The 57446-nt window shown below is 45.0% G+C and overlaps 5 protein-coding genes across 6 annotated transcripts; 1 reads left to right on the top strand and 4 right to left on the bottom strand.

Annotated features, from left to right (window-relative positions):
- Window positions 1–4626: 4626 nt before the first annotated feature.
- Window positions 4627–5467, bottom strand: LOC119657410. The gene is made up of 2 exons (XM_038064303.1): window positions 5166–5467; window positions 4627–4983 (listed from the first exon to the last, which is right to left on the bottom strand). The coding sequence occupies exons 1-2, from the start codon at window positions 5410–5412 to the stop codon at window positions 4727–4729; spliced, it is 504 nt and encodes a 167-aa protein (XP_037920231.1). The 5' UTR covers window positions 5413–5467; the 3' UTR covers window positions 4627–4726.
- Window positions 5468–18459: 12992 nt separating this feature from the next.
- LOC119657483 lies at window positions 18460–19263 on the bottom strand. The gene is made up of 2 exons (XM_038064405.1): window positions 18978–19263; window positions 18460–18795 (listed from the first exon to the last, which is right to left on the bottom strand). The coding sequence occupies exons 1-2, from the start codon at window positions 19222–19224 to the stop codon at window positions 18539–18541; spliced, it is 504 nt and encodes a 167-aa protein (XP_037920333.1). The 5' UTR covers window positions 19225–19263; the 3' UTR covers window positions 18460–18538.
- Window positions 19264–26105: 6842 nt separating this feature from the next.
- On the bottom strand, window positions 26106–26942 carry LOC119657641. Its single transcript, XM_038064646.1, has 2 exons — window positions 26639–26942; window positions 26106–26456 (listed from the first exon to the last, which is right to left on the bottom strand). The coding sequence occupies exons 1-2, from the start codon at window positions 26883–26885 to the stop codon at window positions 26203–26205; spliced, it is 501 nt and encodes a 166-aa protein (XP_037920574.1). The 5' UTR covers window positions 26886–26942; the 3' UTR covers window positions 26106–26202.
- Window positions 26943–32633: 5691 nt separating this feature from the next.
- On the bottom strand, window positions 32634–33468 carry LOC119657919. The gene is made up of 2 exons (XM_038065105.1): window positions 33196–33468; window positions 32634–32983 (listed from the first exon to the last, which is right to left on the bottom strand). The coding sequence occupies exons 1-2, from the start codon at window positions 33446–33448 to the stop codon at window positions 32730–32732; spliced, it is 507 nt and encodes a 168-aa protein (XP_037921033.1). The 5' UTR covers window positions 33449–33468; the 3' UTR covers window positions 32634–32729.
- Window positions 33469–53773: 20305 nt separating this feature from the next.
- LOC119657649 lies at window positions 53774–54927 on the top strand. Of its 2 annotated transcripts, XM_038064662.1 has the most exons (3): window positions 53802–53922; window positions 53959–54102; window positions 54532–54927. In XM_038064662.1, the coding sequence occupies exons 1-3, from the start codon at window positions 53817–53819 to the stop codon at window positions 54786–54788; spliced, it is 507 nt and encodes a 168-aa protein (XP_037920590.1). In that variant the 5' UTR covers window positions 53802–53816; the 3' UTR covers window positions 54789–54927. The 2 variants fall into 2 exon arrangements, with proteins under 2 accessions (XP_037920589.1, XP_037920590.1); XM_038064661.1 differs by having other exon boundaries at window positions 53774–54102.
- Window positions 54928–57446: the final 2519 nt, after the last annotated feature.

The raw sequence follows: 57446 nt of genomic DNA, 5'->3' as shown, positions 1-57446 counted from the left end.
TCGTCGTTGAGTACAAGGCCTTGATGGCCCCTCGGCGTCGGTCAGAATGGCTGTGTTACGCTTAGGGCTCGAATCTCGCTCCAGCCATCGACAGGCTTCCAATATCGCCAATACTTTCACCTGGAATGCACTGGCGAAACCTGGGAGACCATACGACTTGGATACACCGTGTGTATTCGATAAAAACCCCTGCGCCGACTTCATAGGCCATCTTTGGTCCGTCCGTAAAGAATACTGTATCATAGTCTTGCAATACGCCGCCGGTCTTCCACTTTGCCCTGGTTGCAAGGTCCACAGCAAAGTTTCTCGTGAAGTTCAGCTTGCGTGTGACATAGTCCGTGGGGGATGCCCAGATTTCCCGAGGTATGGCATCTAGGATGTTACTGTGGCCGTAGGACTTGGCTGCCCAGCATCCGGACTCACGTAGTCTGACGGCACTGCACGCTGCAACATATTTAATGTAGAGGTCTAGGGAGGGGAGATGCAGGAGTACATTGAGAGCATCTGCCGGGCAGGACTGCAGAGCCCCAGTAGCACCCGCATACGCGGTTCTTTGAATTCTATTAAGTTTCGTTCTATTGTATTTTTTCTTCAAAGCCTGCCACCACACAATAGAGCGGTACGTCAGGATCGAACGCACTACAGCGGTGTATATCCAGAGAACGATCCTCGACCGGAGAGCCCATTTCTTTGCGAAGGTTCTTTTGCAGGCATAGAAGGCTACACAGGAATCCTTAACCCCCAGTTCTCTGTTCAATTTCCAATTTAGCTTAGGATCCAGGATTACAGCCAGATACTTTACATGAGAGGAAAGAACCAATCTTTGTTCATTCAGCCGTGGTAGATGGAATTCAGGTATCCTTGTCTTGGTGGTGAATAGCATCAGTTGCGTTGTGTACTTAAAATTTTGTCCATTGATATTAACCAGAGCACCGGTGAGATGGCGCCAACCCTGGGGTGTGCCTCTGTTCACAGCTCTGGTCAAGTGGTTGGTGCCCAGATCCGACTGGATTATCCTGGTACTTAGCTTGGATATAATCCAATGCGTGAGATACCGCTCTAATCCGATACCGGTAAAGGCTTCCTTGATGACGTTGGGACTGACGTTGTTAAAAGCTCCCTCTATATCCAAGAAGGCAGCAAGGGTATACTGCTTGTACTGCAGCGACCGCTCAACCGTGACAATTATTTTCCTTTGAGGTAGGCATGTTGGGACTTAGAGAAAGGCGTTCTCTCCATAATCATCCTTAAGTGAATGTCCAGGACGCGTTCTAGGGTCTTCAGGTCTTCAGGTCTTCAGGTCTTATTGCCCAGCCGATCCTATCCTCGGTAATTACCGATTTAATAGTCTCACACAGCTGGGGTTGCCGCAAACCCTCCAAGCAAGGTTCTGACTCACCGTCCTCCTCGTTGGAGGGAAAGTGTGTTAGAACCAGCAGCCGCAGGGGTTCGCTAGAAGATTCCGTCCAGGAACCTTCCGACTTTTTAAGAAAGGATGGGCTCTTATATTGCTTGGACAGAATCTTACTGAGCCTCGCGGATTCACTTGTGCTTTCAATGTTCTCACAATAGTTAAACATAGACCGCCTCTTGGCGGTCCTGATGGCCGACTTGTACTTCTTCAGGCAGTCCTTGTATGGCTGCTAGTATTTTTGCCTGTAGCAGATGTTGAAAATTTCTCTGGTCAGCTTCCTGAGGCTGGAGAGGTCTTCATTCCACCACGGTGGCAGGCTCTTTTTGCTATACTTAGTAGGGCGCAACACTTTAAAGGCGGTATCGAATGCCTTCCCCAGAGCCCCGACCTTTGACTCCAGTGCTTCTGTCATGCCAATCTTACCAATTTGCGCATCGGAGAGTTTGTTCTTAATTACCTGACCAAACTTTCTCCAGTCGATCCTCCTGGGGTCTCCAAAGGGCTTGGAGACCTCTGCGGCGAGATCTAGACTGAAGAGTATCCAACTGTGATCAGAGAAGGATCTCTGGCAGACACTCTCCAGTCCTCCGCCCTAAGAATCCCATTCTCGGTTATTAGGGTGATATCAAGGACCTCCTCCCAACCGTCACAGTTCTCCGAACAGGGGAAATGGAAGGTTTGTGTACACACCGATAGATTAGATAGAAGAATATAGATAGATAGATAGATAGAAGTAATAATAAAATCAAAGAATGACTCACCCCTTTCGTTGATTTCGGAGCTGCCCCAAAGCGTATGCCTTGCATTAGCGTCGCAGCCTATTTTTGTTGTTATGGTGTTCGTCAGATGTTGTAGTTCTTCTGGCGGAGCTGATCGGTCGTGAGCCATATAAGCCGAGGAAATATACACATTCTCTACCCCCGCCTGCTCCAGCTTGACCACGACTAGGTCGCTGGAACTCAGGTCCGGCACAGGAAAGGGAGCAGACTCTCCCTCGCAAGAATACATGCTCTAGGTCTATCCTGATCAGCATCTCCTGTGCTGTGGAATAAGTTAAAATATTTGCTTTGGAGCCCTTTGATGGTTCGTTCGCTTCCGACTCAGGGCTCCTGTATTAATGCGATGTCGATGTCTTCCTCTAAGAGGAAGACAAGCAGATTAGCAGAGGCGCACTTCGAACGCTGCAGGCGGGTTCGTCAGTCCAATAGCTCGTTGGCGGCGTCGATTGGGTCTAGCTCGTCGTCCGGTTTTACAGAGCAGGACACTTTTGCCTTTGCATTCCTGACTCCGAACCACACTTTATAATCGGCCTTTTTTAGTGCCTCCAGGTACTCCTCGTTTATAAGGAGTAGTACAGGCTGACTGTTTGTCTTAGGTTCCTCCTCCTTGATAACAACACAGCCGTCCATGAGAATCCCGGGGTTGTAAAGGGGCAGGAATTGGACGAGCTTGTTCTTTCCATGGGATCTTCCGCGTAAGGGATGTTTTTGAGCTTAACACCCTCCCAGGCGTCGCTGATCTTGGCGACACACGAACCGAGAAAGTCCTTAGAGAACTGGTCCATGCAAGCTATTACGTGGGACCCACGGACCACCTGAGATGAATCAAAGTGGGGGATGAGTTCCTCGTGTTTGCTTCCGGTGTCCAGGAGATGCTCATAGACCATGCCCGATAGCCTGGCCTCAACACTGGTCCACACCTCCAGCGCTAGTTTGCCGCTAGCAGAATTGCCATCCGCCAGCGCCACACGTAAGTGGCTCCTGGCCACGTCGCTGAAGGGCTTCGCAGTTCGTGGTCCGTCGGCTGACGGTTGCTGCGCAATTTCCTTCAGATGTTGCTTAGCGTCTGCGCTCTTGCCAACTCTACTCCGTTTCTTATCTCGCTCGGCCTCATCTTGAGACCGATTGCATTTTAGAGCGATGGGCTTCACCTTCTGCTCGTCAGCCAGGCGTTTGCTATTGTATTCATCAACAATCGCCTGGTATTTAGTGAGGTCTTTTTCATCCCGCTCATCGACAGTACCGGCCTTCTTATTCTTAACAATCTTGCCGAAAATATGCATGGCCTTCTGGTACTGGCTCTTGAGCAGGACACCAGTGGACCTTCGCTTCTCAGCCGGTTTCCGGCGACCGACATTCTTGTCGGTTTTCGTTTTCGAGGGATCCCCCGGCGCTTGGGGTTAGAAGTACTATGTCTGGTACTCGCTACATCTAGCTTGACGGTAGTAGATTCCAGGCTGGAAGCCACTAGTCCGTCTGACGCCTCTATCGTCTTTATTTGTTTTTATTTTTTGATAATTGAGTCCACGTCTTGGTCCCATGAGTAGTCTGGGAAGAATGTCCACTCTGGCTGGCCCGGCCACCAGGGTAAGGGTCTTATTTAAAACCGTAGGTGCCCAAGGTATTCAGAGTTCGCATACTAAAGACCAAGCTCCCCATTGACCACGCAGCCCTCGGCGTATGCTGTTCTACCTAGGGGTCCTATTAGCAACTTTAACATAATCTGACCAGACCACCAGGGGGTAAAACAGGACTTAGGATTCATTCCTTTTCCAGATAGAAGGCTTACTTAGAAAAAATATATTGAGGCCGAAAAACTCAGGTCAACCTAAGATTCAAAAACCTGCATCTGCATAAAGCTAAACTAGACTTATGGTGCACAACTTTGGGGATCTGCTCGCATATCCGACATCGAAATCCTTCAAAGAATGCATTCTAAAGTATTGAGAACGATTACTTCCGCACCGTGGTACATCATGAACTATAATATCCACCGTGACTTGGGGATCTTTCAAATAAACGACGAAATTAATCAGCTGAAGCTTCACATCCAAGTAGCTTCGCCAGGAACTTATCGCATAAAATTGATTAGCATCGAATAAAGAGGAAAAATTTCTCGCCTCACATGATCATTTTTCTTCAATGTATTTTCTTCGTTTTCCTGCCGCGGGACCAAGAGAAAGATCAGGTAGAATTTAGCATAGTGGAGTAACTCCAACGATGCCCCCATCACAATATTTTATTTTATTATTTGGTGATAGTAATAAGTGCATTACCTTAAACCTTCCTCCTCTATCAGCAAGCTTCGCGAACACTATATTTTTCACATAAAATATCTCAACATAACATCCTACCAAAAAGGGTTGCTTCCACGCCGATTTTCAATTTTGTTTTCCACTAAATTAGCAATTTTTTGAGTCAATAAAATTATCTTTATTACCACAACTAATATCATTTCATTAACTCACGTGACCGTTGCAGCTAGTGAAATATATTTCATTTTCAGGTATTATATCTTGTCTAGTGACAATAATCAATAACCATAAATGGATGCCACAACGTCTATAAAGATTGTTAGTTTCGCCACAACTCTAATTTTAATATGACGTTGACCAATGCCTCCATCCAATATGTCAGCACCTCCAAACCTGAAAAGCTGTGTAGCCTGAATTTCAACGTACGAAATTGTTTTCCCACATTCCCCTGATTCCGGGTACAATACGATCACGGTAATGTCCTGCGGAATGATAGCTGCTCTGCGGGCTTCACCGTGTCCTACCATATAATCGCCTGAAAAATATTGAAAGTAAATTGAAAAAAAATCCTTTTATTGTTTAGGTGCAATTTGGAGCTCATGGAAAGAATCTTAAGGAAGCACACCTTATAGTATCTTCTCTTCTATATTAAACGGAAATGAATTTTCTGGTCTCTACCCCTCACAAGCTTAACAATAAAGAATTCATATCACTTACCTGGAACTCTGCTTCCAAAAGTGTAGGTACGTTTACATCCGAATGGCCAACATCCCAAGGACTGATTACGCAAATTTGAAATCACCTCAGCTAAAGAATTTTCCAATAGGGAGTTCATCGTTGTATTCATCCCTTTAAATTCAAGTGCAACGTTATCGACACCATGTGGGGTGCTTCCGTTTGGACACGAAGCTCCAACCACGAGGACAGCGGACAAAGCCGCAACAGCTGTTATTAAAGTGGTCATTTTCGCACAAACCAGATCAATATTTGATAGAAACTAAAAACTACGAATCAGTGCAGGCTATATATACCAAAGCTAGCCAATATGTAACCTCCCCTTCAAGTATGACGTCCAGCCGGTCACCATCTTCGATAAAATAGTCGTTGGAATCGATAAGATTTACGATTGTTTAGGGTGCAACATTTTTGCTTTCGCTGTTATTGTAGGGTGATCAGAAACAACTTGGCAAACGTTTAATTTGTTCTGACAATATTTACATTATTAGAGCACAAGGCTGCGATCGGAAGCTCCCAGTTCAAATCTTACTGGTGGCAGTGAGATTTGAATCGTGACCTGACGTCGGATACCAGTCGACTCAGCTGTGACTGAGTACCTGAGTCAAATCCGGGTAATAATCTCGGGCGAGCATAAAGCTGACCATATTACCTCCTACAGTGTACTACTGTAGTGTACCGTTACGGTCTTGAATGAAGTGCTCTAACACACTTGAAGGCCCTGATCCAATATGGATTGTTGTGCCAACGATCTAAATAGGTTTATATATAGCAGGAGGCAACGTACTCTGTGATATCCTCAGTACAACAAAAATAAAATGCTGAGATCAAGGAAGGAAATGAACAAAGTACGGTTGGGGTTATTCCACTGTATTAAATCCTACTTGGTCTCTCTTGGTGACAGATGCCGCGACAAGCCGACCAAGAAAATGCACCCAATGTTTAAAAGCAAATGAACGCATTGATGATCCGTCCCCGTTTGTGAATAGGATAAAGGCTAAAGAAAAAGAAGAAGATATAGATTTTGACAAATATTAGATTTCAGCCACTTTGTAGCAGCATCTCCCTCGACGATTACCTACCTTGTCGGGGTGTGGGAGCTCAATAAGGAAAAACCTCCAGGAAACGAGAGGTGGCACCTGAAGCCAAGCTAGAATAGTTACAAGGGTTAAGATGTGGCCTCAAATAGTGAACTCCGGGTACCAGGCGACCCCCAGTTTCAACTAGCGTTGTTTCGGCAAAAAGGGGTTCTGTCGAGATCACTTAGTTTCCTGGAGAAAACTGAGGCCACGGCAGTCAATTATGAGAAAACAAAAACAAAAACCTGTCAAAAACTGCAATTAAATCTCGATCGTGACGATCCAACTCCGAGTGGGGTCATCGATGGAGAACCTGAGCCTAGAGAGAGAGAGAGAGAGAGAGAGAGAGAGAGAGATTCTCCACTTACTCAGGTGGGAACCAATTTAATTGGGACCCAGTCCTTAAGGGACGAGCCGAAGCAGGCCCCTTCTGTTAGCACTCCTGACCCCAGGCTCCAATCGACGCCACCTGCTGAGGCTGCCCATGGGTAAGCACCTGTCCACGGACAGCAAACCGCCTTCGAGCAACTCACAACCCACGAGTTGTGCCAAGTTTGAGGGTAGAGGCTCGTTCGACGAACCTGCGGCTAAGGAGAAACCAAAGCAGCAACGGTCCTTGGACGATCCCAACTCTTTGACAAAAAGGCAGCAAAGTAGGCTCGGCCGGCAACGGCTAGTCCTTCATTTGCAGCCAAGGCTATCGAAGTCGATGGATGGGTCTTGTATGACGACCCTAATTCATGCGGTTACGATACCGAGCATTGCGAAGACTTTAAGAGGAAACTCCTCCTGGCTGTAAGGACTGTATCCTCGCAAGGCATTAAGCTTTGCCTTGAGTCAGTAGGTGCATACCGTAAAATGCTACGGCTAAACTTTGCCGACGAAGACACGAACGAGTGGCTCAGGTAGTAATGCTCCTCTCTCAACGAGGTGTGGGAGGGTGCGCGACTAACCCTGAAAAGAGTCTCTGAGCTGCCATCGTTAAAAAATGCTTCCTCTGGCTTCTACAAGAAGAGCGGAATAGCGCTGGGGTGCTGGGGTTTTGGAACAACTTGGTGTACAGAATAACCTCAACATCTTCACCTGGTTGCTGGTAGGCAACAAAACAGAAAAGAGAGCGTTCCCGAATCCGATGTTAAGAAGGTTCGGCTGCCGGCTCTACTACGGGCTAGGGACCGCTACGTTACAAGTGTCGGCTTCCAAATTCATTGAAGGGGACGTGCAGCCCTCGGCATCTTCATCTGAAGCGCAGATGAGGTGGCACATTTCGCAAATAAATTTTCAGTATTGTAAAGCCGCAACTGCACTTATCAGTGGTCGGATCAATAGCTGCAAAACAATTATATACCCCATACAAGAACCGTGGGTTGTTGGTGGGGTAGTGAGGGGCCAAAGCTTCCAACATGCTGACCTGTTGTATGCCAATGAAAGTGATTGACCCCGCTCCTGCATGTTAATCTCAAAAGACTTCTAGGCTAATTTGGTTAACGACCTATTTGATGGCGACATCACATCGGCTAAACTAACCATAAGAAGTCAGCAGGGGGATAAAGAGATACTATGGTGCTCTGCATATTTATAATTGTAGGAGGTACTAGCCTTCCCATTTCAGCTTGTTTTTTTCGCCGGATGATGAAGTTGTACGGAGTGAGGAAGAACCTTTCCTCCCCTTACCAATTACCCGAAAATTTTAATTTGATAAGTTTTATAAAAGTAATTCCTTTATTTCCTATAGTTCTTTTTAAGTAAAACTATTAAAAGGAAAAGTTTCCAGTTTAACTATAGATTTTATTTAAGGATTGCAGACACGTGTTTTGGACACAACATGGGTCCTTCTTCAATGCTGGTTTTTTAACAATTTATTTCACTTAACTCTACCCTAACCTATTAAACTAATTAACGTGACAACTGATATTTAATTATCATGCTCTGGAAAACCGCGAATTTATGCTGGTATGGAGTCACTGACAATCAGGTGAGAGTTAACACTGAATCCATCCACAACTCAGCCCTCCGCGGCACCTATAAGAGGGAGAGGATGCCGCAATTACCGCAGTCAACAGAGGTCCTGGAGATGAAGTATCAGCAAATGATCTTCACAACCACCTGAAGAACGTTATCATTGGTACGGCCACAAACATACTTGGCCCCAACCGCAAAAGGAGTCGGAACGGCTGGTTTGACGATGAATGTAAGCTAGCTATGGAACGGACGAATGCTGCATACCGAGTAATGTTGCATTCTCAAAGAACGGAAGCACTCGCAGAGACCTACCAAGAACTCGGTCGAACGGAGAGGCGACCTCACAAACAGAAAAAGGAAGCCTGGGAGAACCAACAAGTCTGTGAACTAGAAAAGTACAGGGAGCAACCGCACCAGGCACGCAAGTTTTACCAACAAGTCAGTTACATAAATACTGCCATTATCCTACTGAAATATGAATTCTATGCTATTATTTATCTTTTGAATAGCTGATTAGAACATCGTTAAAGATCGCAATAAATCTCTCTGCCTTCATTTTGTTTGTTATAAAATACCATTGCAGTTCTCCGTAATAATAACTAATGACGCACCTGCGAAGTTGCGATTCAGTTTTGAGGCGTCATTTGCGCGAAGATCTTGCCAGTAGCAGCTATATCCAGCGGGTTCGCCTAGATTTTTTTTTCTCATTTGAAATAATGGCATTTTTCCCCTTTTCCGTGCAAGCCACATAATTTTTTATCTAACCCAATTTGTGTTTTGTGAGGAGACAGACGATTTTTTCCCATTTTATGTTCCTATCTGCCCCTAAAATCTTCTAGTTTCTAGTTGGAGTCGATCGTCCACCTTGCGGAATTTACTGGGAAACGTCAAGGATCCTTTGGAAAAAAGCGGGATCTACTGAAAAACGTGCAGCGATATACATAGGACAGACTAAACGCCTGATAACGACTAGATTTAATGAACAGATCAAGGGAGCGGTAAGTAGTGTTCGGAAACAAAACTCGTGCATAAGATCATGAGTTGCAGCGCACATAGTCGAAGAAGACCATACCATTCAACATATGTCGACATCCAGCGCCAATGGCAATTGAAAAGCCAATAATAATTCAGTATTGAATCTTTACCGAGCACGCAAATAAATTTTGGCTGAAACCACCCGAAAAAAGTACAGACAGGATTAGATAGGTACATCCTAGTCACTTCCAATCGCTTGAGAAGGCTTAGGTCTAACAAGGAAAATAAAAAACTTTGATGTGACAGTGAAAAATTACTACACATGCCAGCTTAAAAATAGTAAAGGGCTAGTAGTAGTAATTAAAGCATTGAACCTGAAGTTGACCCCACTGAAAACCCTGAAGTGCTCTTAGAAAAACGCTTTAAGATTAAATCGGTATATAACATTAAGAACCGATCCAGAGTACCACAGCCTCTATTTAAAGTCGAGCCAGAGCCGGAACTTAACAAACTCAGCCAAGGTGAAACGCATCCCATTTATAATTTGGGTTACCTTTTACATCGGAGGATAATATGCTTTAACTATCAAGAGTTCGGACACACCAAATCATACTGTACACTTCCAAATATATGCAAAATTCAAAATTTATTTCGAATGTTGTTAATTCGATTGACAGTTGCCACCACCGGTGTTCTCCGTGGCGGAGTAGGCCGTGAATTTTCAAAATGTCAATATTAAGTCTTGATATGTCTTCCAATATCGTCAAAGTTGCACTAAACGGTTAAATAACTTAATAGCGTTGTGCTGCGCTCGATTCTTCGTCTGAGTCCTCCGTAATTTGAGAAAACACAATTTTTTTCCTCGTGTCGGCCGAGCCTAATTTTGTCGCATCGATACTAGCAAGAACACAACGTGAAGGCAATCAAATAATTTTATTAACATAAAGTTAACGAAAAACTACACAACTTTTTATCATCTCTTTTCTTAATTGAATTTTCGAAAGGTCGATATTAATTTCCTAAATTCAATTATTATTTCAAAAATCACGACCTACTTCGGCACGGAAAACAATAAATTTCGAAATAAATTTCGAATGTTGTTAACCACGCTGCGCTACATTACTCCGCCCCCAGATGAAAACTAGGGGTTTCAGCGACTGAACTCGGAACTGCGTTGATTTGGCGTGCAAACGGGCTTCAACCTGGATAAGGAGAAAGCCTTTTTATGTCCCCCGATCTCGAGCTAGACGAAATGCTCTCCCCGCTCGAGAACACGGTACGGGCCTTCGTATGGAGGCTGCAGCGGCTTAAGGACAGCATCCATCCTGACCAGGACGTGGGTGCACATGTCCAGCTCCTTGGAAGCGTAGGCAGGTGTGCACGAGTGTCTGGTGGCAGGTGTGGCGAAGGTTGTCTTTCAGCAGGCGCAGCAGTTCCAAATCTGTGAAACCGGATCTCTTGTCGAAGACCGGATCACTTGGGAGCCTTGGGTTCTTCCCGTATACCAGCTCCGCGGGGCTGGCAGCAAATTCTTTTCGGCGGATTGTTCGGAGGCCGAGTAAGACGAGAATAAGACCTGAGTCCAGGACGGATTATCGCGAGCCATAATGGCGGCTTCCAGCGTCCGGTGCCAACGCTCTAGCATCCCATTGAATTGTGTGTGGTAAGCTGTAGTTCGCTGGCGTTTGAATCCCAGGAGTTTTCCTAACTCCGAGAAAAGGGTGGACTCAAATTGCATTCCCTGGTCAGTTGTAACCACTGCAGGGACACCAAAGCGAGGGCGTCCCTGCTGGTTTACTCTAGACAGAAGGCTTCGGCATAAGTTTGCCCTTAATGTCTTTCAGATATATTGCTTCAGGCCACCGCGTAAATCTGTCGATGATTGTGAGGCAATTCTTGAAACTGTGCGAGTCTCGCAAAGGGCCTACGATGTCGAGGTGCATAGTGTGGAATCACTTGGTAGCGCGTGGGAATGAGCCCACTTCCTTTCTTACATGCCCTGGTGACCTTACACTTCTGGCATGCGATGCACTCTCTGGCCCGGGAGTTGACGTCCTTATTCATGGAGGGCCAGAAGTATTTCTCGGTGACTAACCGATTTGTCGTCCTAATGCCTGTATGCGCTAAGTCGTGAACCGCGTGGAACACTTCCTTGCAAAAGGTGGCCGGAATGTATGGCCGGGGTCCCGTTTCCGAGCACTCGCAGCAGAGAGAGTGGTTCCAGGCGAAGATGAGCAATTCTCGAAATTTGTATTTGGGGTTGGATTTGAGGCCCTGAAGCATTGTGTTATCCTCCTGCGTCTTGGAGATAGCCGAGAAGTCGAGTGATACGGAGATGTTTACCTCGGAGACACGAGACAAAGCGTTAGCAACTATGTTGTCCTTACCGGACACGTGCTGTATGTCGGACGTGAACTGGCTTATCAAGCTCAGGTGTCGAAACTGACGAGGGCACGCTTTGTCAGGCTTTTGTTCCAAAGCATATGAGAGAGGCTTATGGTCCGTGAACACTGTGAACGGCCTGCCTTCTAGGGAGAAGCGGAAGTATTTAATGCTTCAGTACGCGGCGAGAAGTTCTCAATCGTAGGTGCTGTAGTTCCGTTGAGCGGAAATGTGAGTGTAGCATCAGCCAGTTATTGTCAGGATTTGTCAAACGCGTGAACAGCCTCTTCAGACCACACAATCTCTCGTGTATCTTTTGTTTTGGGGCCAGACAAGTAAGCGTTCAAAACGAATTGGTGTTGGGTGGCCTTGGGCAGGAAACAACGATAGAAGTTTCGCATGCCCAAGAACCTCCTCAACTCCTTCACAGTTTTCGGCCGCGGGAAACTTGTGATCGCTTGTACCTTGCCTGGGTCGGGCTGTATTCTGTCAGGGGAAATGGAGTGGCCGAGGAATCTCACTTGTGTTTGGAGAAACTTGCATTTATCAACGTTTAGGACTAACCCGGCCTCAAGGAGACGTTGGAAAATGCACTCGAGATGGGCTAAATTCGCAGACTCTGAGTAAGAAGCGACCAAAATATCACCCAAATACACGGAACAGAAATTGAGGTTTCGCAGGACCGAGTGGATGAACCTTTGAAAGGTTTGCGTCGCATGGTACAATCCGGAAGTCATCCGTGTGAATTCGCAGAGTCCGAAGGGTGTGGATATTGCCGTCTTTGGAATGTCTTCTGGAGCTACAGGGATTTGGTGATACGCCTTGGTTACATCCAAGGTCGAAACGATGCGGCAGTTTGCGAGATGATGCGCAAAGTCGTGGATGAATGGAATGGGATATCGGTCAGGAACAGTCTGTGCGTTTAGCCTTCTCTAATCCCCACAGGGACACCATTGGCCGTTTGGCTTAGGGACCATATGGAGTGGGGAAGACCTACAGCTGTCTGAAGGTCTGCATATACCCTGTTGGATAAGTTGCTGGAATTCTTTCCGTGCAATAGCCAGCTACTGGGGTGGTAGAGGATGCAGTTTTGAGAATATAGGGGAACCAGAGGTGTTGATGTAATGCTGCATATTGTGCTTCACTGGTTTTGACAGACTACATTCGGTAGTAATCTGGCTGAACTTTTGGAGGAGTGCCCGAACAAGAAAGTCAGTAATGTCCTCCAAAAGTACGGAAAGATTGTTGTTGGGGTGTGATGAAATTTTGCCTGACGAATTAAGATTGGTTGTGCTGCAAGTCTACTAGCAACCCATAGTGACACAAGAAGTCTGTACCTAAAATGGGGAAGCTGAAGTTGGTTGGACTTGCTTGTCCTCAAGTTCTTTGCATTCCTCGGGCAATTTTGGTTATTTGAAATAATCTGCAACTTGTTTTTTTCATTACATGCCTACTTTCTGCTCTGTGTTCCTTAACTAATTGATCAGCATTGAAGCTGAATAATGAATCTGCCCAGCAAATATTGTCCGGTTGACTTCTGATGCTGCGTTTTGCGACAAAAGTCAATTTCAGACACAAACGAGTCCACACCACACCGTTACTGACCAAACCGTTGTCCTGCTACTGTAAAAATAACGGCCACTATCCTCTCACTGTCGAGGAGAATTTATTCGACAGAGGAAACACTTCACTACGAAGATAAGGGTCCAATGTTCTTTCAAATTCATATACAATATTTCGTCATACGAGAAAATCAGCCCGCTCATTCCCCTCTATGTTCCTATGCCCGGGAACCCAGAGGAGAGTGACCTTGAGCATGCCGCCCACACGGTTAAGCGCGTCTCTGCACTGCCCCACCAGCCGGGAAGATGTCGTCGTTGAGTACAAGGCCTTGATGACCGCTTGGCGTCGGTCAGAATGGCTGTGTTACGCTTAGGGCTCGAATCTCGCTCCAGCCATCGACAGGCTTCCAATATCGCCAATACTTTCACCTGGAATGCACTGGCGAAACCTGGGAGACCATACGACTTGGATACACCGTGTGTATTCGAGAAAACCCCTGCGCCGACTCCATCGGCCATCTTTGGTCCGTCCGTAAAGAATACTGTATCATAGTCTTGCAATACGCCGCCGGTCTTCCACTTTGCCCTGGTTGCAAGGTCCACAGCAAAGTTTCTCGTGAAGTTCAGCTTGCGTGTGACATAGTCCGTGGGGGATGCCCAGATTTCCCGAGGTATGGCATCTAGGATGTTACTGTGGCCGTAGGACTTGGCTGCCCAGCATCCGGACTCACGTAGTCTGACGGCACTGCACGCTGCAACATATTTAATGTAGAGGTCTAGGGAGGGGAGATGCAGGAGTACATTGAGAGCAGGACTGCAGAGCCCCAGTAGCACCCGCATACACGGTTCTTTGAATCCTATTAAGTTTAGTTCTATTGTATTTTTTCTTCAAAGCCTGCCACCACACAATAGAGCGGTACGTCAAGATCGAACGCACTACAGCGGTGTATATCCAGAGAACGATCCTCGACCGGAGAGCCCATTTCTTTGCGAAGGTTCTTTTGCAGGCATAGAAGGCTACACAGGAATCCTTAACCCCCAGTTCTCTGTTCAATTTCCAATTTAGCTTAGGATCCAGGATTACAGCCAGATACTTTACATTAGAGGAAAGAACCAATCTTTGTTCATTCAGCCGTGGTAGATGGAATTCAGGTATCCTTGTCTTGGTGGTGAATAGCATCAGTTGCGTTTTGGCCGGGTTTATGCTCAGTCCGCATCTTGTGGCCCACAGACACACCTTTCGCAATGCTCCTTCCATGATGTCGCTTATAATGGACAGAAACTTCCCTGATACTAATATCAGCAAGTTGTCGGCATACGTCACCACCTTCACCCCGCTGCTGTCCAATGTACTTAAAATTTTGTCCATTGCTATTAACCAGAGCACCGGTGAGATGGCGCCAACCCTGGGGTGTGCCTCTGTTCACAGCTCTGGTCAAGTGGTTGGTGCCCAGATCCGACTGGATTATCCTGGTACTTAGCTTGGATATAATCCAATGCGTGAGATACCGCTCTAATCCAATACCGGTCAAGGCTTCCTTGATGACGTTGGTACTGACGTTGTTAAAAGCTCCCTCTATATCCAAGAAGGTAGCAAGGGTATACTGCTTGTACTTTGAGGTAGGCATGTTGGGACTTAGAGAAAGGCGTTCTCTCCATAATCATCCTTAAGTGAATGTCCAGGACGCGTTCTAGGGTCTTCAGGTCTTCAGGTCTTCAGGTCTTATTGCCCAGCCGATCCTATCCTCGGTAATTACCGATTTAATAGTCTCGCACAGCTGGGGTTGCCGCAAACCCTCCAAGCAAGGTTCTGACTCACCGTCCTCCTCGTTGGAGGGAAAGTGTGTTTGAACCAGCAGCCGCAGGGGTTCGCTAGAAGATTCCGTCCAGGAACCTTCCGACTTTTTAAGAAAGGATGGGCTCTTATATTGCTTGGACAGAATCTTACTGAGCCTCGCGGATTCACTTATGCTTTCAATGTTCTCACCATAGTTAAACATAGACCGCCTCTTGGCGGTCCTGATGGCCGACTTGTACTTCTTCAGGCAGTCCTTGTATGGCTGCCAGTATTTTTGCCTGTAGCAGATGTTGAAAATTTCTCTGGTCAGCTTCCTGAGGCTGGAGAGATCTTCATTCCACCACGCTGGCAGGCTCTTTTTGCTATACTTAGTAGGGCACAACACTTTAAAGGCGGTATCGAATGCCTTCCCCAGAGCCCCGACCTTTGACTCCAGTGCATCTGTCATGCCAATCTTACCAATTTGCGCATCGGAGAGTTTGTTCTTAATTACCTGACCAAACTTTCTCCAGTCGATCCTCCTGGGGTCTCCAAAGGGCTTGGAGACCTCTGCGGCGAGATCTAGACTGAAGAGTATCCAACTGTGATCAGAGAAGGATCTCTGGCAGACACTCTCCAGTCCTCCGCCCTAAGAATCCCGTTCTCGGTTATTAGGGTGATATCAAGGACCTCCTCCCAACCGTCACAGTTCTCCGAACAGGGGAAATGGAAGGTTTGTGTACACACCGATAGATTAGATAGAAGAATATAGATAGATAGATAGATAGAAGTAATAATAAAATCAAAGAATGACTCACCCCTTTCGTTGATTTCGGAGCTGCCCCAAAGCGTATGCCTTGCATTAGCGTCGCAGCCTATTTTTGTTGTTATGGTGTTCGTCAGATGTTGTAGTTCTTCTGGCGGAGCTGATCGGTCGTGAGCCATATAAGCCGAGGAAATATACACATTCTCTACCCCCGCCTGCTCCAGCTTGACCACGACTAGGTCGCTGGAACTCAGGTCCGGCACAGGAAAGGGAGCAGACTCTCCCTCGCAAGAATACATGCTCTAGGTCTATCCTGATCAGCATCTCCTGTGCTGTGGAATAAGTTAAAATATTTGCTTTGGAGCCCTTTGATGGTTCGTTCGCTTCCGACTCAGGGCTCCTGTATTAATGCGATGTCGATGTCTTCCTCTAAGAGGAAGACAAGCAGATTAGCAGAGGCGCACTTCGAACGCTGCAGGCGGGTTCGTCAGTCCAATAGCTCGTTGGCGGCGTCGATTGGGTCTTTTGCCTTTGCATTCCTGACTCCGAACCACACTTTATAATCGGCCTTTTTTAGTGCCTCCAGGTACTCCTCGTTTATACGGAGTAGTACAGGCTGACTGTTTGTCTTAGGTTCCTCCTCCTTGATAACAACCCAGCCGTCCATGAGAATCCCGGGGTTGTAAAGGGGCAGGAATTGGACGAGCTTGTTCTTCCCATGGGATCTTCCGCGTAAGGGATGTTTTTGAGCTTAACGCCCTCCTAGGCGTCGCTGATCTTGGCGACACACGAACCGAGAAAGTCCTTAGAGAACTGGTCCTTGCAAGCTATTACGTGGAACCCACGGACCACCTGAGATGAATCAAAGTGGGGGATGAGTTCCTCGTGTTTGCTTCCGGTGTCCAGGAGATGCTCATAGACCATGCCCGATAGCCTGGCCTCAACATTGGTCCACACCTCCAGCGCTAGTTTGCCGCTAGCAGAATTGCCATCCGCCAGTGCCACACGTAAGTGGCTCCTGGCCACGTCGCTGAAGGGCTTCGCAGTTCGTGGTCCGTCGGCTGACGATTGCTGCGCAATTTCCTTCAGATATTGCTTAGCGTCTACGCTCTTGCCAACTCTGCTCCGTTTCTTATCTTGCTCGGCCTCATCTTGAGATCGATTGCATTTTAGAGCGATGGGCTTCACCTTCTGCTCGTCAGCCAGGCGTTTGCTATTGTATTCATCAACAATCGCCTGGTATATAGTGAGGTCTTTTTCATCCCGCTCGTCGACAGTACCGGCCTTCTTATTCTTAGCAATCTTGCCGAAAATATGCATGACCTTCTGGTACTGGCTCTTGAGCAGGACACCAGTGGACCTTCGCTTCTCAGCCGGTTTCCGGCGACCGACATTCTTGTCGGTTTTCGTTTTCGAGGGATCCCCCGGCGCTTGGGGTTAGAAGTACTATGTCTGATACTCGCTACACCCAGCTTGACGGCAGTAGATTCCAGGCTGGAAGCCACTAGTCCGTCTGGTTCCTCACTCCGGGAAGTCAGTGCGGTTGGTTTCAGCACGACGGTGCTACGGCTGACATCGAGTGTACTGCTCTCGACGACTACTGTCTCCTGGCTGGAGGCCAGCAGCTCATCCTCCGATGATGCACCTGGCATCACTCCCTCTTCTTCTATCGTCATTATTTGTTTTTATTTTTTGATAATTGAGTCCACGTCTTGGTCCCACGAGTAGTCTGGGAAGAATGTCCACCCTGGCTGGCCCGGCCACCAGGGTAAGGGTCTTATTTAAAACTAGCACCTTCTCCGGTGCAGGGAGGACGATCTCCGGGATGTTGCTTCAGTGGTATCTCCCCGCCAGATCTACTTGCCCCTAACACATGACTGACAAGCAGATTCTCGTCAGTTGGATGAGCCTACTCCCAGCCCGGACCTACACACTCTAAGCCCGCCCGAAGACGGTTTACAGCGGCCATCACGAGGAAGTCGTGTGAGGACTTGCCGAATTATGTAACTTTAACATAATCTGACCAGGCCACCAGGGGGTAAAATAGGACTTAGGATTCATTCCTTTTCCAGATAGAAGACTTACTTAGAAAAAATGTATTGAGGCCGAAAAACTCAGGTCAACCTAAGATTCAAAAACCTGCATCTGCATAAAGCTAAACTAGACTTATGGTGCACAACTTTGGGGATCTGCTCGCATATCTGACATCGAAATCCTTCAAAGAATGCACTCTAAAGTATTGAGAACGATTACTTCCGCACCGTGGTACATCATGAACTATAATATCCACCGTTACTTGGGGATCTTTCAAATAAACGACGAAATTAATCAGCTGAAGCTTCACATCCAAGTAGCTTCGCCAGGAACTTATCGCATAAAATTGATTACCATCGAATAAAGAGGAAAAATTTCCCGCCTCACATGATCATTTTTCTTCAATGTATTTTCTTCGTTTTCCTGCCGCGGGACCAAGAGAAAGATCAGGTAGAATTTAGCATAGTGGAGTAACTCCAACGATGCTTTATTTACATGTCCTTTTCCCCCATCACAATATTTTATTTTATTATTTGCTGGGGATAGTAATAAGTGCATTACCTTGGACCCTCCTCCTCTATCAGCAAGCTTCGCGAACACAATATCTTTTACATAAAATATCTCAACATAACATCCTACCAAAAAGGGTTGCTTCCATACCGATTTTCGATTTTGTTTTCCACTAAATTAGCAATTTTTTGAGTCAATAAAATTATCTTTATTACCAAAACTAATATCATTTCATTAACTCACGTGACCGTTGCAGCTAGTGAAATATATTTCATTTTCAGGTATTATATCTTGTCTAGTGACAATAATCAATTACCATAAATGACTGCCACAAGGTCTATAAAGATTGTTAGTTTCGCCACAACTCTAATTTTAATATGACGTTGACCAATGCCTCCATCCAATATGTAAGCAGCTCCAGACCTGGAAATCTGTGCAGTCTGAATTTCAACGTACGAAATTGTTTTCCCACATTCCCCTGATTCCGGGTACAATACGATCACGGTAATGTCCTGCGGAAAGATAACTGCTCTGCGGGTGTCAGCGTGTCCTACTATATAATCGCCTGGAAAATATTGAAAGTAAATTGAAAAAAAATCCTTTTATTGTTTAGGTTCAATTTGGAGCTCATGGAAAGAATCTTAAGGAAGCACACCCTATAGTATCTTCTCTTCTATATTGAACGGAAATGAATTTTCTGGTCTCTACCCCTCACAAGCTTAACAATAAAGAATTCATATCACTTACCTGGAACTCTGCTTCCAAAAGTGTAGGTACGTTTACATCCGAATGGCCAACATCCCAAAGACAGATTACGCAAATTTAAAATCACCTCAGCTAAAGAATTTTCCAATAGGGAGTCCGTCGTTGTATTCATCCCTTTAAATTCAACTGCAACGTTATCGACACCATGTGGGGTGCTTCCGTTTGGACACGAAGCTCCAACCACGAGGACAGCGGACAAAGCCGCAACAGCTGTTAATAAAGTGGTCATTTTCGCACAAACCAGATCAATATTTGATAGAAACTAAAAACTACGAATCAGTGCAGGCTATATATACCAAAGCTAGCCAATATGTAACCTCCCTTTCAAGTATGACGTCCAGCCGGTCACCATCTTCGATAAAATAGTCGTTGGAATCGATAAGATTTACGATTGTTTAGGGTGAAACATTTTTGCTTTCGCTGTTATTGTAGGGTGATCAGAAACAACTTGGCAAACGTTCTGACAATATTTACATTATTAGAGCACAAGGCTGTCGTACGGAAGCTCCCAGTTCAAATCTTACTGATTTGAATCATGACCTGACGTCGGATACCAGTCGACTCAGCTGTGACTGAGTACCTGAGTCAAATCCGGGTAATAATCTCGGGCGAGCATAAAGCAAAGGCCCTGATCCAATATGGATTGTTGTGCCAACGATCTAAATAGGTTTATATATAGCAGGAGGCAACGTACTCTGTGATATCCTCAGTACAACAAAAATAAAATGCTGAGATCAAGGAAGGAAATGAACAAAGTACGGTTGGGGTTATTCCACTGTATTAAATCCTACTTGGTCTCTCTTGGTGACAGATGCCGCGACAAGCCGACCAAGAAAATGCACTCAATGTTGTTTAAAAGCAAATGATCGCATTGATGATCTGTCCCCGTTTGTGAATGGGATAAAGGCTAAAGAAAAAGAAGAAGATATAGATATTTCAAAAACTGCAATTAAATCTCGATCGTGACGATCCAACTACGAATGAGGTCATCGATGGAGAACCTGAGCCTAGAGAGAGAGAGATTCTCCACTTACTCAGGTGGGAACCAATTTAATTGGGACCCAGTCCTTAAGGGACGAGCCGAAGTAGGCCCCTTCTGTTAGCACTCCTGACCCCAGGCTCCAATCGACGCCACCTGCTGAGGCTGCCCATGGGTAAGCACCTGTCCACGGACAGCAAACCGCCTGTTGGCAAACCGCCTTCGGGCAACTCACAACCCACGAGTTGTGCCAAGTTTGAGGGTAGAGGATCGTTCGACGAACCTGCGGCTAAGGAGAAACCAAAGCAGCAACGGTCCTTGGACGATCCCAACTCTTTGACAAAAAAGGCAGCAAAGAAGGCTCGGCCGGCAAAGGCTAGTCCTTCATTTGCAGCCAAGGCTATCGAAGTCGATGGATGGATCTTGTATGACGACCCTAATTCATTCGGTTACGATACTGAGCAGTGCGAACACTTTAAGAGGAAACTCCTCCTAGCTGTAAGGACTGTATCCTCACAAGGCATTAAGCTTTGCCTTGAGTCAGTAGGTGTATACCGTAAAATGCTACGGCTAAACTTTGCCGACGAAGACACGAACGAGTGGCTCAGGTAGTAATGCTCCTCCCTCAACGAGGTGTGGGAGGGTGCGCGACTAACTCTGAAAAGGGTCTCTGAGCTGCCATCGTTAAAAAATGCTTCCTCTGGCTTCCACAAGAAGAGCGGAATGGCGCTGGGGTGCTGGGGTTTTGCAACAACTTGGTGTACAGAATAACCTCAACATCTTCACCTGGTTGCTGGTAGGCAAAAAAATAGAAAAGAGAGCGTTCCCGAATCCGATGTTAAGAAGGTTCGGCTGCCGGCTCTACTACGGGCTAGGGACCGCTACGTTACAAGTGTCGGCTTCCAAATTCATTGAAGGGGACGTGCAGCCCTCGGCATCTTCATCTGAAGCGCAGATGAGGTGGCACATTTCGCAAATAAATTTTCAGTATTGTAAAGCCGCAACTGCACTTATCAGTGGTCGGATCAATAGCTGCAAAACAATTATATACCCCATACAAGAACCGTGGGTTGTTGGTGGGGTAGTGAGGGGCCTAAACTTCCAACATGCTGACCTGTTGTATGCCAATGAAAGTGATCGACCTCGCTCCTGCATGTTAATCTCAAAAGACTTCTAGGCTAATTTGGTTAACGACCTATTTGATGGCGACATCACATCGGCTAAACTAACCATAAGAATTCAGCAGGGAGATCAAGAGATACTATCGTGCCCTGCATATTTATAATTGTAGGAGGTACTAGCCTTCCCATTTCAGCTTGTTTTTTTCGCCGGATGATGAAGTTGTACGGAGTGAGGAAGAACCTTTCCTTCCTTGCCTATTACCCGCAAATTTTAATTTGATAAGTTTTATAAAAGTAATTCCTTTATTTCCTATAGTTCTTTTTAAGTAAAACTATTAAATGGAAAAGTTTCCAGTTTAACTATAGATTTTCTTTAAGGATTGCAGACACGTGTTTTGGACACAACATGGGTCCTTCTTCAATGCTGGTTTTTTAACAATTTATTTCACTTAACTCTACCCTAACCTATTAAACTAATTAACGTGACAACTAATATTTAATTATCATGCTCTGGAAAACCGCGAATTTATGCTGGTATGGAGTCACTGACAATCAGGTGAGAGTTAACACTGAATCCATCCACAACTCAGCCCTCCGCGGCACCTATAAGAGGGAGAGGATGCCGCAATTACCGCAGTCAACAGAGGTCCTGGAGATGAAGTATCAGCAAATGATCTTCACAACCACCTGAAGAACGTTATCATTGGTACGGCCACAAACATACTTGGCCCCAACCGCAAAAGGAGTCGGAACGGCTGGTTTGACGATGAATGTAAGCTAGCTATGGAACGGACGAATGCTGCATACCGAGTAATGTTGCATTCTCAAAGAACGGGAGCACTCGCAGAGACCTACCAAGAACTCGGTCGAACGGAGAGGCGACCTCACAAACAGAAAAAGGAAGCCTGGGAGAACCAAAAGGTCTGTCAACTTGAAAAGTACCGGGAGGAATCGCATCAGGCGCGCAAGTTTTACCAACAAGTCAGCAGGGTGACGCTTTTTACACTTCAATGGTCATCCTGCCGAGACAAAGAGGCAAATCTGATTTCCGACAGAATGGGTATATTGATGCGATGGGTTGAGTACTTTGATGAGCTACTGAACAACCAGAACATCGGCGAGTTGGAGGTCCCACCAACTGAAGACGACGGCCAAATACTGCCACCACCAAGTATAGGAGAAACAGTCCGTGCAATTCATCGGCTAAAAAATTATTAGTCGCCAGGGGCCGATGGAATTACAGCCAAATTGGTTAAATATGGAGGTGAGCAATTACACCAAGTGGTTGTTGGCAGCCAACAGAGCCTATTTCATCTTACAAAAACTGTACCGCTCCAAACGTTTCACCATAGAGTCAAAGCTCTTACGGTACAAGACAATGATCTTGCCAGTTCTCATGTATTCCTCGGAGACTTGGGTTCTTAGCAAGACAAATTGTGAACTACATGAGGATGGACAATTCCGTAGCCTACACAACGACGAAATCTACGAGCGATACCATAACCGTCAGGTCGTGGATAAAATCCGGCTCAATAGGTTATGGTGGGCGGGTCACTTAATCCGTATGGATGAAGATGATCGCATCCGGAAAGTCTATAAGGGCAATATCTATGGTAGAAAAAGAAGACGAGGCACACGCTGCTTAAGATGGAGCGATGGCGCAGGTCAGGACGCCAGACAGCTTTTAGAGATATCGAATTGGTGGACCTCGGCGTAAAACCGGGATGTCTGGATTTCCTTATTAAGGCAGGCCTAGACCGGATACCGGTTGTTGCGCCGTTGATGATAATGATTAGACAACATAGGCAGGGTAAAACTGTACACGGCCATGAGATAATTCGTTAATCCGACGAAATTAATAAGACTAACTAGGCTGACCCTGACAAACGTGCCAGGCCAGATAAAAGCAACACGAAGCAGCAGGTCGAAAATCACAAGCGATGACAGCTATAACGATAAAATACGCGCATGGTTGTTGGCAGCCAACAGAGCCTATTTCATCTTACAAAAACTGTTCCGCTCGAAACGTCTCGCCATAGGGTCAACGCTCTTACTGTACAGTCCTTATGTATTCTGCGGAAACCTGGGTTCTTAGCAAAAAAAATGCAAACTCGTGGTCGTGATGGAGAGAAGGATCCTCCCCCGAAGAATTTTTGACCCCCACATGAGGGTGGAGGATTCCGTAGCCTCACTTAAACCTTATGGATGAGGATGATCCATCCCGGAAAGTCTACAAGGGCAGTATTTATGGTAGAAAAGGAAGACGCATCGTGACCAAAGATCCAAATTTGACAAACTAGGTTACTAATATTGCGCTCGATTCTTCGTCTGAGTCCTCCGCAATTTGAGAAAATACATTTTTTTTCCTCGTGTCGGCCGAGACTAATTTTGTCGCATCGATACTAGCAAGAACACAACGTGAAGGCAATCAAATAATTTTATTAACATAAAGACAACGAAAAACTACACAACTTTTTATCATCTCTTTTCTTAATTGAATTTTCGAAAGGTCAATATTAATTTCCTAAATTCAATTATTATTTCAAAAATCACGGTCTACTTCGCCACGGAAAACATCGGTGGTGGCCACTGTCAATCGTATTAACAACATTCGAAATAAATTTCGAAATAAATTTCGAATGTTGTTAACCACGCTGCGCTACATTACTCCGCCCTCAGATGCAACCTAGGGGTTTCAGCGACTGAACTTGGAACTGCGTTGATTTGGCGTGCAAACGGGCTTCAGCCTGGATAAGGAGACAGCCTTTTTATGTCCCCCGATCTCGAGCTAGACGAAATGATCTCCCCGCTCGAGAACACGGTACGGGGTCTTCGTATGGAGGCTGTAGCGGCTTCCGGACAGCATCCGTCCTGGCCAGGACGTGGGTGCACATGTCCAGCTCCTTGGAAGGTAGCAAGGGTATACTGCTTGTACTGCAGCGACCGCTCAACCCTGACAATTATTTTCCTTTGAGGTAGGCATGTTGGGACTTAGAGAAAGGCGTTCTCTCCATAATCATCCTTAAGTGAATGTCCAGGACGCATTCTAGGGTCTTCAGGTCTTCAGGTCTTATTGCCCAGCCGATCCTATCCTCGGTAATTACCGATTTAATAGTCTCGCACAGCTGGGGTTGCCGCAAACCCTCCAAGCAAGGTTCTGACTCACCGTCCTCCTCGTTGGTGGGAAAGTGTGTTTGAACCAGCAGCCGCAGGGGTTCGCTAGAAGATTCCGTCCAGGAACTTTCCGACTTTTTAAGAAAGGATGGGCTCTTATATTGATTGGACAGAATCTTACTGAGCCTCGCGGATTCACTTGTGCTTTCAATGTTCTCACAATAGTTAAACATAGACCGCCTCTTGGCGGTCCTGATGGCCGACTTGTACTTCTTCAGGCAGTCCTTGTATGGCTGCCAGTATTTTTGCCTGTAGCAGATGTTGAAAATTTCTCTGGTCAGCTTCCTGAGGCTGGAGAGATCTTCATTCCACCACGTTGGCAGGCTCTTTTTGCTATACTTAGTAGGGCGCAACACTTTAAAGGCGGTATCGAATGCCTTCCCCAGAGCCCCGACCTTTGACTCAAGTGCGTCTGTCGTGCCAATCTTACCAATTTGCGCATCGGAGAATTTGTTCTTAATTACCTGACCAAACTTTCTCCAGTCGATCCTCCTGGGGTCTCCAAAGGGCTTGGAGACCTCTGCGGCGAGATCTAGACTGAAGAGTATCCAACTGTGGATCTCTGGCAGACACTCTCCAGTCCTCCGCCCTAAGAATCCCATTGTCGGTTATTAGGGTGATATCAAGGACCTCCTCCCAACCGTCACAGTTCTCCCAACAGGGGAAATGGAAGGTTGGTGTACACACCGATAGATTTGAAGTAATAATAAAATCAAAGAATGACTCACCCGGTCCGGCCACCAGGGTAAGGGTCTTATTTAAAACTGAAGGTGCCCAAGGTATTCAGAGTTCGCATACTAAAGACCAAGCTCCCCATTGGCCACGCAGCCCTCGGTGTATGCTGTTCCACCTTGGCTTGGGGTCCTATTAGCACCTTCTCCGGTGCAGGGAGGACGATCCCCGGGATGTTGCTTCATTGCATCCCCCCGCCAGATCTACTTGCCCCTAACACATGACTGACAAGCAGATTCTCGTCAGTTGGATGAGCCTACTCCCAGCCCGGACCTACACACTCTAAGCCCGCCCGAAGACGGTTTACAGCGGCCACCACGAGGAAGTCGTGTGAGGACTTGCCGAATTGTGCAACTTTAACATAATCTGACCAGGCCACCAGGGGGTAAAATAGGACTTAGGATTCATTCCCGATCCAGATAGAAGACTTACTTAGAAAAAATATATTGAGGCCGAAAAACTCAGGTCAACCTAAGATTCAAAAACCTGCATCTGCATAAAGCCAAACTAGACTTATGGTGCACAACTTTGGGGATCTGCTCGCATATCCGACATCGAAATCCTTCAAAGAATGCATTCTAAAGTATTGAGAACGATTGCTTCCGCACCGTGGTACATCATGAACTATAATATCCACCGTGACTTGGGGATCTTTCAAATAAACGACGAAATTAATCAGCTGAAGCTTCACATCCAAGTAGCTTCGCCAGGAACTTATCGCATAAAATTGATTAGCATCGAATAAAGAGGAAAAATTTCCCGCCTCACATGATCATTTTTCTTCAATGTATTTTCTTAGTTTTCCTGCCGCGGGACCAAGAGAAAGATCAGGTAGAATTTAGCATAGTGGAGTAACTCCAACGATGCTTTATTTACATGTCCCTTTCCCCCATCACAATATTTTATTTTATTATTTGGTGATAGTATTATAATAAGTGCATTACCTTAAACCTTCCTCCTCTATCAGCAAGCTTCGCGAACACTATATCTTTCACATAAAAAATCTCAACATAACATCCTACCAAAAAGGGTTGCTTCCACGCCGATTTTCTCTTTTGTTTTCCACTAAATTAGCAATTTTTTGAGTCAATAAAATTATCTTTATTACCAAAACTAATATCATTTCATTAACTCACGTGACCGTTGCAGCTAGTGAAATATATTTCATTTTCAGGTATTATATCTTGTCTAGTGACAATAATCAATAACCATAAATTGCTGCCACAAGGTCTATAAAGAATGTTAGTCTCGCCACAACTCTAACTGTAATAAAACGTTGACCAATGCCTCCACCCGCTATGTAAGCATCTCCAGACCTCAAACTCTGTCTAGTCTTAATTTCAACGTACGAAATCATTTTCCCACATCCTGATTCCGGGTAAAATACATCCACGGTAATGTCCTGCGGAAAGATAACTGATCTGCGGGTGTCAGCGTGTCCTACTATATAATCGCCTGGAAAATATTGAAAGTAAATTGAAAAAAAATCCTTTTATTGTTTAGGTCCAATTTGGAGCTCATGAAAAGAATCTTAAGGAAGGACACCCTATAGTATCTTCTCTTCTATATTAAACGGAAATGAATTTTTTGGTCTCTACCCCTCGCAAGCTTAACAATAAAGAATTCATATCACTTACCTGGAACTCTACTTCCAAAAGTGTAGTAACATGTATATCCGAATGGACAACATCCCAAAGACTGATTACGCAAATTTAAAATCACCTCAGCTAAAGAATTTTCCAATAGGGAGTCCGTCGTTGTATTCATCCCTTTAAATTCAACTGCAACGTTATCAACACCATGTGGGGTGCTTCCGTTTGGACACGAAGCTCCAACCACGAGGACAGCGGACAAAGCCGCAACAGCTGTTATTAAAGTGGTCATTTTCGCACAAACCAGATCAATATTTGATAGAAACTAAAAACTACGAATCAGTGCAGGCTATATATACCAAAGCTAGCCAATATGTAACCTCCCCTTCAAGTATGACGTCCAGCCGGTCACCATCTTCGATAAAATAGTCGTTGGAATCGATAAGATTTACGATTGTTTAGGGTGCAACATTTTTGCTTTCGCTGTTATTGTAGGGTGATCAGAAACAACTTGGCAAACGTTTAATTTGTTCTGACATATTTACATTATTAGAGCACAAGGCTGCGATCGGAAGCTCCCAGTTCAAATCTTACTGGTGGCAGTGAGATTTGAATCGTGACCTGACGTCGGATACCAGTCGACTCAGCTGTGACTGAGTACCTGAGTCAAATCCGGGTAATAATCTCGGGCGAGCATAAAGCTGACCATATTACCTCCTACAGTGTACTACTGTAGTGTACCGTTACGGTCTTGAATGAAGTGCTCTAACACACTTGAAGGCCCTGATCCAATATGGATTGTTGTGCCAACGATCTAAATAGGTTTATATATAGCAGGAGGCAACATACTCTGTGCTATCCTCAGTACAACAAAAATAAAATGCTGAGATGAGGAAGGAAATGAACAAAGTACGGTTGGGGTTATTCCACTGTATTAAATCCTACTTGGTCTCTCTTGGTGACAGATGCCGCGACAAGCCGACCAAGAAAATGCACCCAATGTTGTTTAAAAGCAAATGATCCCATTGATGATCCGTCCCCGTTTGTGAATGGGATAAAGGCTAAAGAAAAAGAAGAGGATATTGATTTTGACAAATATTAGATTTCAGCCACTTTGCAGCAGCATCTCCCTCGACGATTACCTACCTTGTCGGGGTGTGGGAGCTCAATAAGGAAAAACCTTCAGGAAACGAGAGGTGGCACCTGAAGCCAAGCTAGAATGGTCACAAGGGTTAAGATGTGGCCTCAAATAGTGAACTCCGGGTACCAGGCGACCCCCAGTTTCAACTAGCGTTGTTTCCTGGAGAAAACTGAGGCCACGGCAGTCAATTATGAGAAAACAAAAACAAAAACCTTTCAGAAACTGCAATTAAATCTCGATCGTGACGATCCAACTCCGAGTGGGGTCATCGATGGAGAACCTGAGCCTAGAGAGAGAGAGAGAGAGAGATTCTCCACTTACTCTGGTGGGAACCAATTTAAGTGGGACCCAGTCCTTAAGGGACGAGCCGAAGCAGGCCACTTCTGTCAGCACTCCTGACCCCAGGCTCCAACGACGCCACCTGCTGAGGTTGCCCATGGGTAAGCACCTGTCCACGGACAGCAAGCCGCCTCCGGGCAAACCGCCTCCGGGCAAACCGCCTCCGGGCAAACCGCCTTCGGGCAACTCACAACCCATGAGTTGTGCCAAGTTTGAAGGGAGAGGATCGTTCGACTGGCTGTAAGGACTGTATCCTCGCAAGGCATTAAGCTTTGCCTTGAGTATTGTAAAGCCGCAACTGCACTTATCAATGGTCGGATCAATAGCTGCAAAACAATTATATACCCCATACAAGAACCGTGGGTTGTTGGCGGGGTAATGAGGAGCCAAAACTTCCAACATGCTGACCTGTTGTATGCCAACGAAAGTGATTGACCCCGCTCCTGCATGTTAATCTCAAAAGACTTCTAGGCTAATTTGGTTAACGACCTATTTGATGGCGACATCACATCGGCTAAACTAACCATAAGAAGTCAGCAGGGGGATAAAGAGATACTATCGTGCCCTGCATATTTATAATTGTAGAAGGTACTAGCCTTCTCATTTCAGCTTGTTTTTTTCGCCGGATGATGAAGTTGTACGGAGTGAGGAAGAACCTTTCCTTCCTTGCCTATTACCCGCAAATTTTAATTTGATAAGTTTTATAAAAGTAATTCCTTTATTTCCTATAGTTCTTTTTAAGTAAAACTATTAAATGGAAAAGTTTCCAGTTTAACTATAGATTTTCTTTAAGGATTGCAGACACGTGTTTTGGACACAACATGGGTCCTTCTTCAATGCTGGTTTTTTAACAATTTATTTCACTTAACTCTACCCTAACCTATTAAACTAATTAACGTGACAACTAATATTTAATTATCATGCTCTGGAAAACCGCGAATTTATGCTGGTATGGAGTCACTGACAATCAGGTGAGAGTTAACACTGAATCCATCCACAACTCAGCCCTCCGCGGCACCTATAAGAGGGAGAGGATGCCGCAATTACCGCAGTCAACAGAGGTCCTGGAGATGAAGTATCAGCAAATGATCTTCACAACCACCTGAAGAACGTTATCATTGGTACGGCCACAAACATACTTGGCCCCAACCGCAAAAGGAGTCGGAACGGCTGGTTTGACGATGAATGTAAGCTAGCTATGGAACGGACGAATGCTGCATACCGAGTAATGTTGCATTCTCAAAGAACGGGAGCGCTCGCAGTGACCTACCAAGAACTCGGTCGAACGGAGAGGCGACCTCACAAACAGAAAAAGGAAGCCTGGGAGAACCAAAAGGTCTGTCAACTTGAAAAGTACAGGGAGCAACCGCACCAGGCACGCAAGTTTTACCAACAAGTCAGCAGGGTGAAGCTTTTTACACCTCGATGGTCATCCTGCCGAGACAAAGAGGCAAATCTGATTTCCGACAGAATGGGCATATTGGAGCGATGGGTTGAGTATTTTGATGAACTCCTCAACAACCAAAATATCGGCGATTTGGAGGTCCTTCCAGCTGAAGACGACGGACAAATGCTGCCACCACCAAGTATAGAAGAAACAGTCCGCGCAATCCACCGGCTTAAAAAACATAAGTCGCCTGGGGCCGATGGAATCACAGCCAAATTGGTTAAATATGGAGGCGACTAATTACACGAAGTGGTTCATAAACTGACGTTCAAGGTATGGGGCAGCGAATCAATGCCTGACGCCTGGCAAAGAGGCATTATCTGTCCCATAAATAAAAAGGGAGATATCACACAGTGCAGCAATTATAGAAGTTTCATGTTGTTGAGTACCATCTATAAGATATTATGCGCAGTCTTGCTAGACTGGATAGCCCCATACGCTCAGAACATCATTAGCCCATATCAAACAGGCTTCACTCCAGGCATCTCAGCAACAGATCAGATTTTCTCTCTGCGGCGAGCGATGCAAAACTGTTGGAATATGGACGTCAGTTGCACCATGTTTTCATCGACTTTAAAGCCGCCTATGATAGCATAGTCAGAATAAAACTGTACACGGCCAAATGAGAATTCGGTATCCCGACGAAATCGGTAAGACTGACTAGGCTGACTTTAACCAATGTTCGAGGCCAGATGAAAGCAGCAGGATCACTTTGAAGACCATTCGACATCAACAACGGTCTACGACAAGGGGATGCCCTATTATGCGTCCCCTTTAACCTTGCCCTGAAGAAAGTGATTCGTGATGCCAAGGTTAATGCGAGAGGTACCATCCTCTTTAAGTCCAACTAACTACTGGCCTATGCTGACGATATCGACATCATGGGAAAAACGGCCCGAAACGTACAAACTGCCTTCATCCAGATCGAACAGGTGGCGTGAGATCTTGGCTGCACATTAATGAAGGAGTTAACAAATAACAGTTAACAAATGGGTTAACAAATGAAACGATATTTGTTTTATACTTTTTTATTCATTCACGAGGGCCAGAGTGCTTACGCTCTGGTAGTACTCGAGGAACTGCTGATCTCCGTTTTCTACACCTCCTTAAATACTACGTCTTATTTACTAATGAGTCGACAGGGAAATATACAACACATATTTTCTTGTGACCCATGGTTCTTATCTTTAACACAGGGAAACTATACAAAACATGTTTCCCTATGACCTGTGATCTTAATTACTATATGGGTTCAGACTTTTATTACCCATGGTGATAATGTTCCTGGAAGGTCGGGGAATTATTTATCTAATGGGATATTATTCCAGGAAGGTCGGGGATTTATTTATCTAATGGGATGTTATTCCAGGAAGGACTACAGACATTGTTATCTATTGAATTGCAGATGGTTGGCATCTGCTTCATCGACTATGACTAAGGCAAGACAAAATATATGGTGGCAACGTCAGCACCGAAAACCAACGAACCAACAACATCAAGCCGCACTGATCAAACGAAAATAATAAAGGTAATCATAAGCGATGACAGCTATAACGATGAAATCCGCGCATGGTTGTTGACAGCCAACAGAGCCTATTTCATCTTACAAAAACTGTTCCGCTCGAAACGTCTCACCATAGGGTCAACGGTCTTACTGTACAAGACTATGATCTTGTCAGTCCTTATGTATTCTGCGGAAACCTGGGTTCTTAGCAGAAAAATGCAAACTCTTGGTCGTGATGGAGAGAAGGATCCTCCCCCAAAGAATTTTTGACCCCCACATGAGGGTGGACGATTCTGTAGCCTACATAACGACGAAATCTATGAGCGATACCATGACCGTCTGGTTGTGGATAAAATCCGCCTTAACAGGTTGCGGTGGGCGGGTCACTTAATCCTTATGGATGAGGATGATCCATCCCGGAAAGTCTATAAGGGCAATATTTATGGTAGAAAAACAAGACGATGCAGACTTCGCCTGAGATGGAGCGATGCCGTAGGTCGCGACGCGAGACAGCTTTTAGAGATAGCGAATTGGTGGACCTCGACGCAAAACCGGGATGTCTGGAGCTCCTTATTAAGGCGGGCCTAGACCAGATACCGGTTGTTGCGCCGTTGGTGATGATGAGGTTGTAACTCCATAGACTGCTAGCGACTTATAATTTATAAGCCGATGAATTGCACGTTCTGTTTCTTCCATACTTGGTGGTTTCGCCGTTTTCAGCTAGCGGGACCTCCAACTCGCCGATATTTTGGTAGTTGAGCGGCCCGCAACCGAAGGTAAACGACCATCAAATGAGTCCTGTCAATTATTAAATTAATCACTGGTTGCAATTTGGTCGACCTGATTCAATGTTCGTAACCAGTTAGTCGAAAACCAACTTACCTTATAGCAAGCTCTATGCTAGAATTATGTGCGACCATAGCAGCCGATGCAAGCTGCAGAAGGCCGGAGATATCCCACCACTATCTTTACGGTTGCCCAGGCCGTGACTACACATTGGCATATCCCAGCAATGTGCTGTCAGAGTCCACTTTGGCTCTCAGGACACCCATCATGATCACTAACTATCGCTATCGTTAACTCTTTAGTTTTTTGGTACAGCTCTTCCTTCTAGATCGATTCCGAAAACCCGGGATGCCCTTTGACCATCGGTCAATCCATTCAGCTATTACAATACCTCAAATTTCCTGGTGCTGTGTCAGCGTTGCATGGCTGAGGGGCGGGACAATTTTCCGGGAAAGCTTATCACTAAAAGTTAAATACCTTGAGTAAATCTATCTTACTTAGAGATAACACGACCTTTTCTGTTGACTGCTGCTCGCAGAACGAGTGATATTTACGAAGTTTGTATCTAGATGCGCTTATGCTTTTCCGAAGCTACTTAAGTCACATTATAGTTTTTCTTTGTAACGACATTTCAATGGATATTCGTGGTTGGGATTTAGCATGGAGTAACCCCAACTATACCTTGACTCTTTTCTTAATCTCAATCTTTTATTGTATGCCTTAGTGCCTCCTCTTTTATCTGCGCTGACATCGTATCGGAAAGTTTTTTGTAATTCATTAAGAATTTTGTTCAGCCAATAAAATTATCTTTATTAGCAAAACTAATTTCATTTCATAAATTCACATGACCGCTGCAGTTTGTGAAATTTGTTTCATTTTCAGATATTATACCTTGTCTTACAATTACGAGTCACAACGATTATTTGCCATAAATGGCTGCCTCAAGTTTAAAATATTTTGTCTGTTCCGCCAGAACTTCAATTTTAATATAACGTTTACCAATGCCTCCTTCCACTATTTTAGCATGTCCACTCTTCCGACCCTGTACGGCATTAATCTCAACATACGAAACAGTTTTTCCACATCCTGCTTGCGGGTAAATTACATTCACGTAAATGTCCTGGCGATCCTTAACCTTTTTACAGATTTCAGAACGTGCTAGCAAATAATCGTCTGAAAAATATTGAAAGCAAATTGAAAAAAAATCCTTTCATTCGTTCGGTGCAATTTAGAGTTAATGAAGATACTGGGCACGAATAAGCCTCCTTTAGGAAGGATATCGTATAGTATCTCTTCCTCTATATTAACTATTATATAAATGAAGGATATCACTCCAATTGGGAAAAAACTCACAAGTTTAACAATAGAGAATTCATATCACTTACTGGGGACTCTGCTTCCAAACTTGTAGTTAACTATACATCCCCATTCATGATCAGGACATCCCAAAGAATGATTATGCAAATTTGAAATCACTCGAGTCAAAGGAGCATCTAATAGGCAGTCCTTAGTGTTATTTACCCCTCTCACCCCAATCACAACTTTATCAATAACATCTGGGTTGTTTCCATTTGGACACGAAACTCCCACGGCCAGGACAGCCGACAAGATCGTAACAGCTTTTACTAAGCTGGCCATTTTCCCACAGAGCAGAACAATATATGATTGAAACTAAAATCTTCGAATCAGTGCAGACTATATATACCAAAGAGAACCCCTTCAAGTATGACGTCCAGTCGCTCACAATCTTCGAAAAAATAGCCATTGGAATCGATGAGATTTTCGATTATTTAGGGAGCAACATTTTTACTTTCGCTATTATAACAGGGTGATCAGCAACAATTTGACCAAAGATCCAAATAGGTTTAGGTTGCATTTATTCATAATATATCGTTCTTGACAAACTATTTTAGGTTACTAATATTAGATTTCAACTACATTGTAGGAGCATGCACCAGCCCACATGACAGGGCAAGAAAGTTTAGAATGTGCGGGGAAGGGGGTTACCTCATCAAGGATTGCATTGGAGGCCCACGCGCATGTTGTGGAAGCAGAACGGTTTTTTTGGTACACAATGTTCTCGGCTCCTGTCTCAGATAGACTATCGGTTTAAACACATCTTATTGCGTATACAACACTAACCCGGAGCCGTTTGACACATGAGCACGCATGAGCACGACGTCCTAGTTCAGGGAGCTCCTGTTAACTTGCCTATCATCATCATCATCATCAACGGCGCAACAACCGGTATCCGGTCTAGGCCTGCCTTAAAAAGGAACTCCAGATATCCCGGTTTTACGCGGAGGTCCATCAATTCAAAATCCCTAAAAGCTGTCTGGCGTCCTGACCCACGCCATCGCCCCATCTCAGGCAGGGTCTGCCTTTCATCGTCGTAGCTGTTATCGGTTGTGATTTTCGACCCTAGATAGGAGAAATTATCAACGGTCCCAAAGTTGTAATCTCCTATCTTTATTCTTCCCGTTTGACCATGTGTGTTACATTAGCCCTATGTTAGGAGAGGGTATCGGCTAGCTCTATCTCTGTGCAGGGAGCACACGTTCCATGAGAAAATGCGCAAATTGTTATTCCTTCGTCATTTCCGGGTTCGTCGTTGTGTAATCCGTCCAGTCCGAGGCTCCTATTGTGGCTTCGTAACAAGTTATTTTCCGTGTAGGTCAGCCCTACCCAACCCCCAACCTGGAGGACCAGTTGGCACAATTTGTCCCGTTTTTAGGCGCGGGAGACTCGCCTTCATCTTTCTCTGTCTGCAGCTTTTCGTTAAGAAAGAGCTCCCAGCAGTCACCACGTGGAGGTGGAGATAAGATTTGGTAGTAGAGCTGTTGGTGTTGGTTCAGTAGGCGTTTCCCAGGTTTTATGCTTCATCGTGGGTACCAATCCACGTTTCGCCCTGGGACCTATACTACCCTTTAACGTCCCTATAGTTCGCTTTAGGAATGCCTTGAATGTAACCTGCCATTCGGCAGTTGCAGCCTCGTCGATGGTGTTACGAAATTGCTCGGAAAAGCTCATCTTCATGTTTACCATATTGCCGAGGTGTTTCACCGTCGGCTTTGAGAAGACGATGCAAGCCAACTTGAATAGGGAGGACTGTATAACGCTCTCCTTAGCCAAGACGAACATTTCGGTCTTCTAGTTGTTTGCCGCATCACCGCTCCCAATTTTCCCATTGCCGCAACATCATCTACCCATCCGCATCAGGTATTTGCAGTCCTAGCAGAGTATCGTATGAGGCTTTCCAGAGCTGGCTCCGAAGTGAGTCCTTGCAAGGTCTCATAGAGAAGAGGGCGGTCATTTAAATAGTCCTTCAGTATCGGAAAAAGGTATCCTCCTCTTGAGAGAGCCGTTTGTCATTTTATAGCAAATGTACTGAAATCTTCCAGTACCTTCCATCGCTGCAAAGCTGACACTATGGACTCCGTAGCAAAAGTCACATCACGTGCCAATCAAGGCGTCAGAATGTCGGAGTGCTACTGATATTTAGGACAATAATCCCTGTCTCAGCGGCCATGTCCAAAATGTGTGTGCTCCGAGAATTTGACTGAGCTATGTCCCACTCGAGGGCTCTGGTTAAAGTCTTCTCCAACTAGAACTCCTCTTTCCGCGTTTCGAATATCACTTTCCAAGATGCCGAGGCTATTACAAAAGGGGCAAATAGAATCGTTCGGTGCAGGGTAAACGCTGAAAAAATCATTTCTATACAACAAAACCAAACGAAGCAGCCTCCTCGACCAGTGCCCTGCATTCGCAAGTTGACCGCCAAGTATCTGTCACCCAGATGGAAGCAGTGCCAGATATATCGACATACTAGGATGGTGAACTTTCATCTACTATTGCTCGCTGATGGACAACAAGTCAGCCATTCTTTCTTGCACATCTGCCCCATCAGGGCAGGATGTTGTTCGTGGGGCCTCACTCTTCACTTTTTGCGACTTTTCTTTGAATACTCAGTACCGCCTGGGATGAGGACCAGAGCCACGTCGTTATTCTGCGAACCGCGGTCCTTGTAAGAACACAACATGTTTCCGACGCGCAAGCCGTCTCGTCATGCCCACATTATAACACAAAGCGCTTTGGTCTTGCCCTTTGCTAACAAACCTTAGCCATGTGCCCGGAAACCCAGCACTTAAAGCAGCGGGTTGGAACTGTCCTTCGCCTTATCGTGCAAATGATCCACGCGATCTTTGTTTTTCCACAATGAAATAGTTTACACGTTGTCGTCTCAGGAACAGTGACAATGGCCAATTTTTGTCGTAAGGAGTTTGTAGATATAACTCCCATCTTCATGTTATTCAGCCCTGGGTAATCCCTTCTTGTGGCATTTGCCACCTTTTCTTTGCTAGCGAGGTAGTCCAGAACCCTTATTTTGAAGGGATACGTGGGTTCTAAGCTGGACCCTACTGTTTTCGTCCCTAGAACGGATCATTTCGCAGAACCTACTTTCCTTGATAGTATTCGACCCAAGTTGGACAAATATATCGCCTATTTAAGTTCGTGGGATAGATTTGACGTCTAATGATTTGGAATTATTGCAGATTTCTCGAAGAACTTCCGCGGAAGATCTGATCATGGTTTACCCCTTTTATTTGACGCTGATGTTGGCGTCGCGGTCGACTGCGGAGTCACTGCCGTCGCTATCAAACTTAAGTTTTTGTCGTTGTATTTTGACCTTGCCTTGACGCTACTTGGTCCGTTTGATTACTATTTCGCGGAATTTTACTTGCTACGCCTTGTGGGATGAAGGCATCGCTTTTTGCGAAGCTATAGGCTATCCTGGTAATCTATTTTTTCTCAGTTTCTCTTCGATAATCTTCCAGGAGTTTCGCTGGTATATAATGAGGTCCAGGATCCAAATCCTTTATGCCATGTCAATAGAACTTCTCTTTCCATGGTGCTCTTCCTTCTCTCACTATTAGTGTGGACATTTCTACGTTCGCTTCTTGCAAAAGAATTTGTATTAGAATCTCCCATTTTAATTACCAAGCAATGAGAGCGGTGTATTGCCGCTCCTTCTAAAAATTTCGACTATTGCCGGTTGTGTCGTCGTAACTGCTGTTGTTGCCATTGAATTATGGGTCCCCGCTTTCTTCACTAGAAAGTCGCCCTAAATGATCCCCGTGGTTATCTATGCGAGCAGGAGCGGGAATTTGACACCAATCAGGAGTCAATCTCAACTAAACCTCTGCTGCCAATATAATGATATGATAACTTTGGACGTACTTGCAGTTCCAGAGACCCAGAGTGCACATTGTGTAAGGAAAAGGGGTTGGGGATGACCGGCTCGTGGTAGAGGCAGGTGCCCGGCGTTCAAGAGGGAACTGAACCGCACCGTTAAACGAAGTTAATAAAAGATAAAAGACTCAACAGTCGCCAAACACGCGCTTTCACAAAACAGTTGAGACCCGAATGTAGAAGGCCCACCCTGTTTATCGTCGTAGTTTTTAGTTTTTAGTTTACAGGGGAAGCCGCAACTCCAAGCACTCAGGTCTTTGTTGCCATTGTACTATCCGCGGAAATCGCCTATTCATGGAGAATGCCATTCTCTAAGATTTTACCTCGGTGTAGCACATGACATGCTGCGCCATCATCTGATAATAGCCTCTAGTTTCTCCGGGATGCCCTTACTGCGCAGAGGATGCCAGATACATTCTGGAGCAGGTACAGAGAACATCCAAACTCCGCACACTATTCCAAAATAATCCATAATGTGTAATTATCGTGTTCACAACGAATACCCTTTTTTGGAATTTTAAGGATCATCTTCCTCTTCTACTCTCTGGGAAAGCTTTTGGATTCCCAGCGACAAATAACTCTGCGAGGAGACCGTAAATCCCAGCGGCTTTACTTCATTTGAGTGCATTGATGGCATAAATGATTGCTCTTCTGCTCGCATGTTGCTTGGACTGTTTATATCATCCGCAAGAGGAGGAACCTCATCGGATCTGATACGGTTAAGAACAGTAGTGCAGTGTTCTTTCCACTTCTTCAGTTGCTCGTCTGCGTGGATGAACAGTCGACTGTTAACGTCCTTCACAGGACCAACGAAAGATTTGCCAAAACATGTAAGCTCTTTCGTGATGCGATATTCATTTCTAAAATCATTGCCTTCTGTAATATCTTCCGTTACCCTGACCAGCGTAATTGCAAATACTCTCTTGTTATGGCGTACACTACGCTGAACCTTCCCCAGCAACGAAGTTCGAGTGGGTCATGTCCGCCATCACTCGCTGCGGTCAATAGAGTCTTAAAGCTCATCCGCTGATCGATTCGCTTCCGCGACTCCGTAGTCAGCCAGACCTTACGACGCCCCTTCCAGCGGTGATGGATGACCTGTGTAGTGCCCGAGCGAAGAGCATTTTTGATGGCGGCCCATTGTTCATCGGTATTCTTAGGCGGGTTACTCAGTATATTTGCTGTTCAATTAGCAATATAACTCTCCAACCTGCACCTCTCTTGTTGTGCACATACAGGAGACAGCTCCTAAATCTACTGCTAATCACGAAGTGGTCCATATGATTGCCCATACGGTTTCGGTCGGTTTGAACCCAACTGACCTTATGGCAGATTCTGTGTTCTATGCTTGAGCAACGTACTACGAATGACGAGGCGGTAGAAGTTGCAGAAATCCACGAACGTTCAACCCCATCTCGAGCAAGGTGTTGTCAGAAAGGTAGGAAACCGTCTGAAGACTAGCGATACTCTTGTTTGACCAAAATAACACAAACGGAATGTGTGTCTCTAACTGATGATGGTGAATCCTGTAAATGGTTTTTTTTTAATTCCCAGTCCGCTCGAATTTCCGCCTGCGACGTTCCGAGGCTTTTCCGAATCATTCTCCAGAAGCAGAGACTGCGCAGATTTTTCATTGAAGAAAACGTTACCGAGGTGTCTTCGTTTGGGATCTGACTTCAAATTTCTCCATTCGTCTGCATGAATCCTTTCAATTTCACCCTTCAGAGTATTTATTTATTTAACGGACAATAAACAGAGTAAACTCCAATTACTTACTCCCCTCAGGAGGAGGAGAAAGCAATAATCTTATCCTATGCCTAAAATTACTTAGAAAAGAAAAGTTTAAAGGACCAAGCTGTAGTGCATTGTAACTTCGGCAAAGTCTAGGAATCGGGGAATGGAAGTAGACTTCGAGCTTTGCGGAGGGCACGTTGAAAATGTCGGCGTTACGTGTGTTATAAGACGCAGGACGGCAGGTGATGTCGTTAGAGTCCGAGTAGTCCATCAGACCCGTTTAAGTTTAAAAAGTGTGCATAAATACAGATAGGATCCTCGCTTTTGTAGCACGAGGAGGTTTAGAAAGTGGAGGCGGGAGGAGTAGTCCACACGAGAGAAGTTTTTCTTAAAGAAGAGGGAACGGTCGATTTTACGTTGCACATTTTCAAGGGCAAGACAATTACAGTTACGGGAAGGTGACCGATCATGGAGCAGTACTCGAGGGTATTCCTCACGAGGGAATTGAAGAGAGCTAAGGAGGGTAGGATGGAGTCAAAATGAGATGATTAAAGTAGGACGAAGTATAAAGTCTGACAATTTTGTCGTTCAATTGGTGACTTCGAGTCAATGGGTGTCGAAACGAAGCTTATTGTCGAAAGTGACTCCGAGGTCACAGGTGGAATTTAGGTTTGATTAAGAGAGAGCAGGAGAAGGAAGTGAGTGACCATTAGCAGGGCACCAACGCATAAGTGTGTTTAGGTTAGATTGAAGAGAAACACAGTCCATTGGGGACAATATAGCGGAAAATAGCTTAAGGCAGACCGTTGATAAAAAGGTAAAAATAATAAAGGACCCAGAATAGATCCCTGCGGGATCCAAGAGACGGGTAAGAAGGAGTGGGATGTGCTGTCGTCAAAAGAGACGCGACAGGATCGGTTGGAAAGGTGAGAGGCAAGCCATAAAACAAGTGGTCTGGGAACGCTTAGAAACGAGTGTTTGGATACAAGTATCTTTTGATTTACGCTGTCGAAAGCCTTAGAAGTGAAACAGTATACACTTCCTGCTCTGAATGTAGACATTTAGCGACAGCAAGTTCGAGCAAGTTCAAAGCAGTGGACAGAGTAGAATCTACACTGGATGGTCCCACGTTAAAAACTGGCTCTAGCCCCATCATTGTGGTTCTAGATCTTTGGCGAGCCAATTTGTCAGCTTCCTTATTACCAGCGATATACGAGGTGCCTATCACGCACATCAGCAATGTTTCATTCAGTCGGCCAAGTTTCAGTAGCAACTAACTATGGATTACATGCAGAGTTGCATTCAGGCGGTCACATACGCCGACTGTGTCTATCTATTACTAGGAGCGATAACACAGGAGAGAGAACCCCTTCCTTGGGATACCGCTAAGACATTCGAGCGGTATGCGGATCTTTCTACACTCCAGCATGTGAAGAATCAAACCAATCAAAATCGAATCGCCGCTAATAAGACATAGTTGAAGGCACCGTCGATGTCCATGAACGCGCCTAACGCATATTTTTTTTCGCTGTGAGCTCATGGGGTGCTGCCTCCGTGGATTGCCTTTCTGGTAGGCATGTTTCCCATGGTGAAGTGGCCACTTAGGAATATGAGCCGATGTACTAGTTTTTCTAGTCCTTTTAGAAGAAAGGAAGTTAAATTGATTACTCGGAGGATTTTTGCATCGCTGTAGGCGGGTTTCCCTGGTTTGGGACACAACACGCCAGTTAATTGAATGTAAGCGTGTGTTAGGTAGGTTACCTCGTTTCTTCGTAAATGCGTTTTCATGATGATGGTTTAGTCGACCTAATGATCTTCTTTAGAGCGTTTTGAGCCTCTTTGTATCGATTCCAGGAAGCGGCTCTGTTGCCACTGCAAAATAAAGGAAGATGAGACAATCGTTTGATGAACAATATATATTCACAAGTGGGATGAATGGGGTCTCTTAAACAAGGTAAAGTTCCTGATCGCTTTTAACTCGGCAAAGGCCAATGATGACCCTTGTCCATGTCTGGATCAAGTCTACTCACATCTCCCAGGGACAGACCTAGATAACTATTAGACAACTATTAGACAAGCGGAGAAACGGGCAATGGGTTCGTTCTACACAGTATAACGCAGATCTGTTCGCGAAGCATATAGAAAGTACCTTCTAGCCCCTACACAAGCGTCCACATGCTTAACACCAGCCAGTAAAGTCGACTATTACCCAATACGCCGCATAAAACTAAATGAACTGAGGACAGAAATTAAAACAAACTGCCTCCTAACAAAGTTCCTGACTGTGAACTTATTACAGGGAGAATAGTAAAAAAATTGCCAGAAAAGGGTCTTGTCAAATTATTACAATTAATTAATGCATCTTTTAGATTAAAATGGATAGTGGCCGAAATTGGCGGAATTTCTAATGGTACCCAAACCAGGGAAGGAGTCAAATAGAATCGAATCGTATCGACCAATATTACTACTCCCTACTACATCCAGACTATTTGAAAGGCTTCTCCTTAAGAGATTGGAGCGAAAACCATTCCACAATCCAACAGGTGCACAGGATCACGAATCCAATATAAAATGCATTGGAAAAAGAGCAAGTTTTTTTCGCTTTGATATATATGAGAGCGTCTACTCAGAGTGAAATACCAAGGAACCTACTCTGAACTGAAAAAAGTTGCAGCTGGTGTACCGTAGGGCAGTGTCTTGGGCTCTACGCTGTTTCTCCTGTATGCCAATGATATTTCTTGCTATGAAAAAGCCAAAATAGCGACTTTCGCGGACGACACTGCCATTCTTACCACGGGTAAAACAATGGAAGAAGCAAAAATAAAGTTACAAATAGCTTTTGACAGGAATGAAAGCAAATCAACGTACATTAACTTCACAAACAAAAAAGAGGACCCAATTAATGTCATCATAAACGGACGAGATGTGCCACAGGCGGGTGAGATCAAATAATTAGGTATGACACTCGATATTAAGCTCAGCTGGAAAAAAACACACCCTAAGAAAGGAGGACGAGCTAAACGTCAGATACAGATAGATGTACTGACTATTGGGGTAGAATTCCCAGCTGACCATCGACAACAAGCTGGGGCTGAGCCCCCGGGTTCTTTTTTAAGAGCTAAATACTTTATCTTTTTATGATATTAAATGATATAATATTTAGCACTTAATTATATACAACATGAAATTAAATTAATATTAATTGCCGCAATAGCCAATCTCGAAGACAGAAGACTCTCTATTCTTTTCTTTGACGTCCTGCCGTCAAGTTATGGCACTCTGCTCTCCACTCCTGTGGCGAGGTCTAAACTGAGTGGAGAGCGCCGGTGACGTCATCTGTCCGCTCGCATTCGCAACATTCGAAATAAATTTCGAATGCCGCGAATCCTGCCGCGCCACATCACTCCGCCCCCAGATGAAACCGAGGGGTTTTAACGACTGAATTCGGAACTGTGTTCCCCATCAGTTCTTGAAGCGACCGTTGAACGCGCCGTTGTTTTGGGGTGCACACGCACTTCAGCCTGGACAGGGAGACCGCCTTTTTGTGTCCACCGATCTCGAGCTGGAAGAAATGTTCTCCCCGCTCGAGAATGCGGTACAGGCCGTCATATGGAGGCTGCAGCGGCTTCCGGACAGCATCCATCCTGACCAGGACGTGCGTGCACGTGTCCAGTTCCTTGGGCGCACAGGCAGGTGCAGACGAGTGTCGGGTGGGTGGTCTGGACGCACCAACCCCGACTCTGTGAGACCCGATCTCTTGTCGAAGACCGGATCGCTTGGGAGTCTTGGGTTCTCCCCGTATACCAACTCCGTGGGGCTGGCAGCAAATTCCTCTCGGCGTGTTGTACGTAGGCCGAGTAGAACGAGAGGCAAGACTTGGGTCCAGGACGGATCGTCGCGTGCTATAATAGCAGTTTTCAGCGTCCGGTGCCAACGTTCTAGCATCCCATTGGATTGCGGGTGGTATGCCGTAGCCCGCTGGCGTTTAAACCCCAAGAGTTTGCCTAACTCCGAGAAAAGGGTGGACTCAAATTGCATTCCCTGATCAGTGATGACTACTGCAAGGACGTCAAATCGAGGTATCCACTCTCGGCAGATGGCTTCAGCACAAGATTGCGCCGTAATGTCTTTCAGAGGTATTGCCTCAGGCCACCGCGTAAACCTGTCGATGATTGTGAGGCAATACCGTGCGAGTCTCGCAAAGGTCCTACTATGTCGAGGTGTATGTTGTGGAACCGCTTGGTAGAGCGGGGGAATGAGCCCACTTCTTTCCTTACATGCCTGGAGACTTTACACTTCTGGAATGCGATGCACTCTCTGGCCCAGGAATTGACATCCTTGTCCATGGAGGGCCAGAAGTATTTCTCGGTGACTAGCCGATTTGTTGTCCTGATGCCTGTATGCGCTAAGTCGTGAACCGTGTGGAACACTTCCTTGCGAAAGGTGGCCGGGATGTATGGCTGAGGTCTTTTTTCCGAGTCTTCGCAGCAGAGAGAGAGGTTCGAGCCGAAGATGGGCAACTCCCGAAATTTGTATTTGGGGTTGGATTTGAGGCTCTGAAGTGCTGCGTCATCCTCCTGCGTCTTGGAGATAGCCGAGAAGTCGAGTGAGGCGGGGATGTTAACCTCGGAGATACGAGACAAAGCGTCAGCAACTATGTTGTCCTTGCCGGACACATGCTGTATGTCTGACGGAAACTGGCTTATAAAGCTCAGATGTTGAAGCTGACGAGGCGACGCTTTGTCGGGCTTTTGTTCCAAAGCATATGAGAGAGGCTTATGGTCCGTGAACACTGTGAACGGCCTGCCTTCTAGGGAGAAACGGAAGTATTTAATGCTCAAGTACGCGGCGAGCAGTTCGCGATCGTAAGTACTGTAGTTCCGTTGAGCGGGATTCAACTGCTTAGAGAAGAAGCTCAACGGCTGCCAGATTCGATCCACGTTTTGGTGAAGAGCAGCACCTACTGCGATGTCAGAGGCATCAACAAAAACGGCTAGGGGTTCATCTTGCAGAGCAAATGCCAAGAGTGTAGCGTAGGCCAGTTGTTGACGGGATTTGTCAAACGCGCGGATAGCCTCTTCAGACTACACAATCTCTCGTGTGTCCTTAGTTTTGGGGCCAGACAGGTACGCGTTCAAAACGGACTGGTGTTGGGCCACCTTGGGCAGGAAACGACGGTAGAAGTTTAGCATGCTCAAGAACCTCCTCAACTCCTTCACAGTTTTCGGACGCGGGAAACTTGTAATCGCTTGCACCTTGCCTGGGTCGGGCTGTATTCTGTCAGGGGAAATGGAGTGGCGGAGGAATCTCACTTGTGTTTGGAGAAACTTGCATTTATCAACGTTTAGAACTAACCCGGCCTCAAGGAGACGTTGAAAAATGCACTCGAGATAGGCTAAATGCTCTGACTCTGAGGAAGAAGCGACCAAAATATCATCCAAATACACGAAACGGAAATCGAGGTTTCGGAGGACCGAGTGGATGAACCTTTGAAAGGTTTGCATCGCATTGCACAATCCGAAAGTCATCCGGGTGAACTCGAAGAGTCAAAAGGGTGTGCATATTGCCGTCTTTGGAATGTCCTCTGGAGCTACAGGGATTTGATGATAAGCCTTGGTTAAGTCCAAGGTCGAAAAGATGCGGCAATTCGCGAGGTGATGCGCAAAGTCGTGGATGAGTGGAATTGGATATCGGTTAGGAGCAGTCTGTGCATTTAGTTTTCTGTAATCCCCATATGGGCGCCATTCGCCGTTTGGCTTAGGGACCATATGCAGTAGGGAAAACCAACAGCTGTTTGAGAGCCTGCAGATACCTTGTTGAACGAGTTGTTCAAACTGTTTCCACGCAATAGCCAATCTCGAAGATAGAAGACTCTCTATTCTTTTCTTTGACGTCCTGCCGTCAAGTCATGGCACTCTGCTCTCCACTCCTGGTCTAAACTGAGTGGAGAACGTCCTTCGTCGAAATAAATTTCGAATGCCGCGAATCCTGACGCGCCACACTTTCATAACGAGAATTTGCATGGGAACGTGAAAGACTTCTTTCATTAAGGACCAAGCAATTAAGCATAGCCAGAATAATGAAGTACGAAAATTGATTGATATTGCTGTTATAGTGAGACGACTGAAAAAAGTAATGCCAAACGACTTAAAAAAGGATGTCTAAAGATATACGCTGCTAAGTGAAACTAACCATAGTGCTGGGGTGGATCACAGGGTCTTCTCCCAATAAAAACAAAATCTAAATATGCAAAGAAAGCTGCTGGATGGGGAGATCTCAGTCGTAGCTTGTCGGAAGGTGGTTTTAGCGGGTAAAAATCCTACACTCTCAAGGGTCGTGAACCTTGAGGTTAGTCTTTTGAAGATTTCCACCTGTAAAAAAAAGTGTTTAGAAGTAAAAGATCATGGATGACCGCAAAATCGATCGATCGAGGCATGAATGACGACGGCATTGCGTGGTAATTATTCAATTCATATTTTTTTAGGAGTCGCTGTGATTGGCATATAAATCATTAGTCAACACCCCATCGAGGAACATTGAACCCTACAACCAACAGGCTTCTAAGTCCTTTTAACATAATTCGATGTAGCGCTTCCTTGCTTTTCGCTGTCTGACTTGAACCCTAGAAGGTGTAGGTCTAGAAAGTCCAGCTTCTTCTCTTCTGTGGACAGCAAGTCTACTTCCCTGCCCGGTTCTACGCTTCAGTCTCCGCGATTCTTTCGGGAATCTCTGGAGTTTCATACCCGATATATTCTGCGAAGTATCCGTGGAAGTGCACAGGAATGCTGATAAATCCGTAGTTGATGAGGCAATTACGCCGGTTAATTGCTTCCAGGGATCCATAGTCTTCCCCTATCCGATACACTTTAAGCTAGTGGGATAATGCAGAGAGAGGCCTAACGGTCTAGGTGGGGTCACACTTTTCACAGTTCCGTTCGGTGGCACAGTCTTTATACTGCTGACGACAGTGAAAGGGGGAATATATTCGCACTACTTTACAGCCACTGACTTCAGATGGGAAAGGCTCCCCACCTGTGTTCAGTCAAGGTGGATCTAGTGGATCACCAGTAGAATCAAGAATTAGACTATTCCTGTCAAGATACACGAACGCTTCGGGAGGAATGAAGCCTGTCGTGAGATTTTTTTTAAAATACTCATCATTTCGATAGAACGGCTGCGAAACCCAGTCTGACGATAACTGTGTCGATTCTCGGAACAGCAGCAGTTGCATACATCACTTCATTAGTTACATAGCACTCACAGTTTGACGAAGCAGTCCTATTAAGCCCCGTGCAAGCACTCGACATTTCCTTTCAAAGATCCTTATTTTCTCCATTTGGCCAGCACTCAAATTGAACCAGATAGCACACCCGTAGGTGAGCACCGGTCTAACTAAAGTAAGATAGCGAATACTCTTAACCTTCCGGCTAAGATGTGAAGCATAAAAGAGTGTTCGAAGAGACATGAATACCTTGCGAGCGCTTTCTAGCGCGACTTTAACGTGCTCGTTGAATTGGAGACGCTCATCAAGACGCACACCCAGGAATCTAACACACTTCTTATGAGGAATGCGCTCAGAACTATTCTCGTTCGTTACAATGTGGAAATCTCTCCAATTCCTTTTCAAGTTCCAACTGGCGTACGTCAAGGGATTTCGAAACAGATTCGTTTCACAATTTCGCGCATTGATTTTCATCCGCCAACTGTTCGTGAAGAACTTAATATCATTGAACATTTTCTGAAGTTCAACTTGCACCTCAGTTACCTTCTTGTGTGCCGTGTTGGCTATCAGATCGTCACCAAAGACAACCAACGATCACTTAGAATATTTATTAAACTCGAAAGAGTTGAGTAATTCGCCGGCAAATACCGCAAAAAGTGTAGGCGCAGTCACTGTCCCTTCCTGTAATCCATTCAGAACATGAAATTCTCTGCTAGTAGTGAGATTTCCGTCCGTAATTAAAAAGCACTTGTTATACAGCATACTACACATCATCGCTACGAGGTGGCTGGGAAACTCATCCTTCAGAAGCCTGAAAATCAGTCCATCCAACCAGACGGTATTAAAGGCCTTCTCCACGTCTGTAAGGCAAGCACCTACGCACTCACCATTGTTAATCCGCCAGCAAATATCAGACGTTACCTTCGTTATTGCATGTATTGTCGAATGTCCAGATCGAAATCCGAATTGCGCATTCGGCAATGATTTCTTCTTCTTGATATGCCCGTTCAAGGCTTTCAATACCAAAACCTCAAACACCTTGCTGATGTTAGGCAGCAATGCCTGAGGACCACGTTGGGAATGCCATTCATACCGGATAATCTCTTATTGTTTACCCTTCTAAATATGGAGGTTAACTCCACACAAAGTAATGAAGCAGATTATCACCCGCAACTGCAACGCAGAGCTAAACTGAAGAATTGTGGTGCCGTTCAGGCTATATTTGAAATTGTGGACATCTCTCTCTACAATTTCTGAAAGTCACGTTGGCTCTAAGTCCATTCTGGGCCAATGCACCGATTCCAAGTGCTCCCGTATAAGTTTGAGTTTCAGAGCATCATCCATCAAGATGTAATTGCCTTGCCCATCAGCAGTTACACTATTGGTGTCTATACCTGAGTCAATAAGGTGTTGTATCTATCTGCGACTGACTTTACTTCTCGGCACAGTTACTCGTGACTTCTTCCGGAATAACGTATTTATCTTTGTAAACATGGAATCTGAATCGCTTGGTGAAATAATCTCTAACTTCTCCCGCCATTGGGAATTCACTTCATTTACGTAATATTGACGGATAAGATCCCGCGCGATCTTTAGAAGTGATTTGAACTCAACCAACATGGGATGATGATAGTCCCCATATCTCCGATAGATTTTGTTGACGCGAGTGAGCAGAAGGCTTTCCACAACGGTTGAAAAACGTTTCATGGCTGCAGTTTCATATCCTTCCATATTATTGCGAGGTTTAATCTTAGGGACGACTTGTTCAATTGTATCCAGTTCTCCGGGTTGAGAAAATACTGAAGTATTTCCTCGTTGCTCAAGTTCCTGTCACCTGGGGCAATCGTCCCATCGTTTTCCCCATCAAGAGGTGGGCATTCCTCTCGATATCCCCGAATAAACCTCTCTTGGAATTTCTTCCAATCTGTGTGTTTAAAGTACGGCCTTCGTCCATCAAACAGAACTTCAATAAGAATAGCGTTATGGTCGCTATCATAAGGAAGAGTCTGTAGTTTCCGTTGAGGATTCCTAAAATTAAAGTTCAAGCGCGCGTCCGCAATGCACAAATCCAGATGGGAATTTGCCCTGGGCCAGGTTGGACTCTCTGACCCATATAATTCGCATTTATACTCTATCTGGTATTGCTCTATCCAAGATTTGAGGAATAACCCTCTGGGATTGTTTGTGGCGTTTAGCCACGAGGTATCCTTAACATTCAAGTCGCCAGCTATAATAAAACAACTATGAAGCCTGTTCAATTCGAGTACCGTAAACGGAGAATGGAATTCCTCCTTGAACTTGGCTCGGTTGTTTCCCACTGAATAGACTGACAGAAGGTATAAATTCCCTCCTCTAGGCAGTGAAAACAGAATACAAGAGACTTCGATACATTCAAAGGTTTCAAATTCGAAGGATTCCTACGATGGAATTCACATTAATCGCGATGATCCGGAGACCGTCCAGTAGTACCGCTGTGACTGCAGACTTAGCAGCGGGCATGCTGTTTGTGTAAATATTCTGTTATACTGTTTATTCTTGTATTGTGTACGTGTAGCATATGTTAAAGTGTTTTCACATATGGTTAATATTTTATTGTGGATGGTGTTCATTCCGCCACTTGCATTTTATTGAGTCTTCTTAGCTCCCCCTTGTCGAATTATTTCTGCAATAGGATCCCCGAGACGATTGGTGCCGAAGGGACGGTACCGTTCAACAACGCTGATACCTTCGCCCTTTGGGCCGATTTTGACACCTACTGCCTTATGACCTTAACATTGCGGTATGCAGGACCTCCATGGTACGAAGCCGGATGCCCTCCGCGTCCACAGTTGACACAGAGAGTTTTTTCCTTGCTCTCTGCTGCAGTCAGCGAACATTCGGCTAGGGTATGGCCTTTCCCGTACTTTACACATCGTAAGCTCATTCGACAGTTCACTGGCGAGTGACCATAGCGCTGGCATCTTCGGCACTGGACTATTTCGCCCCTCAGCAGGTGCTCAAAACGAATGGCCTGGTAATTAAGCGAGCTGATGCCGATCAGATCATTTCTCCGACTCTCCGGACTTATCTGCACGAGGAAATTCGGCAAGATTCGTTTTTCCAAAACGAATAAAGCATGACACTGAGAGGAAGTTGACCTCAGCTCCCGTCTCCCGGGGCATCCGCATTTTGAGCACCTCATCGGGTTCCTCCTCCGCATCCAAGCCTTTCAGAAGGAAGGTTTGCACCTTCTCTTCCTTTGGAGTGTAGGTGAAGTGAGGAGCCTTTACTCGCTCGAGGACCTCCCGTGCTTTCTTGTAATCTGCTATTTCGTTACATTTGACATGGACTCTCTCGGCCCGCGTCTCTTTAATAACAAAATTCGAGAGCCCCACGCTTCCATGAAGTAGAATGGCTAAATCTCTACCACCTAATTCATAAACATTAATGGGGGGCACCCTTTCTCCCTTTTCTTTATTTTGGGTGCTATTTGTATTCCCGGTCGGACAATTTTTTAAATTTTCAATCGTACTTGTATTATTTTTTACATTAATTAACATTTTTTCTTCAATTTTGTTTTTCTTTTTTAATTTTTTAGAAATATAGAGAAAAATATCACCCAATTTTCCCACTTTACTACTACAACTTGCCTGAGACATTTCCATCGCCACCGTTGTCGCTGTCTCTGGTATCGTCAGCTTGATTGTTTTCTATGTCCTCCATACAGACGGATTCGCTACCGAAAACTTGTTCGCCCTTAAGGCAGCCCGGCTCTTCCATGGCTGCAGAAGTAGTCGTAGAAAGTTTCACTTTTTTCCTGGCTACCTTTGGAGACGGCGAGTCCACCTTCCCAGCCATTAGCTGCCCCGTAAGCTTTCCATTTTCCTTGATCAATAATGTAATTTTTCAGATTTTCGAGTGTCTTCGCCAACTCGCCATTTCTTGTTTCAAGATTGGCTATCCTTGGCTCTTTTCAAGTCTGGATCCTCCTCGTTATGGACTCCACGACCGATCCGAGTGCCCCTAAGCTTTATGGTGGGGGGCCGGTCTGGTCCGCTACCCGTCGGCGGCTCGTCGCTCATTCCTGTCAACAACACACGCCAAAAAAACGAATTTTTTCTCAAATTTTTTTTGGGGAAAAAGTAACTTAGAAACAAATCAGAAGTAAATTAGTTTCAATTAAGTTTTAAATTAAATTTTATTAATTAAGTAATATAAATGTCTTTTTATATTATTGATTGAAAAGTTAATTTAATTTCAACTTTAAATCTGGGTCGTTACATTTTGCCCCCTTGTCTTTCCACAACAGTTGCTACCATGAAAACGTCTACTCCTTTTAGCTGCCTTTTTCGTCAAGGGGAGGATACTTTGAGTGTTGGTAGTCAAAGGGTAGTATAGGTCCCAGGGCGAAACGTGGATTGGTACCCACAATGGAGCATAAAACCTGGGCAACGCCTGCTGAACCAACACCAACAGCTCTACTACCAAACCCTATCTCCACCTCCACGTGGTGACTGCTGGGAGCTCTTTCTTAACGAAAAGCTGCAGACGGAGAAGGATGAAGGCGAGTCTCCCGTGACTAAAAACGAGACAAATTGTACCAACTGTTCCTCCAGGTTGGGGGTTGGGTAGGGCTGACAACCCTACAAGGAAAACAACTTGTTACGAAGTCACAACAGGAGCCCCGGACTGGACGGATTTTACAACGACTGATAAGCAGCTAGCCGATATCCTGTTCCAATATAGGGCTGATATGACAGCGTTACAAGAAATGCGATGGACAGGGACCAGTTTCCTGGAGAAGAGCCGCTACACCATATACTATAGTGGCCATCCAGTAAACCATGTGCTCGGAGTAGGTTTCTTAGTCAGCCAAAAAATGAAACCTTCTGTTATCGGCTTTGAAAACATAAGCGAATAGCTATGCACTCTGCGCCTCATTAACGTTCACGCCCCTACAGATGAGACTGCAGATCCCGAGAAGGATACTTCTACGAGGCAGTAGAACGAACCCTCGAAGCCTGTCCCAGATATGATATCAAAATCACACTTGGGGATTTTAACAGCCAAGTAGGGATACGTTGGCTCCCACAGCTTACATCAAAATACAAATGATAACGGACTGCGGATCATTCAATTTGCAGTGTCACACGAAATGGTTGTTCGAAGTACCTGGTTTGCGCAGAAAGCGGTCCACAAATATACGTGGGCCTCTCCAGACGGGACCAATTTGAATCAAATTGACCACGTATTGATCGAACGCCGCCACCTCTCAGCCTTGATAGATGTCAGAACATATGGGGGGGCCAATATTGACTCGAATCACCTAAAATCCCCTCTGACAATCAGGTGAGAGTTAACACTGAAGCCATCCACAACACAGCCCTTCGCAACACCTATAAGAGGGAAATGGATGCCGCAATAACCGCAGTCAACAGAGGACCTGGAGACGAAGCATCTACAAATGATCTTCGCAACCACCTGAAGAACGTTATCATGGATACGGCCACAAACAGACCTGGACCCGCCACAAAAGGAGTCGGAACAGCTGGTTTGACGATGAATGTAAGCTAGCAACGGAACGGAAGAATGCCGCATACCGAGTAACGTTGCATTCTCAAAGAACGTGGGCACGCACAGAGACTTATCACGAACTCCGTCGAGCGGAGAAACGACTTCACAGACGGAAAAAGGAGAGAACCAAAAAGTCTGTGCGCTAGAAAAATACAGAGAGCAACCGCACCAGTCACGCAAGTTTTACCAACAAGTCAGCAGGATGAAGCCTTATACACCTCGATGCTCATCCTGCCGAGGCAAAAGGGAAATCTGATTTCAGACAGAGTGGGCATATTGGAGCGATGGGTTGAGTACTTTGATGAGCTACTCAACAACCAGAAGATCGGCGAGTTCGTGCAATTCATCGGCAAAAAAATCATAAGTTGCCAGGGGCCGATGGAATTACAGCCGAATTGGTTAAATATAGAGGCGACCAATTACACCAAGTGGTTCATCAACTTGTGCTCAAGGTTTGGGACAGCGAATCAATGCCTGACGATTGGCAACGAGGCATTATCTGTCTCATACATAAAAAGGGAGATATCACACACTACAGCAATTATAGAGGTATCACGTTGCTGAGTACCATCTATAAGATATTCTCCATTATCTTGCTAGGTCGGATAGCCCCATACGCCCAGAACATCATTGGCTCATACCAAAGAGGCTTCACTCCTGGCAAATCAGCAACAGATCAGATTTTCTCTGTGCGGCAAGCGATGGAAAAACTGTTGGAATATGGACAACAGTTGCACCATCTGTTCATCAACTTTAAAGCCGCCTATGATAGCATAGCCAGGTAAAACTGTACACGGCCATGAGAGAATTCGGTATCCCGATGAAATTAATAAGACTGACTAGGCTGACGCTGACCAATGTGCGAGTCCAGATGAAAACAGCAGGATCATTCTCAAGACCATTCGACATCAACAACGGTCTACGACCAGGGGATACCCTATCATGCGTCCTCTTTAACCTGGCCCTCGAGAAAGTGATCCGTGATGCTGAGGTAAATGCAAGAGGTACGATCCTCTTCAAGTCCACCCAACTACTGGCCTATGCTGACGATATCGACATCATGCGAAGAACCACCCGAGACGTACAAACTGCCTTCATCCAGATCGAGCAGGCAGTAATTGGCGCGAGATCTTGGGCTGCACATCAATGAAGGCACGACAAAATATATGGTGGCAACGTCAACCCCGAAGACGAATCAACCAACAACATCAAACCGCACTGGTCAAACACGAAGAAGAATAAGGATAGGAGAATACAACTCTTGGCCGCGTTCGAGAAAAGAATCCTCCGAAGAATTTTTGGCCCCCTACATGAGGATGGACGATTCCGTAGCCTACACAATAACGAAATCTATGAAATCTATGTGGATAAAATCCGGCTCAATAGGATACGGTGGGTGGGTCACTTAATCCGTATGGATGAGGATGATCCCACCTGGAAAGTCTATAAGGGCAATATCTATGGTAGAAAAAGAAGACGAGGCAGACCCTGCCTAAGATGGAGCGATAGTGTAGGCCAGGACGCCAGACAGCTTTTAGGGATATCGAATTGGTGGACCTCGGCGCAAAACCGGGATGTCTGGATTTCCTTATTAAGGCAGGCCTAGATCGGATACCGGTTGTTGCGCCGTTGACGATGATGATGACTAGCTAAATCCTCTTATATTTCTAAAAAAAAGCGCCATATTTCCTTGCAGTATAGTTCATAGTTCAGGACATGATAATGAAGACTTAGCCCTAGTGATTCACAAATTTTCATTACAAAGGCAACCATTGTACTTTTGTAAGATCCTTGTGGCTTACAATCATGCAATTAGGACCTTACGTCTCACACTTCGGATTTTATCTACAGGACAATGTCAGCGTTACTCATGCACCGAATTAATGATCACTCTGAAAGGTCTCATAGATGAATGACTTACAAAACCTATTTCTCAGTCGCTTTCCATATATCCAATAAATCCCCTTGAACGGAAGGTACACGATGTTGATTCAGATAATTCTTAGCCCCAACCAAAGGCATGGCAAAATAGAAATGGGCGGGTTGATAAAGAGTGGTTATAACAACGCCCCCATCAAATGAAGGTATACGCTTCCGCAAAACCGCGCCTTATCGATTTCAATGACGACTTTATCGAATGTAATCAGTAGAGGGGGTAATATTTGGGACGCTCGCTTTCAGTATATATAGACTGCATTTATTCGCCATCACTAACTTCAATCAAGTTCCCTTCGTAGTTGCGCCAAAATGATTCGTTTTGTCACAGCCGTTGCAGTTTTCATCGCCTTGCTAGCTGTTGCCGCTTGCTCCCCAGCAGATGATAACTCAACCGTTACTGATAACAATGCAACAGTTGCGAATAATACCGTTACTGATAACAATGCAACAGTTGCGAATAATACCGTTACTGATAACAATGCAACAATTGCGAATAATACCCCAGCAGAGTTGTCACTAGACTCGGCATTAGATTCGTCAGAGATTCTCTTGCACAGCGTCAAATTCAAAAAAACATTTGGATCAAAAGGGTGCGGTAAGTAATATGAATTCTGCATTATTAAACTCTTGTTTGCGAATAGGGATTAAAACCGTAATTGGTAAGTTGGAGGGATGATTTTCATTGGAGATTAACATGCAATAAAGGTAAAAACAGATTATCCTTAAAATTGTACTTTTTGTGATTTCCGTGTATATATTTTTCAAAATGGAGACTTATTTGACTTATTTATGTATCTATGATTTCAAACTGTTACGATTTGCACCCTCGTATGCTACCTGTAATGTCTACATATGTTCTATGTAAGTTAGTTAAGGGAATTTCATTGCACTTTAGCAGAAATACGGGGCCCTCCTTAAGGATTAGGGGGTAGCCCTACGCATCCACCAAGTTCAATAAGCAATCAAAGAGAAGATGAAAAAAATACTAGATTTTCCTAATTTAATTGATTTGATTACTTTCCAGGTAAACGTTATGTAGACCAACGGAGAGTTGAGCATTTTTCTAATGGTGAGGAGAGCGTTTATCTCACGCTTCACTACCCCATAGAGGCTAAGACGATTCCTCCTTTAACGTATGCTGAAGTTTATTGCTGGCAAAATTCTAAATGCAACCACATAGAAGAAATCAAGTTTAACCGAGAAGAAATTAAAATTCATGTTGAAGCCTGGAGGACAAAATTTCTGAAATGTAAACTAAAAGTCTACACTTCTTGCGTATAACTGAAGGACGGATTATATTATGAATATATATATTGTGAATTTTTTTAGTCCAACAAACTTGTTTATTTCCATCTTTTTGAAAGGTTTTATGTGAAATAATTGAATTGAATTGGAAGTAATAAAATGGATTTATTCTCAGCCTGTCTTTGTTTCTTTTTTGTGCATCGTTGAAAGCTGAAAAAGTTCAAAACCGACTCCAGGCTCCTGAAAAACAGTGATATTATTACTCACTTAAACCGCCTCCTTCTCCTTCCAGTCTCCCCATAGGTTCTAGCCTAAATGTGGGTTATGTATCATAATTAAATATTAAACAAGTCAGAAAACCGGAAGCTTGACACTTCAGGTATAAAAGGTTTTGTGTTTCCCTATGTGAGGAGCATGACGTAGTTCTCCATTGGCTTATAGCATTGACCCGAGATATTGAAATCGCTCAGTTCTGGGCAGGCTACTGCCATTGCCAGAATTGAGCGATTTAAATATCTCGAGTCAACGCTATCAGCCAATGGAGAACTGCGTAATGAAATTGTTTCACGCATTAACACAACCTGGATGAAGTGGCATGCTCCAACTGGTGTTCTTTGTGATCGACGTATCAGCGCACGTCCGATATTTAAAATTTACTGCAATGTCGTCCGTCTGCCGCTCTCTATAGTTCTGAGTGTTGGCCGACTATAAAGGACAATGAACGACGTCTTGCGGCAATGGGGACGAAGATGTTGCATTGCACTGGTGGCGTGACACGTTTTAATTACGTCTGAAATGAGAATATCCGCGATCGATATGGGTTTGCACCGATCGTGGCAAAACTGCAAGAGAGGCGTTTTCGATGATGTGGTCACGTAATTCACGCTAACGAGAATTCAACAACCAGTATTGGTCAGAACATCGAAAGCAATGGTAAGCAACCAAAAAGCCGGCCAAAACAATGGTGGCTTGATACGCTGGATGGGGATTTAAAGGTCTCGAGATTACATCCTGATCAGGCATTTGATAAAATAAAATGACGAAACCGATCACGACGAACCGACCCAACTTGTGAACTGAAGGCTGAAGAAAAAGAAAGAGATGTGAGAGATTCCATTGACCTCTATTTTCTAGAAATCGATTTAAATAAATCATTTGATGGAAAGCCCTGTATTGATAATAATCAACCTCATACGCTTCACATTCTGAGTTTAATATTATTAGCAAATGTCAAGAATTTAACCAACATCAAATATAAACAAGTCGGGAAACCGGAAGCTGGGTGCTTCAGGTATGAAAGGTTTTGTTTGTTTCTTGTGTGAGTATATTTGAGTGTAGAACTATCCCATTTGTACGTAGCCCGTTAAGAATATGCATTTAGCATATCAGATTTAGTACTTCGGGTTGTAAATTTACACGGTAAGGCAACTTTGAGCTACTGTAACTTTGTTACTAATAGTATGATTTCGATCAAACTTAGAGATAATATGCTTCATATTATATTTTATACTATTACCAACTATTATAACTCTGACATAAACTTAAGGGGGGTTTACTCAATTTTCCCAAAAATATGGTAATATACTATTATTAACTTAATTTGAACAGGTATCGAGGTATTTTGAGGCCTGGGTACCGTATAGAGGCAGCTTCACGATTTTTTCAGATTATTCGGTTGGGTAGTTTCTGAGAATGGCTCCGTTAAAGAAATCATCACTTTGCACCCCTCTCACTCCCCGCCTTTTTAACAAATCTCAAAACTAAACTAAAACTAAAACTAAAACCCCTAAATCTCAACGTAGGAGGATATTACTCACTGCATGTCTGGGGTTCCACAGTTCCCACCTTCTCCCCGAATTTCGTGTCAATGGGTATAGCTGTTTCTGAGAAAAGTGCCTGTGACAGACAGACAGACACATTGCGAAAGCCTATACTAGCTCACAAGACAGATCTAGTCTGTGCCGCAAGTGCGGAGAGCAAGGCCATTTTGCGAAGGATTGCAACGGAAAGCCCAAATGCGTGTTCTGTGAAATTTGAAATGAAAAATAGCGACACCGCCCCCATTGCAGGAAGCAGTAAATGCCCAGTATTCAGAAAGGCGTTCATAAATAAGTACAAATGAAGTTTATGCAACTAAATCTGAACCACTGTCGAGCAGCCCAAGACCTGCTCTCCCAGAGCGGGTTTGAAAATATTGTCGACGTAGCTATTGTATGCGAACAATATGAAAATCTTGTGAAAATCTTGAAGATGTAAAAAAACATCCAGAGAACGGATTTACACGTGCCAAGATAGGAGGTATATATAGTTGTTACGCAGCCCCCTCACGCTGGAGGAATTCACTTTGTTGCTTGAGAAACTATCTTTTGATGCCAGGCGCTATAATCCCAAAATAATTGCCAGTGATTTCAACTCATGGGCAGAAGAATGGGGAAGCAGAAAGACAAATGCAAAGGGGCAAATACTGCTGGAGACATTCTCGCGTCTAAATGTCGTACTTGCGAACTCTGGGGGAGTCAACACATACCAGAGGGGAGAATTACAATCGGTAGTAGACCTCACTTTCGTCAGTGACACCCTTATCAAAGACTTGCAGTGGCATGTTAGCGAAGAGTACACACACAGCGATCATCAGGCTACTGTCTTCCAAACCTCGCATAGGAATTATATGAAGCCACCAAAAAGAATAACGAT

The sequence above is a fragment of the Hermetia illucens genome, chromosome 5 (genome assembly GCF_905115235.1).
Source record: "Hermetia illucens chromosome 5, iHerIll2.2.curated.20191125, whole genome shotgun sequence".
NCBI classification, from domain to species: domain Eukaryota; kingdom Metazoa; phylum Arthropoda; class Insecta; order Diptera; family Stratiomyidae; genus Hermetia; species Hermetia illucens.
The sequence above is the reverse complement of the archived record's forward strand: the minus strand, read 5'-3'. Positions and strand labels throughout refer to the sequence as shown.

Coding starts and splice junctions, on each gene's coding strand:
- LOC119657410 (XM_038064303.1), bottom strand. CDS start 5,412: ATGACCACTTTAATAACAGCTGTTGCGGCTTTGTCCGCTGTCCTCGTG. Junction 4,984..5,165: donor TTTTGGAAGCAGAGTTCCAG/GTAAGTGATATG, acceptor AATATTTTTCAG/GCGATTATATGGTAGGACAC.
- LOC119657483 (XM_038064405.1), bottom strand. CDS start 19,224: ATGACCACTTTATTAACAGCTGTTGCGGCTTTGTCCGCTGTCCTCGTG. Junction 18,796..18,977: donor TTTTGGAAGCAGAGTTCCAG/GTAAGTGATATG, acceptor AATATTTTCCAG/GCGATTATATAGTAGGACAC.
- LOC119657641 (XM_038064646.1), bottom strand. CDS start 26,885: ATGACCACTTTAATAACAGCTGTTGCGGCTTTGTCCGCTGTCCTCGTG. Junction 26,457..26,638: donor TTTTGGAAGTAGAGTTCCAG/GTAAGTGATATG, acceptor AATATTTTCCAG/GCGATTATATAGTAGGACAC.
- LOC119657919 (XM_038065105.1), bottom strand. CDS start 33,448: ATGGCCAGCTTAGTAAAAGCTGTTACGATCTTGTCGGCTGTCCTGGCC. Junction 32,984..33,195: donor GTTTGGAAGCAGAGTCCCCA/GTAAGTGATATG, acceptor AATATTTTTCAG/ACGATTATTTGCTAGCACGT.
- LOC119657649 (XM_038064661.1), top strand. CDS start 53,817: ATGATTCGTTTTGTCACAGCCGTTGCAGTTTTCATCGCCTTGCTAGCT. Junction 54,103..54,531: donor ATTTGGATCAAAAGGGTGCG/GTAAGTAATATG, acceptor ATTACTTTCCAG/GTAAACGTTATGTAGACCAA.